The sequence below is a fragment of the Camelus ferus genome, chromosome 19 (genome assembly GCF_009834535.1).
Source record: "Camelus ferus isolate YT-003-E chromosome 19, BCGSAC_Cfer_1.0, whole genome shotgun sequence".
In the NCBI taxonomy this organism is placed as follows: domain Eukaryota; kingdom Metazoa; phylum Chordata; class Mammalia; order Artiodactyla; family Camelidae; genus Camelus; species Camelus ferus.
The window spans coordinates 34157539-34227806 of record NC_045714.1 but is presented as its reverse complement, the minus strand read 5'-3'; the positions used below and the strand labels follow the sequence as shown (position 1 = coordinate 34227806).

The 70268-nt window shown below is 46.6% G+C and overlaps 3 protein-coding genes and 1 long non-coding RNA gene across 9 annotated transcripts; 1 reads left to right on the top strand and 3 right to left on the bottom strand.

Annotated features, from left to right (window-relative positions):
- Positions 1-2255: 2255 nt before the first annotated feature.
- FKBP1A (FKBP prolyl isomerase 1A) lies at positions 2256-23649 on the bottom strand. 2 transcript variants are annotated; one of them, XM_032462020.1, is made up of 5 exons: positions 23437-23649; positions 23291-23338; positions 8902-9014; positions 5242-5406; positions 2256-3349 (listed from the first exon to the last, which is right to left on the bottom strand). In XM_032462020.1, exons 1-4 carry the CDS (start codon positions 23471-23473, stop codon positions 5278-5280), a joined length of 327 nt encoding a protein of 108 aa, XP_032317911.1. In that variant the 5' UTR covers positions 23474-23649; the 3' UTR covers positions 2256-3349; positions 5242-5277. The 2 variants fall into 2 exon arrangements, with proteins under 2 accessions (XP_032317911.1, XP_032317910.1); XM_032462019.1 differs by lacking the exon at positions 23291-23338 and having other exon boundaries at positions 23437-23611.
- An 11313-nt stretch (positions 23650-34962) lies between these two features.
- NSFL1C (NSFL1 cofactor) lies at positions 34963-54093 on the bottom strand. 5 transcript variants are annotated; one of them, XM_032462002.1, is made up of 11 exons: positions 53898-54059; positions 51425-51522; positions 47696-47821; positions 46404-46478; positions 44372-44377; positions 43631-43796; positions 42896-42988; positions 41759-41868; positions 41217-41354; positions 36516-36680; positions 34963-35367 (listed from the first exon to the last, which is right to left on the bottom strand). In XM_032462002.1, exons 1-11 carry the CDS (start codon positions 54000-54002, stop codon positions 35205-35207), a joined length of 1245 nt encoding a protein of 414 aa, XP_032317893.1. In that variant the 5' UTR covers positions 54003-54059; the 3' UTR covers positions 34963-35204. The 5 variants fall into 5 exon arrangements, with proteins under 5 accessions (XP_032317893.1, XP_032317895.1, XP_032317894.1 ...); XM_032462004.1 differs by lacking the exon at positions 47696-47821 and having other exon boundaries at positions 53898-54093; XM_032462003.1 differs by lacking the exon at positions 44372-44377 and having other exon boundaries at positions 53898-54058.
- Positions 45039-46780, top strand: LOC116657983. Its single transcript, XR_004313183.1, has 3 exons — positions 45039-45157; positions 46345-46528; positions 46652-46780. It is a non-coding gene; the product is annotated as an uncharacterized LOC116657983 (long non-coding RNA).
- A 5167-nt stretch (positions 54094-59260) lies between the features above and the next one.
- On the bottom strand, positions 59261-69806 carry LOC102516156 (signal-regulatory protein beta-2). Its single transcript, XM_006195834.3, has 5 exons — positions 69605-69806; positions 64435-64800; positions 62993-63334; positions 62386-62451; positions 59261-61438 (listed from the first exon to the last, which is right to left on the bottom strand). The coding sequence occupies exons 1-5, from the start codon at positions 69723-69725 to the stop codon at positions 61341-61343; spliced, it is 993 nt and encodes a 330-aa protein (XP_006195896.2). The 5' UTR covers positions 69726-69806; the 3' UTR covers positions 59261-61340.
- Positions 69807-70268: the final 462 nt, after the last annotated feature.

Genomic DNA, 70268 nt, shown 5'->3' with positions numbered 1-70268 from the left:
GCAGATGATTCCTGTGCAAGAGAAATTCAAATTTCATCCAGCACAATGTAACATTATTGCTCTGTGGATACTGGCCAATCTTGCCAGTTTTTTATTTATTAAGCAAATTCATTTCAGCATTCCTACTAGGCTTATTATTAAAACATCTTACTAGTTCTCTCATTAATTAATGAATTAAAATCTTTAACATGTTCAGTTTGCATCTGAGTCAGGATTTTACTTTCTAAAAAATTATCCCTTAACAAAGTGGTTAAATAAACATAGTACATTCACTTGATTTCATTTAGAGCCCTCTTAAAATAGTTATAAAGACCACATTAACTACATTAACAAATACTCTTGATCAGAAACATGCAGTGGGGAAAAAAAAATGCAGCATGCAAAATTTGTACTAGACTGTGATTAAAACTAAAAACGGTAAGTGCCTAGGGCAAGAATTGGAGGGGAAGAAGAAAAAAATTGAAGTCTGATTTGTTAGGGTGGCAGGATCTTATAGATTTTTTTAAAATCCTGATTTATTATTATTCTGGTTTTTGTTATACATTAAAAACTAAAAGAAACAAAGACCTTGTATAAGTTTCCTTTTGCTGAAATTGCCATTGTAACAAATCGCCACCAACAGTGGTTTAAAATGACCTACACTTATCATCTTTCAGCTCTGGAGTTAAGAAGTCCAAAATGGGTCTCATTGGGCCTAAAACCGAAGTGTTGGCAGGGCTGGTTCCTTCCAGAGGCCCTTGGGGAGGATTCTTTTCCTGTCCTTTTCCAGCTTCTAGAGGTCGCCAACATTCCTTGGCTTGTAGTCCCTTCCTCCATCTTCAAAGCCAGCAACACAGCATCTTCAAATGTCTTCCCGTCCATCCTCACATCTCTAACTCACTTAAAGACCTTTGTGATTACAAGGGACCCACCCACGTAATCCATGACAGTCTCCCTACATCAGAGTTCTTACTGTAATCACATCTGTAAAATCCATTCTGTCATGTAAGTTAACATACTCACAGGCTTCTGGAATCAGGATGTGGCATCTTTGGGGGCCATGGTTCTGCCTGTCACAGATCCCTGTCCCCTATCCAGATGATTTCTTTGAACTTTTAAGTTCAATGAGAACTAATAGCTTCCCCATGTGTCGGAGTGCAAGACATTGTAAAATCTTCCTGAAATTAAATTCTGCAACAGGCAATAGTATGGTAGAAAAAATTAAAACAATTGTTGCCTGTGGGGGTGGAGTGGGGACTGATGAGGGAAGGGTGTAAGGGAACTTTCTGAGATGATAGTGACATTCTATATTTTGATAGGGTTTTAGGGTACAAAAGTATAAACAAATACTAAATTCTAATATATATCTAGGGGAAATTGTAGTGATATCTGCCATTTATTTTGAAATGTGATATAAAGGAACAGATTGATAGAGGAATAGATAAATATGTGATAAATAGGGGTACAGTAACATGTTTATGGTAGAATCTAGGTAGTTAGGTATACGGGTGGGTGTTCACTGGAAAAATCTTTTATTTGTTGTCTGGCAATTTTTATAGATGAATTTTGGGGACAATAAGACATAGCCCTGAAATAATACTCTGGTGACTTAAATTAATACAGGGGTGGATTTGGAAAATCACTAAGCAAGTCCTTGAACTATCTCTCTGTTTAAAACAAAGGCTCTCAATCAAGGAAATTTTGGAAGATGTCTAGAAAGGTGTGGACCACCACTATTTCTGGTGTCTGTGATGAGGGAGGAGGGGAGTATTACTAGCATATACTGGGTAGGGCCAGGGAAGCTACTGCAACAACCCAGACCATCCACATGACAAAAAAATATCCACACCAAGTGTTCACCGAGGAACACTGATTTAAAACCCAAATCTTCCCTTTGTAACTTTTTATAGTTTGCTGGTACTACACCTCCAACTGGGTTGTAGCTCATTTCTTGAGAGTTGGTTGCATCCACCACTTCTTGGCAACCTCAGAGAACCTAGCATAGAACTGGACCCAGAACACACATTTAATGAACATCTGATGATGGGCAAGGGAGTGGCTCCCTGATGACCCAGCCTGACATCCAAGTAGTTCCCTTCCTGGTAGATGATGCAAATCTACTGCCCCCCAGCCCCCAAGAGGCCGACGGGGAAGGTGCTCCTGCAGCAGTTTTGCTAAAACACAACCTCCAACACTACACTCTCACCATCACACCCCAACCCCATCCCCCAAAGGGCAGGGAGAGGCACCTGAAAGTAACCACCATCACGCAGGGCTGAGAAAAGCCAGCATAAAGCACTTTTATTGCAATAATAAAACTTGAAACTCATATGGAGTGCAGAAGGGTAGGGGTACGGGTGGGGTGTAGGCAGCAGTTTCTCTCACCGTATCACTACACAGGACAGCAAAGGGGTGAGAGGGGGGAAGGAAAAGCCAGGAAACTCTGAAATCAGCAGGGGGAGCAGAGCATCAAAAAACAGGAGATGCTGAAGCTGTGATGACCAGCATCATTTTCTTAAGACAACACTCAAGGATTTGTCATGATGGCTGGGCTTTCATGGGTGTTAAGTGTCTACAAACAGCACCTTCAATTTAAACTTTCGATTAAAGTTCTTAAAATTTAGGAAGTGGAGCTTGGATAGCTATGAGATTACAAAAGTCCTGAATATCCATTAGAAAAACCACAGGATGGGGGGAAAAAAAAAGCCAGGCCATGAAAGAAGGCTTCAGAGGTCCCTGCTGGCTCGGGGACAGATACCTGTAGTGTCCAACATCTCAGTGAAAACTATCTGCTTTCAAAAGGCAGAGGGTTTAAGGGGAGGGTGGGGGTGGGGCAGTGGAGGCAAAGGCTCTCCCCCTTCCCACTTCTGTTTTGGGTAGGGCTTTTAATTCAACCCAAGGACATCTCTCAACTTGGAGAATAATTCGGCCCTCAAAAGCGCCTCAAATCTGCTATGGCTTTGCAGCGCAGCAGCAAGAATGTTTAATATATAATAGATAAAAATTTCATCCAAAAAAATAAAATAAAATAAAGATTCTTGCACCTCCCCCCACACACCAATTCCTATTCTAAAGTTAACCCATTACTTGTGCTGTTAATACTTGACTAATACTTAATTGGAAACCTAGATCCAAAAGACTGAAACTCAATCTTCACCCCAAAACGAAAACAAAATAAAACGAGTAACTTGAGGTTTATGGCATATAGTTCAGGTCAACACACATACGGGGAGAGGGGAAGAGCAAAGCCGGTGACAGAACACATTCAGTCAGGGGAGATGTTTACACGGAGTGGAGTGGAACATCAGGAAGAGCTCCGTACGGATTCGCGTGTGCGCGTCTGGAGGCGCCAGATCCCTCCATGTCACATCTGTTGGGGACAGAAAACTGGTGAGTTCCAGCAACTCAACGCTCTGTGTGTGCAGTGAGGGCAGCCACAAGGCTGTCTGCCATACCAAGTCCCTACCCCAACAGCTGTGAGGTCTGACATGGACCTCGCCCCTTCTGCTCCAGCTGGGGAGGGCTGGAGGCCCAGGTGAGCAACCTCCTTCCTGCTTACACTGGTTGTGTTTTTTTAAACCTAAGGTTACATTTATGCTGCTGAGGACAGCAGGAGGGGCACAGCCCAGCAACGTGGCTAACAATACAGTTCCCCATCATCAACAGGTATCCAACCTGTCCGTACACAGGAATCACCTGGGGGCTTTAAAAAATCTGAATGCTTGGACCCCATTCCCAGTGATTGTGGTTAACTGGTCTGGGGTGCAGCCTGGGCATCAAGAGTCTTAAAAGCTTCCCAAGGACTTAATGTGCACAGCCCTAAGCTGCTGCTCCTCAGGTCAAACAGACTTAGAAACTGTCTGTAGTCTTCATTCACTCCGTCACACCTGTGACTCTCTGGGTTTGCCCTTGGATTTTCCTTCAAGACCCCTACCAGAAGTTCTGAGCTGCTCCTTGGCAGCGCATAGGGAGGCTTAGGCCAGAGTGACTCATGCCCCTTCAGCCCTCTCTCTCCTCCTCTCCCTCCCTCTGTCCTACCAGATTTACAGAAAGTCTATTCCCAAATCAGAGTAACTCTAAGACTCCCTCAAGTACATTTATGGACTCAGCTCTCAAAGAACAGGAGACAGGGTCTGGACTAGGTGTGGACCTCTGGGCAAGGAGAGGCTCGTAAAGTGCCAGGTTCCCGCCTGGTAAGAATGACAGGTGGAGAAGCCAGACTGATTAAACCTGACCAGGCCTGTACAACCCAGGTGTTTAGGACTCAAACCACTGAGTGGAAACAACAAAGGCCCCTCTATTTAAAGAAGTCCACAACAGGACAAGGTACACCATAACTGGCTAGAAGCCACTGCTACTGCTTTTAAACGACATATTTTCACCCAGCCCCCGGCTGTGGTCCTCTGATTCCAGGGGCAGGAGGGGAGGAAATGCAAATGTCTGGGGCCACTTGGAAAACAGATGACAGCATTCATGTGCTTTATGATTTTAATACCCACATGAAAAGTTATGTGCCATTAGGATATTGTATTTGGTTTTCTAGAAATGAGAGAAGGGAAAAAAGTCCAAGAAGAGGAAGCAGGACGGGGTTCTGTCCTAATTTGCCACTGCCTGGATGTGACCTTAAGTAAGGCTTCTCTCTCTCTGGGTCTCGGTCTCCACATCTGTTGCACAGAAAGGCTGACTAAGGTCCCCAAGACCCCTTCCTAGACTATTTGAGAGCATCCTTTACACTTCAAAAGCATCCTTGGGCCTCACCTTTCAGTGCACTGGTAACAAGCTGGCCTGCTGGCCTTGAGGGTCGTGGGCTTGCTCCCCGAGGCGGGTGGCCCAAGTGGTAATGTCTCACATCATCTAACAGGCAGCGACCACAGACTATACAGATGAGGGAGCTGCACAAGCTAGGCAGGGCAAGCAAAGTCATCACCAGTCTTACTTCGAAAGAACTAAAATGCTGGCATTGAAAATTCGGTCTGTATTTCCCATTCCCAACTCAGTTTTAGTTCTAAGCTACATGTAAAAATACTTCATTTAAACAGCTACCATCAGGTGCCCCAACCCCATGAGTTCTTTCGAGAGCACATGCCATTCCTTCCCAAGGTATCCACTAATAACTGAAACTGAATGGAGCCAAGAGAAGGAGAATGTAAGGGGAAAAGCCCGTGGCGTTTCTGGTTCTCTCTGATGCCCATCAAACACTGGGCATGACTTGGGAGGAGCAAAGGTAGTTAAAGGAAGCTCCTTCAGCATTCAGTTCCTTACCCAAGAATGGGGAGCTCAGGGAGGAGGCCATTCCTGTCATTCCAGTTTTAGAAGCTCCACGTCAAAGATGAGAGTGGCATTTGGTGGGATGATGCCTGGGTGCCCAGTGGCACCGTAGGCATAGTCTGGGGAGATAGTCAGCTTGGCTCTCTGACCCACGCTCATCTGTGAAAAGAACAAGGAAGAACTGAATGAGCTGGATACACTCCCCAACTGTCTCCTTAAGAAGCAGAGCTGTTTACCTGGGTGTCCCTTGGCCAGGATGATGTGACTAGGACATTTCAGTGACTGCATGGCTGCCTGGGTGCTGGGCACCCCTGTGCAGGACATGGAGGTAGGCAGTCAGGCTGGATGAGCCCTGCATCTGGCTCTGAGGGGCCACACAGCAGATAAAAAACCCTCTTAACTCCCGGAACAGTCAGGCCCTCAGTCTTTCTACCCAGGTCTTACTGATCTAACTCTGGACAGCCAACACTCTGGAAGTGTCACCACCTAGTCCTTGAGTGGCCTGTCACTCAAAGGACATGTTAAGAGGCATCTACATTCTTAGAAAAGGAGCACTTTGATAAAAACTTTGCTTTAAAAGAGAACACACAGAACATAGTATTTGGGGGCAGGTTTCTGGACTTTATATATTTATACCCATACTCAGAAATATAGAAAAACTAAGACAGTATAAATTTCTGGGGTACAAAGTAGCATGTACAGCATGCTACCATTCGTGTGAAAAAGAGGAAAATATATATTCGCACCTGCCTGTATAAACAGAAAACATCTTTGGAAGGACACAAATATCACCAGCATTTTTCTATGGAGAGAATAGAGAGTGGAGGAAAATATATTTCACTTTTAAAAATGTACTTGTACTTTTTTCACTTTCTAATTAAAAATACAAAAAAGTTTAAATATCTATTTTCTGAACAGTGAGCAGGTCCTTAGCTGCATATTCATCCTTGACTTACGTCTTCTAAGTCTCCATGTGTACATTCCTGGCTCTCGGACCCAGCCCAAGAGATAGTGACTAAAGAGAAAGCTGCAGGCTTGCTTCCTACAGCTCCCTTCAGAAACTAGGACATGTCGGACCAAGGCAGTAAGGACACTTAAAGGCAATTGGCTTAACCTAATAGAACTCAAAACAATCATATCCTTTCACCTAGTAATTCTACTTCTAGAATCTTTTGATAGAAATCCAAATGCTTATTGCAAGAGGAGTGGTTTCACACGCACACCTGCATCACAGGTACACACAGCACCACTGTTTCACCAGAAAGATTAAATGTACTTAAAGCCTTGAATATACCAACACTGAAAGATGCCCAAGATATATTGTTAGATGAAAAAAGCAAGCTGCCAAAATAGTACATGTGGCAGGACTGCAGACCTGTAAACATAAAACAAACCAAAACAATATCAAAAGAATAGGAAAGGGGGCACAAGTGTTTTTAAGTTATTTGCTAAAGAAATAGCCTGTGGAGTAAAAGAAGATGCTCTGCGTAGGTCTCACCACCCAGACTTCTCATGGGTGAGAGCTGTGACTGGCCCAAAGCACACTGAGTCCAGGGGGAGCCTGGGCACCTCCCCAGCATTTCGTCATGCCTCACCAAGCGTGGGATGTGAAACAGGCTGATAACGCTATCTCGGTGGCAGCTATGGCTCTTGGAACATACAACACCATGATTGTTCCAGTGCTGGAACAGCCACAGAAGATGAGTCGTAGGGTGGACAATAGTTGGCACTGAGAGATGGGGGATGGGCTCCAGACCCAAGAGCCTGCCAGACGTTGGGGGTGGGGACAGGATGGGACAGAAAGATATAGTTGGGGAAGTTTCCAAAGGGAAGTAAGACACAAAGATCCTCTCCTTTCTGTACTGTTGATCCTCTGCTGTGTAGGAACAGAAATCTAGACACCTGGGAATGGGATGGCTTAGAGTTTCTGAAAGTTAAGCAGTTTATCTGGAGATAAACCAGTGATATTTTATAAAGAAATTAGTGCATTCTGGAAAAGAGAGAGACAGACAGAAATCTTTCTCTCCACATGTTTAAATCTCCAATTCTCTTTGGTGAGAGGAAATAGACTAATTATCCATCACGGCAGGGCTTAATTACAAAGCCCCCTGGGTCTTAGGCCACTATAAACATTCCTTTACCTGGTTGGTGCCAAGAAAAAAGTTCCTAGGCTCGATGCAAGGATAAAATCCAACTGAAATTTGGCAACCCTGGGTCCCCTATTGCCTACTGGGAATTCCGTAGTGTTGGCTGTGTAAATAACAAAAGCTGTTGATACAAATGGGGAGGGGAAAGGTGAAGAAACAGACTCAAGACAAACAAAATTACTTTCTCCATGAGTGTGACCTCTCAGGACTGGTCTCATACAACATGGTCAATAATAAGACAAAACCAAATTAAAACCACACTGAGGTAACATTTTTCATTCATTACTTTGTCCTGAAGCCAAGTTTAACTATACACTGTGCTGGAGGGGCTGAGAAGAGACACTACCTTCACAGCCCGCTGGTGGTAATTCACAGTGTAAGTAAGCCCATCTGGTAAAATGTCAAAATACAGTGCACACAGCCACTGAACCACGCACTCCACCTCTGAGAAGCTGTGGCAATCCCAGCACAAATGTAAAATAAAGTCCACAGAAGATTAGTCACTGCAGCACTGTTTACACGATCAAAATTCAGGAAATGACCCAAATGGCCATCGACAAATTACAGTACTCCCAAGGGAATACAGGCATACCTCATTTCACCGTGCTTTACAGATACTGTGTTTTTTATAAGTTGAAGGTCTGTGGCGGCTCTGTGTCAAGTAAGTCTATTGGCACCACTTTTCCACAACATTTGCTCCTTCATGTCTCTGGGTCACATTTTGGTAATTCTCACAATATTTCAATACTTTTTCATTATTATTATATTTGTATGGTGATCTGCGATCTTTGATGTTACTGCTGCAAAAAGATTATGACTCACTGAAGGCTCAGATGACAGTTAGCATTTTTCAGCAATAAAGTATTTTTTAATTAAGGTATGTACACAGGTTTGAACTATATGGGTCCACTTACACATGAATATTTTTCAATAGTAAATACTACATGATCTGCAGTTGAATCCTGTGATGAGGAGTTGCATACGTGGAGGGCCGATTATAAAGTTAGACATGAATTTTCAACTGGTTGAGGCAGGAGTTGGCACCCCATCCTCGCATTGTTCAAGGGTAAACTGTACATTGTTTTTTACACATAATGCTATTGCACACTTAATAGACTACAGTACACTGTAAACATAACTTTGGTAACTGGGAAACCGAAAAATATGGTGGTCTGGCAGCGAACCTGCGATGTCTCTGAGGAGTGCCCACACTATGAAGCTCTGTGAGGAGGAGAGCTTCCTCCTTTTTTATGTCCTGGTATATAAAGTATCAGAGATGGATTAAGTGAAAAAGCAAAATGCCGAACAATGTGTGTGTGTCTAAAAGAAAAAAAAGGCAACTTAAAGAAACTCTACAAGACAATAATAAAAGGAGTTACCTGGATGGGGTGCTGGGAGTGAAGTTTTTCACTTCTACCTCGGACTTCTGAACCATATGAATGACTACCCATAAACATAATTTAAAAGGTAGACACTAGGAAACAAAACAAAACAAACGACAGCATACCTGGGCAACCCCTTCTTCCCAGCCTCGGATCACCTCCTGCTTGCCTAGCATAAATTTAAAGGGCTTGTTTCTGTCCCGGGAGGAATCGAATTTCTTTCCATCTTCAAGCATCCCTGTGGAAAAGGGCAGTTGTAACATGAGCAATGAGGAGTAATGACACGAGGCAAGTCAGAGCCAGTGGCAGGGTGCCGGGCCCAGAGGGTAGCACTGGAGGGCCTGGCAGGATGTCCCAGGCCTGAGGAGGAACTGCAGCATCCAGGGAGGATTCCCTGTGTCCTCAGTAGGCCTCTGAGGAGCTGGGACAGTCCCTCTACTTCAGATCTGGAATGCTCTTCCCCAACTCCAAGCAGTAAGACAGCACAGGATTCTGCTGTGTTTGTATGGTTTTAAAGGGGGAGGGAAACCCCAACCTAAACAACGTCAACACTGGTTGGTGGGATGGGGAAGCAGAAATCAATTGAGAGCTTTATCACAGCCACCAGACTTTCTGTATTTTGACAAAATAGGAAATAGGGAGTAGGCGGGGGGAGGGGGAGGTGATGTGGGACAGGAACTGCTGTCCTAACAGAGCAGGAAGGGAGACAGATGTCCTGGGGCAGGGTAGATGTGGACACTGCCTGAAGCCTGAGGCTGAGGACTGAGAGGGAGACAGGAGGATGGGGCTCCACCTCTGCCAGAACTAACGAGCTGGGGGGTACACATAGCTCACCTCTTTACCAGAACACAATCACTACCTGATAAAAGAAATGAAAAAAGGTAGGACTTGAATAGTTTCCTATAAATGAGTAACTGGGAGAAGACTAGGTCTCCACTCTCCACAACACTGACCGCAGACACTCCCTTCAGCCCATTTCAAGCTCTACTTCATACACTGGACCCAACCCAACTGAACTCAGCATTAATGGTGAGAGCAGGCAACAAATAGCTGGAATTGCATAATCCCTTCTCTGGCCAGGTAGGAGCCTTTCCATCCACCTGCCAGACACTGCTTGTGACAGAAATAAGGAACACAATTCCAAGGCTCAGTAACCCGCCCAAGGTCAGAACCAGTGGGTAGTGGGGCCTGGCTCTAGCAAATGGCTTTATTTAGCTCAGCGGGGACTGTGAACTCTGAAGGAGACTGAAAACCAGAAATAGCCTCTTCCTGGTCTGCGCTCTTTAGAGTAGATCCTGAGTAGAGCCCAGGGGCTTCCTGAGCAGCCACGATGGACAAGTCACTAGGTGAGGAAGTCCCCTGGGAATAAGCCAAGGATATTAGGGGGTCCCCTCTAAGCCCTAATCATCTGCAAGGGCTGGCTGGACAAAACCCACAGAGAAAAACTGTCCAGAGGAGCACCTGAAACACAGGCTATGGAACATTCCAGACCCTTGGAAAATCCAGACCCAGCACCCCCAACCTCTCTTTCTAACTGAGTATCAACTTTCCAGAAGCAGCAACAGCCTAACCCAGGAGATGAACTAGAATCAATGTAAGCCTTTCTCCTCTGTCAGTGTTGGCGTGGGGTGGGCACATAGGCCAGTTTGGGCCCTTGGACCAGTTGTAAAGTCTACTGGAATCTTCCAGGAAAGACCTGCGTCACTGGTAAACACACCCAAGAAGAAAGCTCTTGCCCTCCCTTCCTGTTGAATGCTGTTTTGTAAGGATGTGATGTCTGGAGCCATGGCAGCCACCTTGTAACCAAGAGGTCAGTCAGGAACCTCAGAGTAGTAGTTCCTTTGCTCTGAACCAGCCTCAAACTACCTCCCTTAAGACTTGCATTCTGAGGTGATTAAAAGTCTGTTTTGCCTTAAGTCAAGTTTTCAGTTACTTGCAGCTGAAATAACAAATGGAATAAGGAAAATCTTTTGACATTTACTTAGTACATCCCACTGTAGTGTTGCCATGAGAGAAGTTAACAAATAAATGGAACTCAACAACCCATATCACACTAAGAGCTATCACCGATTGTGACAACAAACCAGTTATGTCAGGACCCAGTCTACACATAAATCTGTATAAACAAAACAAAATTTACATGTAATAGTTACTATGTCAGATGCACTTCTCATTTTTAAAAAGAACGCTGATTGTGACCCCTAGGTTTATTTCATGATACACTAATGAGTTGCAACTCATAGTTAACAGAAATACAGTATACCTACAAAAGAATTATACTATTTCCTGTCAAATCTGAACATGCCTCCAATCAGAGCAAGATCATATTTTGATTGCAACAAAAACCACTGGGTACTGAGACAGAATCCCTATACTTTCCATTTATTCCTGATCAAATGCATTGCTAAGCAACTTCTGGATGTTACATGCATTCATCCTGCTTTGCCTGAAGGTGAGATGCTTCAACTGCCTGACTGGTACCAAGCCTGCAGCACAAGGTAAGACCCAGGCTCTACCAGCTGCTGAGCCAGACTGGAGAAATGGATGGTCTTCAGTGCAGAGACTGGGTTTGGGAAGATGTCTAACCCCAGCTCCCTTAAGCTTTTCTGGGACACTGAGGGGCAAAAAGAAACCATAAAAGCCAAGAAACAGGATTTCAAAGTAAAGGGGCTTTAAGCAGGAGCTTTGCCAAGGATCCTTATTCTCCTACCCTATTTCAGATGAGCCGTTATCCCTGAGAAGAGGACTTAAGCCTCACTCCAGAACTTCAGAGCACAGTCACCATCTGTCAGTCTCAGCTACTTTCTCTGAGGTGACATCTTCACACAGAAGGTTGGGTGGTGTTGATAAGGGTGGGGTTCATTAGATGTGAGGTGGGGATTTCCTATAATCTAAGTCCAAAGAGTATATGATATCCCAAGATCTGAGCAGGATGTCACACAACTGTCACAGGCAGGGAGAGGAGATGATGTTAGAGGGGAAGCAGTGTCCATTAAGATGCAGGAATGAATGCGCATGATACCGTGTTTTCTCAAGTGGGAATTAGGCTGGTCAGTGTTGAATGCAGGACATAAGAGAAGCTGTGGCATTATAACAGGCAGTTTTGGCCAAGATGGAGGAAAAGGGATCAGATTTACCCTCCTACCTAAACAGCCAAAAATAAAAACAAAAAAGCACCAAACAAACCAAAAAAAAAAAAAAAAAAAAGAGCGAGAGAAACAGAGACAGACAGAGAGTGAGAACAAAAGAGAAAGAGAAGCAACCTAGACAATAGCTAAAACAATTAAGACACTGGACACTGCGATGGAAAACTGACTGCTGAGAGACAGGAAACTAACAAGGTGAGTCCTATGACTGCCCCAGCTTACGTCCTTGGGAGCTTCGAAGGAAAGGAAACTTGGCTGGAACTCAAGTCCACGGGGCACATACCAGGGGGAAGAGAGCTGTAGAGAAGATTCCCAGAGTTAGAGAGGGTCCCCTTGAGTATTCAGTAATCAATGCACGTGTTTGAGGAAACTACTCAAGGCCAGGAAAAGAACCATCCATAACGTTTAGAAGGAACAGTGCTCAGAGCTCATACAGGGCTGGAATCAGTGCCTGATTTTCATAAGCCAGACTAAAGAAAGTCACAGTTTATGAGGCACTGGGCAGGATAACCAGGAAGATCTCGCCTCAGCAGTGAGGAATATCCAGGCCCAAACTGAGCACTCCAGCCCCACCGAACAAATCATAAAACACGACCCAAAAGGATCAATCTGTTTCCAAGTAACTTAAGTGCTTCCCAGTACAAAGCTCACGAAGATTTATAGGAATAAAGATATCCAGCATCCCAAAAGGTAAAATTCACCATGTCTTGTGTTCAAAGATTACCAAGCATCCAATGAGGCAGGAAAACACGACCTACAATGCGACTAATCAATCAACTGAAATCAACCTAGAACTGACACATGACACATCACTCTAGAACTTACACTTAGTAAAGAAAGACAGTAGGATTCAAATCAAATTTCTGGAGATGAAAACTACAATGCCTGAGGTGACTGGGCTGGGACTGGACACCTACAGGCAAAAGTGAAAAAAAAAAAAAAAGTAAAAACCTGGATCTATTATCAGCATTACAAAAATGCACATTAAAACCACTAGGAGACAAAACTACTACTGATTAAAATGAGTACAACTAAAAAGATCGTATTACGTGTTGGTGAGGATGTGGAGGAACTGGAATTCTCATACACTGTTGGTTGGAATATAAAACAGAACAAGCACTTTGGAAAATAGCTTGACAGTTTTAATACACACCTCCTATTTGATCCAGCGATCTACTCCTGGAAATTTGAGAAATGACAGCTTATGGCTGTACAACAAGACTTATATTCACAGTGACTTACTTGTAATAGTTAATAGCCAATAACTGGCACAACCCAAATGTCTGCCAAATGGTGAATGGATAACCAAGTATATCCATCCATACAGTAGAAAAATTATTCAGCAATAAAAACGAATGAACTATTGATACATGGAACAACATAATCTCAGAATAATTATACTGAGTGAAAGATGCCAGACAAAACAATACACTTTGTATGATTCCATTTATACAAAACGTTAGAAAATGCAAACTAACCTATGCTGAAAGAAAAGCCTATCAGCCTTTGTTGGGGATGGGAAGAAGGGAGATGTTCCAGAGAGCAACAAAGAAATGTATCAAAACTTATGAAACTGTACAGTTTATCGGAAGTCCGGAAGTCCATTATGCCTCTATAAAACTTTATTTCAAAGGGAGGGGCAGGGAAAAAAGTGAGATTTACTGAAATCCTACATATGTTTACGTCCCACACCAGACCTGGCGCTGGATGGCAGCTGCTTCCTGTCTAGGGAAGGAGCAGGTAAAGCAGGCAGCAAGTCAAGTCTCAGCAGCTGCTCTGGTTTTAACTCTGAACATCTCCGTGCCAGGACCTGGAGCCCCTGAACACTGACACCACCTGCCAAGTTAGCGCCGTAATTTCCTAGAGAAAGCACGCTCTGCTGAGAGAAGGCAACTGAGGTTACAGTTCAGACACGACAGCTGACACTCTTTAAGCTCCAAACGTTACTCTTAGCAAAAACCTGGATCACCAGCACAACCTTCTATGTGCAGAACTGACTGATTTCATTTCTGATTACACACAAATCTGTACCTCATGACCTCGGATGGTTACTTATTCTCAATTTTGAGAACCAATTCTTGTCTCTCCTGACTGAATACAGCTCGAGGTCACAGACCTGGACTCAGAGTTCCATGTCCCTGTGGCACTCGGCTCAGCCCGGGCACTAGCCACACTGGCACTCATGAGCACTTTTCAATTTGCTTCATTTGCATGTTTTTTAAGAACGAGGAGGACAAGCATGAGGCCTCCATATTTGGACCTCTTCCCTATATGGTAGGAAGAACCTGAGGTTTAATTCCAGAATTTTTTACTTTTGGCACTTTTAAATTACTAATCAGTGAGGAAAATGTAAAAATTTGGAGGTCTCCAGTTAAAAGCAAAAGACCAAGAAAGAAGCAAAAGCTATGGCTGCTTGAGCCTCTGGCAGCAAAGCAGTTGATGTCACCTTCACTTGAGTCTCCTCCCAAACTGTTTAGCTGTTGTTTGGGGGAAGAAGGGAAGAAGCAAATTCAAATCCCTGGAGGGGGAGCAGGAGGGCTTAAAGAGAGCGAGAAAGAGTGTGTGGGGAAGAGTCTCCAGATCATATCTCCCCCACCCCCACCCCGAGAAGGAACCTAAAGAGGCAGACTTGGCCAGCAGCTGCTGTGCAAAGGACCCTTGGACTGTGTCCCTGATGCCTGGCTCGTGTCACAGAAGCAGTGGTTAAGACCCAAGGCCAGCATTTGGAGATTCAGGAGCACCACTGGGTTATTTCACTTATAATCCAACAGAAACGGTTCCACTGCCAGCACACCCACTCCTCCTACACCCTCTACTGGGTACGGGAAGATGCCTGAGGAAGGCACCTGTAGAGCCACAGCTTCAGCACTTGTTGCAGCTGGAGCGTGACTCACAGTGTGGTTTTCAAGAGCTGATGAATCTTTGCAGGTGGTTTTCACAAGCAGCATTTTATAGGGCCCCAAATATGGAAAGTTTTAAGGCTAAAAACGAAAAAACCCAAACCTATATCAAACAATGACAACAAAACAGAACATCCCAAACTCCAAACCTTCAAAACTATATAAAGTTCTTAACATTTACAGTTGGGAGAGGGAGAAAGGATTTCTACTTTTAACTCAGTATCAGGTAGTTTCTTACGTACAAAAAGTACAATGACTGAATGGAGGCAGGGGAGCCAAACTGAAAAATCGCCATTTTTTCCCCACAGATTTGCATTTTGAAGCCACTTGGAACACTTCAAATGGATGTACTGACCTAGACTGAGCTGTTTCCTTTCCCCTTCCTTCTTATATACAGAAGCTCTCTCAATTACCTTTCACTCAACTGTCTCACCAGACACTCTCACAAAAACCACACCCGCACAGCCCCAGACTGTGAAAGCTCCTTGTGCCCCAGTCTCTAGCTCATCCTCATGCCTTCTTTCCCCTGTGAGATTTATGCTTTCCAAGGGTCAGTCAGCTATATTTACTCCCAAATCCATTTATGTCAGTTATACTTACTGAATATAGATAACATAATTAAATAGCATGTAATTAAATATGAGTGTGGGTAGAAAAAGAGTGGTCCTAGCTGACTGCTTGGAAAGACTCAGTAAGACAAGTCACTAAAAAATATTGCTAGTGAATAATTATGTGTGAATGAGACCAATGTTTGGAGGAAGTAGTCTTAAAAACCTAGAAAGGTTTGGCACTTAGATGACCTCACAACAGTCCCTGCTCTACTTTTTTTATTTTAAGAAGTCAGTTACAATATGTCAATTTTGAGTGTACAGCACATGCACATACATACTTACATTCATTTTCATATTCTTTTTCATTAAAGGTTATTACAAGATACTGAATATAGTTCTCTGCGCTATACAGAAGAAATCTGTGTTTTTTAAATCCATTTTTATATGCAGTGGTTAACATTTGCAAATCTTGCTCTACTTTTAAAAGAAGCCCAAACTAGTTTTTGAAGAACCTTGATGGGAAATTCCATCAGAAAAGCCATCATAAAAGAAAGACATGGCTTTTTAGTAAATGATAGATGCTTGGATTTGAAATACAATATTTAGAGAAACCAAGTCACTTTTATGATTAAATATCAACTATCCACTTGTCCCAATTATGATGGGTGAAAAGAGATTCTACACACTGAGGTAGTGGAAAAGTAGTCATTCAAAGCCTCTGTCTTGGTTCCATTTCCGGGCCTCTGAGGTTGAACTCAGGGCAACCTTCCTGAACTGGAGTTCTGAGAATCCCATGCACGTGCTATGATCAAAAGTCGAGTGCCGACTCAAAGAGAGAATCAGCTTCTCCCTCCCCATCACACAAAGTGCAAGAACGTTTCCCATCTATTATCTGAAAATGCTTCTAACCTTTGGCTAAATTCCTTCAGGTTCTATGATGAAAAGTGTATTTCCAAAGGAAGGCCCATGATGGGAAGAACATGCAGGATCACAGGATACAAACAGAACGCAAGTCCTTGTGGGCATGCCTTCCATTTGTACTTTCTCACAAACAAGAGGGCTGCCACACTGTGTCTCATGGCGGTATGGGGAGATGCACAGAAGGAAACACAGTAACAGAGGCTATCTGAAACTGGGAGAAATGCATATGATCTTTAGCTTTCTTTTCTTTTTTTCTGTCTTCCAGAAAATAGAGGCAGTAGGCTGTCGGGTGCAATGATTAAAGGCATGGATTCTGGAGACTGGCTCCAGATTATTTCAGTAGTTCCCTCCCTGATCTCCATGCTTCTGCACTGCTCTCCCACAGCTTAAACTCGACATGGCAGCCAGAGAGGCATTCTTTAAAAATACAAGACAGACCCTATGACTCTTCTGTTCAAAATTCTTCCATTGCTCCCCATTTCACTCAGAATAGAAGCTAAAGTCCTTAAAACGGTCTTCAAGGCCCTGTAAGAGCTGCCACCGCATACCACCATCTCTCACTCCATCTCTGGTTACTCTCACACTTCCCCACTCCGAGAACTCTGTTTTCTCTTATGTTCTGTTTACACACACCAGGGATACTCCCTCCCCAGGGCCTCTGTCCTTGCTGTCCCCTCTGATTAAAATGCTCTTGTACAGTCACATGGATCACTGCTTTAGCTCCTTCAGGTCTTTGTTCAAATGTCACTTTCTCACTGAGGCCTTCCACTGTTCTTTCTAAAATCTCAACCACCTCCTGTTTCCTCCTTAGCACTTATTGGCTAATGTCCAATATATGTTTGCTTATTAATCATATTCGTCATCTGTCGTTCCCCCTACAGTGTCAGATCTGTGAGGGCAGGGCCTCTCCTCTTCACTCCTATATTCCTGGTACCCAGAACACTGCCTTGCACGTAACAGATAATCAGCAACTACTTGTTGAAAAATCAAAGGTACTCTTCCCTCTTCCCAGCCTCTGCACACACTTGGTAAGTCCCTTCCTCCTCCCCGACTGAGTCACGCACATCTAAGACCATGTGGCACTTCTAGCCCCAGGTGTGACCTGCTCAAGGCACTTTCCTTGTAACAGTAAGCACAAGAGAAGGCACTCACTCCCCACAAAGTAGGTCCCTCCAGGGCAAGGCTGAGGCTTTCCCCAGCTCCTAACACATCTGTTGAAAGACTAAGGGAAAGGTTTGGTGTGCTCACCAGTATGTAGTGAGTGAGAGGAAGAACTGGTCACAGTTATATTAATCCACAGGGACTAAGCAAAACCCAAAATATTGTAAATATTCTTTTTTATTCTAATTTAAAGGAAATAGAAGAATTATACCAATCACAACAGGAATGTGGGCTTCCCACACTCCAGCTAGAGTCTAATGCCAGGTCCTAACTGACTACTCAAAACAGTCACTGAGTACCTACTCCAGGCCAGGCACTGATGGGGAGGGCCTGCATAACACCACCAGTGTGGGTCTGGCCTCCTGGAGCCTGCAGTCTATACTGCCTGACTGTGAGGAAGGCTGAGAGGAAGGGTGCCCTGCTGGAGACAGAGGCATGAGTGTGTACGCCTGTGTGAAGGACCACGTTAGCCAAGGGTTGGGGAGACTCAGTGAAGGGGCATTATTTAAGCTGCAATAAGAACCTGCCTTGTGGTGGGGACTGAGGGCAGTGTGGTGGCACCTACGCAGAGGGGCAGCGACCTTCCTGTGGGGAAAGCTTGGTGAGTCTGTGGAACTGAATGCAGGCCATGGAGGGCTGAGCTCCTGCGAGGGGAAAAGTAAAGGCGACAAGAGCACAGAGGGCAGCACCCGGGATGTGATTATTTCCCATTCTCTCACCTTTTCCTCTTTCCACTTTCTGTTCTGCTGGAATTTATTTGGCCAAAGTGAAAGGGGCCTGAGGGAAGAAACGCAAGGACTCACTGAGCTCTTCAGTATGAACAAAGTAGACAGAGATGGCATATACAACAAAATGTCAACCATCGTGGAATCTGGGTGGTGGGCACATGGGTATTTATTACTCTATTTTGATTTTTCTCTATGTCTGAAAACTTAACAAATAAGAGCTGCACACAGACCAAGAATGCTGTGAGGTCTCTGTTCATTTCAGACGAACAAGCCTTCTGCTCTCACCTGTGGAAGAAGAGAGCGCGGCCCGTGCCTGAGTCTGTACTTGGGGAATCACAATCCCGGAGGAAGGAAAATAATGTTTTCACAGCAAAATGTTAACATCCAATTATGTGAAGGAAACTGGAGGAGAAAAAGACTGACACTGTAACCGGCTCCCACAGCCCGGCTGCTGTAGCCAAACCCTGCCCCGCTCACACCCACCAAGAAACCACGACAAACGCTAAAAACCTCCCTTGGTCCCCAAACTGAAGAGAACAGCTGCAGCCTTCTTAGCCGATACTGTGCAGGCAACGTGCAGGCTTGGTTTAGATGAATCCTCACTCAGACTCATCCCTTTTTTGTAATGACTTATTTCCCCACCTGTGAAACGGGAGGGGGATGAGGTTTGGCCCATCCAACTCTGCCAACACTAAGCTGCGTGTAGGTCTGGGCCACGCCAGGAGCTGGAGTGCTGAGTCCAGGACTCTACCTTTCTCCCACTCTAGACAGCGCAGGTGGTGCCGGCTCGAGGACAGACCAGGACGATGCATCACCCAGCGCCGGGGACACAGTATGTGCAGTAAGAGCATCACTGCTGCTGCCGCCTCTCCCAGAACGTGCGTGCCCCCAGCACCTCCTCACAGCAGGCATCATGACTCCCATTTCACTGGCGCACACAGAAGCTGAGAAAAGTGGTTCACTCTGCCCAAGCTGCCATTAACATGTTACAGAAGCAAGATCTGAACCAGCAAAGGCCCCACATCCCCCCTGGGGATCACTGTCCGCCTGGTACCACCTCTGCCCACCTGCCCTTGGCATGCTCGGCACATCCCGGATACAACCAGGGCCCTGTTTCTGCACCTGCCACAGCAGCCCAGTGTCCACACAGTAGGCAGAAGGGAGGGGTCCTGTTAAAATCCAAGTCAGCTCATGACCCTCTAAAGGTTCCCACTACTCCGAGAGAAAGCCAACGTTCTTACAATAACCAATGAGGTCCCACCATCACCTCATCTCCTATCGTCTTCCCCCTCACACAGTCCACTCCAGCCACACCAGTCTCCTCACTGCCCCTCTAACACACCAAGCATGCGCCAGCCTCAGGGCCTCTGCACTGCTCCTCCCTGTGCCTGGAACACTCTTCCCCTAGACAGCCACGCCACTCACTCACCAACATCCTTTGGGTAAATATTAAAATGTCATTTTGTCAGAGGCCATTTCCAAGGGAAGCAGCAAACCCCCTTCCCAGGCCCTCACTCTGCATCAGCCTCTCCACGGAGCTTCTCACCACCTGACATGTCACACCTTTGCGCTATCAGTCTCGTCTCCACCAGATCAGGTCTTTGCCCAGTTCACTGGCCAGGTCTCCAATGCCTGGCTGGCTGCTGTCACTCAGTAAATACCTACTGTAGAAGGAAAGGGCCCTGCTGTGGCCCTGCCCACACAGCACATCGGGGGAGCCATCTGAGCAGTCTCTGCTGGGGGAGAGTCTTCCTCCAGACAGCAGATCATCATCCAAGAAACACCCAGCAGGGGAGTGGGTGGAAAACAGCAGAGAGGAGGGGGGAGACAGAAGCTAAAGAAAAGCAAGGGGTGGCAGAAGGGAAGGGGAGGTGGTTGCCACAAAGTGGCTACACCTGCCCTGGGAGCCTCAGTGTCCCTCCAAGTGGAGCTCCTGAGGAGGAAAGGCTCAGGGAGCCTTGGTTTTTCTCAATCAGAAGCCAGGGTATGGACAACTTAAATCCAATCCCAAGGACACGATGTCAACTGAAAAAAGAATTCCTCAGTCCACTTGAGGTGGCTCTGACAATGGCAGGCACATGGCTTTCTGATGTGAGTGAAAGGGACACAAGCCTAGCTGTGTGTCAGCACAAGCTCTACTATACAGATGACGAAGCTGCTGGAGGCAAGGAGGCAGCCGTGAGAATCCACTTGATCCTCAAGGCACATACTTGGCAGGCCACCCTTCCACCTCCTCCCTCCCACCTCAATGCCTGGCATGCTGCTAGGAGGTGCCTGGCTGGGGACAGTAAAGTTTTCATTTTCCCTTCTACCCTTTGTGGCACCACAAAGAGGTGGCAGAGGCCATTCTATGATGCCATGCTCATGCTATGCTCTGCTCGAGGCCACGGAAGGCACCAGAGGGAGCCCTGAGAGAGGCATCCAGGCTACTACTGGCAGCTGCTAGGAGTATTTAAAACACCTATGTGGCCAAAGTCAGTCTGTGCTACCCAGTGAAGACGGGACTCCAGCTTCCTTACTTCCACTGCTGTTTCTCTGAACATGCTTCCCAATCAGCAGTAGCAGACACCTGGCTAGAGCAGACTGGATCAAGAGTGTTCACCCGAACTGAACCTGGGTCAATCAGATTCTCCCTAGGAACTGTAACCATGGAAGCCAAGCAATCTGAGCTAGCTACGCAAAAGAAGACAGAGAAACCGGGCGTGGGGGTGGAAGGAGGGTGGGTGGGCACACAGGGACTTCCACCATCCACCACTTGGGAGAAACAGAAAGACAGAAAGCTGTACGGGAGACTACTGAGGCAGCCAGGGAGAGATAAAGAGAGATGAAAACTAGGGGCATGATGAGACTTTCTTCTCCCTTCCTGAGGCCCACTGGGCTTCCTGCTTGGAAGACCCTCAGATTTTTATGAAACTCCCCATCTCTTCATCATGTTGAGAAGAGATGAATTCTGTTCCCAGTGGCTTAAAAGCCTTAACTGCTACAGATGAAATCTCATAGCGCCTACCCATTTCTCTCACACCCCCACAGGTCTCAAACAGGTTCTTCCTGGGAGGCTGGTGGCAAAGACCTGTGGTAATAAAGCCACCTGCCCAATGAAGCAGAGCTGGCTTCTCACCAGGGTGTCTTTGTAGGGCTTATCAAAAATGAAATAAAAAGGAAAGCTTTTGTCCTAATGCATGCCAGGGTCCTGCTGCTGTTCTGGGAACGTGTGGGTCGGTGCCACCCTTGAGGAAAACACGAACCTGGAGAAGAGGCACTGGGAGCCCTGATGGTGTTCTGGGTCCCAAGACCATCTGTTCTCTTAGGAGAAGACTACAGACATGCTGTATGGGGACATTTCACCAAGAGACACAGTGAAATTCGGTTCTACCTACATGCTGGTGTCCAGTTCTGCCATCAGCACCAGAAACTGGGGGACCCAAGGACAATGGGCACAGACTTCGGAGTGGGACAGCTGTAGCAAATTATCCTAGTGTGGCTACTTACAAACTGGGGGCGAGAGGGGGACAGAAGTCACCTCATCACCTCTCTGAGTCAGTCTCTGCCCCGGGTGGCTGTGGGAGCTGAACTGCCCACTCACCCCAGCACTGGTTATTCTTCTCATCTCACAGATCAAAAACAACCAAACGTCACAAGTTTTCCTCCCCTAGAACTCCTAGGCTCAGATGCCGACCGTGGTCTACAAAGATAGCCATTTAAAACATCAAAACCACTTTCCAGTTTCGTTTGCAGGCACGAGACTGGTGGCAAAGATCCGTGGTACAAAGGTAGGTTTCAATACTTCCTTCTTTGGTAGCCTTTTCAGAGGCTGTAGTCTCTAACTCCCTCCACCCTCTGCCTCCTTTTCTACCCATGGAGAAGGTCCAGAGAAATAAAAAAGCCAGAGAAATAAAAGGACACACGGAGCGGGGGCTGTTGCCTTTTTTCCTTCCCAAAGTAATTTCCCTCAACAGGGGGTTCCCCCTATGATCTGGGAGAGAAAGGTAGAGCGAATCCCTGGGTAGAAGGGTCAAAACTGCCTACAGCCTACTCCCCAGGAGGAGGAGGAGGAAAAGGGAGGGAAGGAGAAGAAACAGAGGAAGGAGGAGGAGGAACATGGGAAAGGGTGGGAAGAGGGAAAAAAGGGAAGGAGAAGGGGGAGGGAAAGTTATTCATATTAACAACTGTAGCTACACCAATCATCAGCCCCCCACTACAGCCAAGAAGTCTCCGCCTACTGAGCCTCCCTCCCTCCCCCAGTACAACCCAGGAGGACCTTGTAAGGGCATGAAGTAAAAGATGGTTTCAAGGCATATGACTGTCATGTTAGAATTCTGGCTGAAGGTCTAATATTTCCTTTAGCTTTCTTTTAGCTTCCTTTAATTTAGGTACCTTAACTGGGCTTCAATTTCCTTAGCTTTAAAATAGGGATGAGCGAAATCTCTACTAGAAGGGTTAGAGGGCTAAATCACAAGTTCTGTCGGCCTGGGCCATCACTGCCACCGAGGCTTGGATTTGTAGGTAGCTCAAAAGTAAGAAGAGGAAGAAGATCGTGCAGATCTAGTTCCTCCAAGGCCACGCTGGGCCAAAGTAATGACTTAGAAAGTGGAACGTTTCCCAACCCGCGACGGAGGGGAGAGGCGAATCCCGAGTTCCCCACGGAAGAGGCTGAATTCCCACGGACTGGGAATTACCTCGCCTTCCTTATCTCCATCGAAGGGTGGGGCGGAAGCGGGAGTAGGGTGTCAATCCGGACACATAAATGGTACAAATTCTCTCGGATGGTCCTTGGCCAGGGCTCTGCCCATTCCTGAGCGTGCGACCTTGGACAAGTGACTTCGCCTCCCCAAGCTTCAGTTTCCCCATCTGTGCAGTGGGCAGAACGGCAGCACTTTGAGGCACACAACTGCTTTCGAAGTGCGAAATGATGTCCGGGCCCCGGTCAGGGCTCGCGCGCGCGGCTCAAACTGTCGGGGTCGGGCAGGCCCGAGGCTGCCCCCTCGGGGGCGCTGCCACCGCCCAGGCCTCGGCCTCCGGCCATGCGGGCCTCGCCGCCGCCCCGCCCCGGGCCTCTGCCCCAGGCCGCAACGGCCGCCCCCGGGCCGCCCCCCCGGCCCCGACTCACCCGTGTAGTGCACCACGCAGGTCTGGCCGCGCTTCGGGAAGGTGCGCCCTGAGGAGACAGACGGACGGACAGACAGACAGACGGGCGCGGTGAGCGGATGCGCGCGGCGGCGGGTCACTCTGGGGCCGCCGGGCGCGCCTACTTACCGTCTCCGGGGGAGATGGTCTCCACCTGCACTCCCATGGCGGCGGCGGCGGCGGCGGTGGCGGCGGACGCTGGGCGGGCGGGCGGGCGGCGCGACGGGCGGCGTGGGACGAGAGCGGACCTGGCGGCGTGGAACGAGAGCGGACCTGGCGGCGGTTCCCCAGCTCTGCCTCGTCTCTCCGCTCGACGCCTGCGCACGCGCGCGCCCCCGCACGCCCCGCCCTGCGTGCGCGCCCCACACGGCGCGCACGTCCCCGGAGCCCAGGACGCGGGGCAGGGGGACCGGAAGCCCGGAAGCCCCGAGGCCTCCGGATGCGGCCGTTCCGAGGGGCGGTCCTGTTTCCCCTACCTTTCCTTTCTCTGTTCTCCCAGCTCGGCTGGCCTCTCTAACCCAGTTTCCGCATCTGAGAAATGAGAGTAAGAATTGGGGATCTGCCAGTTACTGACCGGGGGACCACAAGTTCACACTTACTCATGCTGAAAATGGTGGTTGTGAGAGGCATGTGTGCGTTCATGTTAACATTCAGTCGGTGGTTCACGATTCTGGGCTCTGCTTTTCTGCGTTGGAGGAGGCCGTAGCATTTACACTGCCCTGCAGGAAGCCTGTCCTCTCCTGTCCGGATTCATTCATTCATTCATTCATCCAGTCACAGCTTACATACATATATTCTTATTGGGCACCTGCAATATGCCATACGGTGAGTTAGGTGCTGGGGAAACAGCAATAAAGGGACAGACTCAGTTCCTATGTTAAGTCACAGAAATTACAGTTTTATGAGGGAGAGACCATTGAATAACCACACAGATAAATGTGAAGTTTCAAATCTGTAAGTACTGTGAGAGCAGTACCTGGCATTACGCTATGAGGGACATTTAATAAAGATGCCTAACAGCCTGGAGTGTGGTAACATGGTTCCCTGAAGTCAGGTTTAGCCACGGTCTGAAGGAGTTGACCAGCTTGTGTGTGCTGGGGTAGGTGAGACAGAAGGAATATGCAGAGGAAGCACTGCGATACAGAGGAGGACCTGAGGGAAGCTGATCTTGATACATGTGCTCCTGAGGTATTTTAAACATGACCTCAAAGTTCTTTGACCCTCTTCCTGTCATCTCTGTCTCCTTTCCCTAGAATCTTAGGAAGCTTGCTTTGGCAATTTCCATATTGTTTAGGATATGGGCTGTAACAACAACAACAAAAAATAACAGTGGCTGAAAAGAGACAGGAAGTTGATGTCTCTCTCTTTTAACAGCCTAGAGGCAGGTAGGACGGCTTGGTTTCCTGCGCTGTCCAGGGACCCATGCTCTTTCTCCTTCTCCATCCTTAGGATTCTACCCTCATAGGCAGGGTCCACGTGGCTCTCCAACATGTTTGCATTCCAACCAGTGGAAAAGGGGAAAGGTGGAATATGAGGGTATATCCCTCTCTTTAAGTGCATGATTTGGAAGTTGCATACACCTCTGCATCTCTTCCCCTTTCACCTTACTGACTACAACTCGTCGTACAGCCAAATGTAGCTGTGTGGGAGGCTGGGAAATATAGTCTTTATTCTGGGTGGTCATGTGCCCAACTAAGAATCAGGGATTCCGTTTCATAGAAGAAGGGAAAAATGATTATTGAGGCAAGATTAGAAAGGGTGATTCCCAGCAGCACCCTCGCCACCACTGGCCCCCCGCCGCAGCTCCTTCACCGCCAAACCATCTAGAGAAAGTCAGACTGCAGAGGGTTCCTGGGTCCAGTTTTCCCTGAATCCCAGTAGGATATGGATTGCCTCACTTTTTGTTCTGTGATCTGATGGTTCTTTCATGGCTCTGGATTGAGCATCTGTTCAACACATAGACCTGACTTTGAATCAGTCTGCATCACAATCTGCAGGTGTAAGATTTTTTTTTTACCCTTTTCTACGGAGATTTACCAAAGACCTCACGTTTGTACCACCTCTTCACTGGCTTGAGAAAAAGAAAGAAAAGATGTAGCTCCTGTTTTAGCCACATGGTATTGATATGCTGCAGGGACCTGCAATGAATTAAACCCCAGGACTGATGTGTGCTGTGCAGAACAAGGGACACTTACTAAAGATTTGTAAGATCTTTTAAATAATCGGGAGGGGTCCTTTGCAAATTGGCTTTGATTCTATATATAGCCTAGTTATTAATTTGATTATTTAATTAATGGATGATTGAATATGGCAGGTGGGGAAAATTGTTATGGAGCAAAACAAAGCTGGTTGAAATGGGTGGGGTCCAGGGTAGGCCTCTTCTAGGAGCTGACATTTGATCAGAGGCCTGAGTACAGTGTGTGTGTATGGGGGACCAAACAGGCCATGTAGAGATCTGGAGAAGTGTGTTCCAGGCAGAGAGAAAAGCATATGCAAAGGCCTGGAAGGTGGGAGCATGCTGGGCACATCTGAACAACAGCAGGGGAGCCCAGGGTGGGGAGCCCAGTGGGAGAGGAGGGGGAGGAGCCACTCAGTCCACATCTCTGTGTCCTGGTTTCATCTGTAAAACAGAGAAAACAATGGCACACACCTCATCAGGTTGTTGTGAGAATTAAATTTATAATTCTATTGTGGAAAATGTTCATTCAGACTCAGAAGAGCTTTGAGCAGGAAGTAAGCACTCAGCGGATACTGGCTATCTCATAGAAAAAAAGTCAGGGAGGATCTACATTAGATGAGAGATTGTCATTATCTTGGATAGTAATGCTGGATTATGGAGGGACAGTACTTTTATCTGTGTTTTATGTTTCAAATGATCGGGTATAATCAGAAAAAAATAGCTATTAATATATTTCCTTTAAAAAAAACTTCCTTGTGCAGTGTGGGCAGTCTCAGATAGCTTGGGTTTGGAAGAAATAGGGGTGAAGATTATGGACACAGAGGTGGAGGAGAGGGAGATGGAGGAAGAGGGGGATGAGGAGATGGTGGGAGTCAGTGCTGGTGATGGTGGTGGTACAGGTGATGGTGGAGATGCAGGTAGAAGAGGAGGTGGTGGATGTGATGGTAGTGGAGGTGCAGGCGGTGACAGTAAGGATGTTGGTGGAGGTTGTGAAGATGGTGGTGGTGGTAGACAAGGAGGTGGAGGAAGGAGAGGTACAGGTAACTTTGAACATGATGGTAAAGGTGATGGTGAGAGAGGGCTGCCTGGGGAGGAGGTGGTGGACGATGGTAGAGATGGTGGAGGAGGTGGTGCAGGCAGTTGTGCTTGTGGATCTGAGCATTTCATCTGGGGACCACTTGGAAATAGATACCTTGTAGTGGGAATTGTCTGACCTCTTGAAGAAGGGAGCATATTTGAGTTTCTGTAGTGAGACTACATTGAACGTCTTTGTGAAGCATTAGTTTCCTGTGTCTACCCCTTGATTATGGTACAGATGGGCCCCAGAGGCCCTCACTGGAACCACATGGCAATGGCCAGCTGAGTTATTATCTCAGCCCTTGACCTAACTTCTCCTAAAGCCAAGGGCTTTGGCCCTGGGTGACATCTACCCCACCCCTTCCCATTCACTGACCTTCCTGAGTCTCCAGCCCCAGAGTCCTGACCAAGAGAAAGGCAGCACCTGTCCCCAGCCAGCTAGAACTGCCAGGTTCCATAAAGCCACCAGAGCTCCAGAGACAGTGCTCAGAGGGACAAGGCTGTGTTTTTCTTGACCAGGTAGGTTCCCAGTGAGTGGGATTCCTCCTGGATTGAGCTCCAAGTTGGACCTTGTAAAATCAAATATTCCAAACCCAGACCCATCCAGCCATTTCTCTGCACGACGCCTTCCATGCATATCCCACCAGCACTGCAAAAGCCACTCTCCTCACACTCCCACAGGTATCTGTCTCCTACCAGCTTCCTTGTCTCTCCGGATGGCACCAATGTAAGTGGCAAACCAGAAGTTGGGCACCCTCCTGGCTTCTCATGCCCCATCACCAATCAAGAAAATCCTACCCCCTCCCAAGCCCTCAAATCGCCCGCTTCTCTCCACCCCACTGCCAGCACCCAGGCCGGGTTCTGTCACATCTCATCTCCCACCCTGACAATTGCGAATGCCTCCAGGCTTCTCTTTCATTTTAAAGCCATTTATTCATGTATAACATACATCTAGATAATTGCAAAATCAAAAGTGCACACCACAAACTGAACACACTTAAGAAACCATCACTTGACCAAGAAATAGCAGACGACCAACCCCTAAGAAGTCCCCTTGGGCCCCTCCATCGACTCCTTCTCTTTTCCCTGAGGGTACCCTCGATTCTGACACCACAGATTAGTTTTATATAAATAGAATCATATAGTATTTGCTCTTTTGGTGTATGGATTATTTTGATTAACTTTATGTTTGTGAAATTCATCAGAATGTTTGCTTGTAGCAGTCATCGGTTCATTTGCACTGCTCATAGTATTCCACTGTAAAAACATACCACATTTATTTATATATTCTATCATAATGGGAACTTAGGCTATTTCTATTTAAAAAAAAAACTAATAAACAAAAACCTCAGTTAAATAGAGTTGGGAGGCCAGCCAATGAAAAGCCTCGGGCTCTTAGTTTACTAGAGCCCTCCCAACTTCCTTTCTCCCTCTATAAAAGCGTTCTCCTTCCCTTGCTCTGCAGGGTCTTGCACGTGGCTCACCATGGTTGCAGACCCTGAATGGCAGTTCTCTGCTGATCCTGAATAAACCTATCTTTGCTGGAGAAAAATCTGGCAGTCTATTTGTTTCAGGTCAATATTTCCAGTTTGGGGCTATTGAAATGCCCTTTTTAGACATATGGGCTCATTTGTCTTGGGTATACACCTAGGAGAATTTGTTTTCCAGGATAATCCTAACAATTTACTCTCCCATCCACAGTGTATGTTTTACCAATTTATTTCCTTCTCCCAGCCAGCATGATATTTAATAGATATGAAAGGTGCATGGTTCAAAATTCTAAAATTAAAAAAAAAACAATGTAACATAAGTCCTTCTCTACTCTGTCCCTCAGCCACTCAGGTGCCCCTTCTCCTTACAGCCACAATTGCTGTTTTGTGTATCTTTCCGGAGTGTGTGTGTGGGATCTACACAGAAACAGGCAAATACGTATTTATATCCATTTATATTCTATATAGACAGAAGTGAAGGAAACCAGAGTATGTCATCCCAAAATATACCTCTTTGACATAAAATTATTTTAAGCTGAAGACAAAAGATGACAGCAGAGGAATCTACAAACAAACCTTATTCCATTTGTTTCCTTCCATGTATTTACCTTCCCACAATCTGCCATCTTGGAAGCTTAAACTGCCTTCCTTTGTTCTGTCATTTGTCTATAACTTTATTGTTCTTTGTTGAAGATGCTATACATGCTGGAATTTTAAGCTGCGGTTTTTAATTACTTTTCGTTAGGATTCTCCCACATGATGTGTGCTGCATGTATTAATAAACTGTTCTCTTGTTAATCTATCTTTTTGTAAGAGTCCCAGATGAAAATCTAAGATGGGTAGGTAAAGTTTTGCCCCCCTACAGAAGCAAACTACACATTCCAAGGGAGGGAGGGAAAATGGAACCAGGTCCTCATGTTTAAATCCTGCCTCCTCCACCTACTGACTGCATGACCTTGGGCAAGAAACTTACACTATGTTTCTCTTCTCTCCCTAATGGGGTTGGTGTGAGGATCACGGGTTCATATTTATGAAGTGCTTAAACAGTGCCGGGCACATGGTGAGCTGTATTTTTGGAAATGACATATCAGGTATCTTGGAGAACATCCATTTTCTTTTACTTTTCTTTTCTTTCTTTCTTTCTTTTTTTTTTTTTTTTTTTTTTGGTTGGGTGGGGAGGTAATTAGGTTTATTTAATTATTTATTTATTTATTTTTAGAGGGGGTACTGGGGATTGAACCCAGGACCTTGTGTATGCTAAGCATGAGCTCTACCACTTAAGCTATACTTCACACCCAGAACATCCATTTTCATGCATGAGCTCTCATTCTTTATAAATGGCTGTATTGTATTCACTGTGTGAATGTACCATAATTTACTGAACCATGTGCTTAAATTCATTTAGAGTCTTATATTACAGACTGATTCAAAGCTATTCATTCATTTATATGCACATGCTTCACTTATCTCCCAGAATGCACCACACTCTCTGGGGCTTCCTGGCCTTTGTACCTTTTGCTCCCACCTCCTGGAACATTCTTCACCAGCTCTGACCACTTGGCTGATTCCTGCACAACATCTGGTTCTCCGCTCCAAAGTCCTCTCCTTGAGGATGGCTCTCTGGCTCCCTGACAGGCCACGCCTGCCTGTGAGAAGTTCCGGTGTCTGTCTTGCCCCTCACCTTCCTTGCTGTCCTTTGGTCACTGTCTCTCTCCCCTGCAGATTGTACCTAAGGTGTGACCCTCAAGGAGCTGGTGGCTCACCTTAGACCCTTGGGCCTGGCACGGAGCAGGTGCTTACCAATCCTCATTGACTGATGGATACCAGGGGCTTTTTCTCTCACTTCTTTTAATCTCCTAAATCTGCAAGAGACCTGGACTTTAGAAAGTGCATTTCCATGTGCTCAGTATCTCAGCTGCCCTGGTGGTCCTGAGGGATATCAGCAAGCTCATTGGTCTGAGGTCACAGCTTATCTGCTTCCTGCACTGATCCAGTAACAACTACCCCTTAACAAGTGTGTGCCCATACACGTTAAGTAACCCTCTGAGGCAGATACAACTATTATTTTCCTTTAGAAATGAGGACATTAAAGCTCAGAGAGACGATATAGCCAGTAAATGGTGTGGCAAGATTCAATCCAGGTCCAGCTCAGGGCACTGGGCACTTTGTCTCTTGGTCACTTCTACCTGGGGCTTCAGGGACTTGGTTTAGAGAATTGTCAGGCCTTTACGATAACTCTCACCACCTAACTTCTCCCATCACCATCAACTTTAGATCTCTGTTGTCTGGCTAGTGAGCTGAGAGTGTTCAGATGGTTAAAGTCTCTCTTGGATTCTGGCCACCACTGAGGATTTGGGGCCCTGTCTGGCCTGCCTGGAAAGAAAGCTTTCCCATCTTCATGGGGTCAAGTGGTCCCATCTGCTAAGAGCCTTTGGTGTCTCTGCTAATTGGGGCCTTGCTCTCCAGATTCCTGGTTGAAATTATCCAGAAAAAGACAAACCCCTGGGGAGAGAGGGTGCAAGATGACTAGCCATCTGATCAGTCTGGAATCTTCTGATATACCCCATCACCTGGGGGAGTTTAGGTGTTCCAAATCTGCCCTGGAGGCTGGAGTGTTGTCAAAACCAATAGTATTGACTGCTCTGGGGATACAGGAACTCACAGGTTTTGGAAACAGTGTTACTAGCCTTACAGTAATTGTTACTAACAATACAATAATTCTGCTGTGAGCCCATTTTACAGATGGGAAAACTGCAGAGCAGAGAGAGAGTGGGGTGAGTCGAGGAGGAAGGGTTTGAAGCCAGGCCTCTGGAGTCCATTCTTGGTTTCATTAGTCTTCTCTCATCCCACAAGTCCAAGGGGAACTTAGTGTTGTCCCTCAGTAGGGGACAAGATACTGTCCCTGGCATTGGCTCCCTCTCAGAACCCAGAGGTTAGGTGACTTGTCCAACATCATATCTGGTAAAAGACGCAACCTAAGTTCAAGGCCAGATCGGCCTGCCCTATACCTTCACACATTCTTTTGGTCTGTCTCTTGAGGAAAGAAAAACTTTTTGCCTCCTTTGTTAATGAACCGGTCCCCGTCATCCTTCACAGCCCAGCTCAAGGGTGCCTTCTTCTGTGAAGGCCTCTGATTTTCCCGTGCCCTTCTCTCCACCTGTCAATCATCTAAGCCTGTGTCACACTCTCTCCTGTGTCCTCGGGCCTACCTTTTCCACAGCAGTAAAGCCTGGTGGTTAAGGGCCGCGGCTTTGGAATTAGGCAGTTGGCGATTCAACTCTTGGTCCTGCCTTTTACTTGGTGTATGTCTCCAGGCAAAGCCCTTCTCTGCGCCAAGCCTCAGTATCTTCCTTCATGAAGTGGGGTAACTGTGGCACCTTTGGGTTGTTGTCAAACTATGTGGGGTAGTGCACACAGGGCTGGCATAAAGCCGGTGCTCAGATTATGGCAGCTGCTGTCATCACTAGCAGAAGCTAAAGAACTGGTCCAGGCCTTGAGGATCTCAGGTGCTCACTATGGAGGGTAATTGGCCCTTAACGAACTTCCTAGTGCAGCCCGCACAGGGTGGGGAAAATGCAGGGGGGCATTCCCTCTATACCCTGTGCCCCCTCCCCACATACACACCTGTGTTTTGTTCTGCCTTCTTAGAGCCTTTGCTGGAAGAACCTGAAGCTGTAGAGCCCTTGAGAACGATGCCTCCCTGTGGCCGAGTGAGAACCTGCCTTGGGAGGAAGGTAGATGGGGGAGGAAGGCTGTCTAATCTCTGTTTCACAGGTTCACCCAGCTATTTGCTGAGGACCTACTATGTGTCAGGCACTGTGCCGGGGGCTCAAGGTACAAGGGTAAAGAGCACAAACCCCCCGCTTCATGGAGCTTATAATCTAGTGGAGGGACAATGGAAACAAACATAAGAATATATAACACATCAGACGGAGGTAAGACAGAAAATAAAGCAGGACAAAGGGATAAAGTGGTGGGTGGGGCTAGGTCCTGCGCAGCTCTTCAGGCTTTAGTAAAAAGTTTCTAGGGGTAACGGGGAGGTCCTGAGAACTTTAAAGGAAGAGAGTGATGGACGTGAGACCTGTGTGTGAACAGACTGTGAGGGGCAAGGGCAAGAGCAGAGGGGGACCAATGAGGAAGTCACTGCAGTTGTTGATACGAGAGGTGATGGAGGATGGGCCCAGGGGATCATAGGGCAGGGGTGACAAGTGGCTGGATTTGGGATGCGTTTGCAGCAGAACCTGGAGGACTTGCTGAGGGACTGGGCATGGAATGAAGCATGAGGTTGCTGAGAGAGAGGTGCAGGCTGCCAAGAGAGGAGCTTGCGCAGAATGGGACCTAGGCTGGACCCTAGAAGTCAACATTGTTTTCTGCTCTGCTTCCCTGGCCTGGCCTGAGAAGAGAGTGGACCTAGAAGTGGGGGACAGGAGGCCACAGCCACAGCCCATGACAAGGGGGCAGAGCCCATTTTAAAGAAGGAAGATCTCCTTTTATTTGGCCCTGGGAGGGAGAAGTCCTGACAGCAGTTCCCTGTGAAAGTACAGTGCTTAGGGTAGAGGAAGCAGCAGGGAACCCACGTTTCTGTGCTGACTTTTCCCAGTGAGCACCGAGTCAGCTTTAAGGAGTTCCTGGTGGGGATGGGCACACTTTGCACCACTGATGGGTATGGAAAGGGTGCCCCGGCTCAGTAGGGCACTTTGGCAATGCCACTCAAAGCCATAAACACGTGCCCAGCTCCACCCCACGTGTCTGTTTCCTCCCATGGCCATCTCCTGAGGAAGCAACCAGATGTGCTGCAAGCTGTCCCTACAGGACTGGCATGTTGTGGTTTGAGGCCACACGGGAACAACACACGTCCCAAGGTAGACCAGTTTAAAATGAACACTTTAGGGCATCATCGTGATGGCTAACTTACATTTTTCACTCAATGAAAAATTTTGGCTACCTTTCCATTAGGACATGTCCCATGTGTTGCAATTTATCTTTGGCCCAGCCTATTTAATGCCAGGAAGATCCCTCACTTGCCAACCAACTTTGGGGATGATTCCAAATGCCTCAGTTGAGAATGACTGCCCTGAATTCAGAAACCCCAGCACCTGTGGCTGAGTAACCCCCCTATTTTTATTTTTAAAATCTATGTAATATGAAAGCCTATGTGCGAGGCCACCAAGAACAAAAAATCAGGGCTGAAACATCCTTATCCAGGCTTGAACCAGATCAGTGTGACCCCTGGCTCTGTGGTTGGCAGTCCTTCTCACCTATGGCTGGACGCTTGACTGGGCTGCACTGTGGTGGCTGCAACAATTAGATCAGCTGCCTTGCTCACTTCCTGTGGCTGGGAATCCAAAGAAGCTCCTGCAGACTCTTCTAGATGATGCAGGGTGTGAGCGGTGTCTTTATGATCTCTTCTGGTATGTACTAACCAACATAGGCAGGAACCCTGAAGGGGGCGGCGAGCCCATGTATACGGGGCACGGTGGTTAACAGCAGTGCCTCAGGGGCAGGCAGACCTTACTGCTCACCAGCTGTGTGACCTGGCCTACAGTTCTGTGCTGTAAAACGGGACTGAAGGCACTGAAGCACTTAGGATGGTTGCTGTCATCACGCAACTTCTTCAAAGCAACCCCTTAGAAAGTACAAAACTCCATTGTCCTCATTCTGGTTTTTAATGGTCAAGGTGACAATACAGTTTCTGCAGACCCGCATTTAGTTTCATGTTTACCTCCACCTGCTGGAGGGCACGCTGTGGTGGATGCTGCCGCCCTGGCAGCCCCCTGCCACTCTGGGATTGGAAGCACCAAGCCATTCCTTTCTCAATACAGGTCCAGGTTGAAACCCAAAGCCCTTCCCCACTCTGGATGGTAGTGTTGGCTCGTGGCTCCTTGCAGGGGGTGAAGCAGCAAAGAGAAAGTGATCGGTGATGACTGCTCGGAAAGAGGACTGAGGCATGTTATAATTCAAAACCAGGAGATTGAGTCAGCGCTGATTCCAAGTTCTGGTTCATTTAACAGGGAGGTGGAAAGGCTTCCATCCAAGACCCCAGTGAGCCTCCTCTCCCAAACTGGCACACTTATTGCGGGGGGTGGGGGGAGGTCTTTGCCTAAGCTGGTGCAAGTCAGAACTCAGCAGAGAACCACAACAGAGTGGAGCCTTCACACCTAAGCCATACTCATGGTTACTCTAACTTCAGGCAGCAGAAGCCTCCTGCAGGTGCCAACACAGTGAAAAGAGCACTGGGAGCCCACCCTTCTTCACTATGTGACCTGCCATGCATCATCAGTGCTCAGTGATATTTTGATTCTGTTTCTCTTTCAGGCCATGATACCCTGACTGTGACCTCATCTGGATTGCCACTAGCTGTTTCCCAGTAAAAAGATGCCCTATCTCCTCCGAGGCAGATTTCTGCATGTGGAGTAAATAAAGCAAGGACAGAGCAGCCCGGATGATGAGGGGTGAAAGGGCTGGGGCAGGCAGGTATAGTTAGAATCTCAACTGGCTAAGGCCTGGGGAGCGTATATTTCCCAGGGTGTGAGCGAAAGGCGCACAGGGAAGTAATTATTTTCACCTGAAGGAGTTGACCCTATAGCTCTGACCCCACACTTAGGGGACTCTTGTTGCTGCCCAGTTTTATCCATGTAAGGGATCTGCTCTTGTGAAAGCGAGTGGATGCAAAGTCGTCTTCTCTAAGTCCCCCACTCCCTCCCCTACAGAGGGGAGATCTTCCACTAGTCACCCTGGGGGTGGCGGGCAGACGCATGTGGATGGGTGTTGTGTGCCCTATGTAATTTTTACGCAGAGAGGATGGAAGGAAGGCACCTCCCCACACACCCTAAACATAAATATGACTTTAAAGCAATTGAAGCCTGCACTGACTGTACAGCTGTTCCACTGTACAACATGCTGGTGACATTCCTTCAATTTTTTTGGTTATTTTTATTTTTTCTTTAAAGTCCATTGATCGTCACAAAAAACCAGGAAATGCAACTAAGGAGAAAACAAATGTCCAACTGAGATCTAAGAACCCAGAGCTACGGAGGAGGCGTGGCACTGGACTGCTGGGTGTGCGGGAGGGGGTGGAGGGGCGGTCCCCATGGGGCAGCTGGCCGCGGGAGACACAGGAGGGAGATGAGGTTGCCGGTAGGGCCGGGCGGTTATGTTAACCGTTGCACGATGACGGCGTTGAGCAGGTTGGCTTCCTTCAGGGTCTGGCTCTCATCAGCCAGCTCTTTGTTTGGGAAAGTAGTCATGAGGACAAAGCTGGTGGCAGCCATGGCCGGCCGGGCATCCACGATGAAGAGTCGGATATCGCTGATCCTGGTGGAGTGGGATTGAGCGGGGAGGTGCGTGAGCAGTGTCCTTCTCTGCTGGCCACGCTGCCCACGCCCTGCAGGCTGCCTCACATCCTCAAGTCCCCTCCCAGGCCCACCCTTCTTTACAGAGGCCAAAGCTCTCATTTGGAAGCACAGGGGCTCATGTCATTCCCTCCCACCCAAAACCCTTCACGAGTGCTCCCATTTTCCTTGGCATAAACACCAATCTCCTGACTAGGGTCCCAAGGCCTGTCTAATTTTATACCACCTCCTTCACCCATTCTCCTACCTCCCCACTTCTGTTCTTTATCGTGCTCTGCTCCCTGCACACATTTGGGCTCCTCTTCCTACAGGCTTCTCTCTCTGCCTGATCCCTTTCCTGTAATCCTTATCAAACTTGTTTCACAACTAGCCTCACATGAAGCCTGTCTGCACTCGAGGACCGGTGAACCACTCCCTGGGCCCTGCATGTGGCTTCTGGTTTGTATGGCCTATGACTGATGTAACTGAGACACTGCTATTCTAGAAAAAGGAGCTGCTAAATATCTTCACTGGCAACAGTCCGGCCCTGCTATCTGTGCCTCAGTTTCCTCGTCTTTACATGGGAGAGGCACGCTTGCTTTGATCCAGCCCAGATGATCTGAGATAGTAGAACAGGTATTCTAGAATTCTCAAAGTTCAGACCTAGACGAGACCTTAGTAGCCCAGTGGTTTTCAGAGGCCACTTGTGGGGAGAGAGGTAGAGGAGGCCAGGTGGGTGGGATGCTGGCACTGTGTCCTCTCTCCCCTCCATCAACCACAGCAGTTCAAATTTTATGTGTTCTGCACTTGGGCTTTAGCATGAAATTCCTTTCAACAGATAGTTTGGTGGCTAAAAAAAGAAACCCTTGAGGAATCCAATCCCATAATCAGACTTAGAGACTGGGAATGAGCCCCACCGGAGGCAAGTGAGCAGTCACTGGCCACACAATGGAAGAGTGGGGACCAAACCAGAGGCTTCACTTACATACCTGCCCATCCAACTGCCTCCTTTGGGGAAAGCATGGAGTGCCTGCTGGTGTTTAGAAGGAAGAACTGCTCCCTGCTTCTCACCCACTTGTGGGAGTTTTGAGGACCCTCCCAGAATAACCTAGGTCACGTAACTCCCAGTACCTGTGGCTGTGGTTAAACTTCTGCACCAGCCTCCCACCGTCGGCAAGCCGTATTTGGATGTTTGTGGTAGGCTGTGACTCATCGATTGAGATAGAAGAGCTAGCTTTGGCTTCATTTTCTGCCTGTTGGGCTGGAGAGCTGGTATTCAACACCTGGGGGGAAGTGCTGAGGAGAGAGGATTGCATCAGGCTTGAATGGAAACAAGGCCCCAAGAAGAAGAAATAGGATTTCTGAAATCCTTTGAAAGACTTTTACTGAGCATTCATTTCATCTGGCACTCTGCTTGCTGCTGCTGATAGAAGGAGTGACCAAGACACAATCCCTGCCCTCATGTAACTTACAGCTAGGGCAGAATGCACCTCCAACCCCGAGTTACTACCTGCTCCCCAACTCCTGGAGTTGGGCAAATCACCAACACTCTTCTTCCTTGGTGTTCACAACTGAACAAGGGCTTGAAGGGAGGAAAGCAGTATGGACTATGGCCTGGGCTGGGAGACACTGGGACCTGAGGGCTGGAGGACCCAACGGATCAAATGAGTTTTAGTCTTAATGAGAGAGGCCAAGGGCAGAATGGGGAGGGGGCATTCCAGGTCTGCAGCTGAGGCAGGCTTGACACAGCCTGGCAACTGACCGTTGTAATGTAAGGGACAAGTCCAGACCCTTTTCCTTTGATGGAATTTTCAGGCCTGCATGCCCTAGTGCAACCTCACTCTTGTGAGCATCTCATAATCAGCTGTCAGCTATCAGGAGGTGGCAGAGATTTCCAGGAGGCCAATTAAGTGCCTGGTACTGCAGGGAGTAATTACACAATATGAACAGGACATGGTGCCTGCTGCCGTTTAAGAGCTCAAATCTTGGAATGAGATGGACCAAGGTTTGAATTCACCCACTAATTACGGTGGTGTTGGGCTAGTTATTTAAGTTCCCTGAGTTTCAGTGAGGGTAGTAATGTGGTTCTTTAACAAGAGTTAAGGCTACCTGCCTTGCTCAGATTTTGTGAGGATTAAAGAGAACTACATAAAGCACTCAGGGTGGCTGACAAACACAAAAAGCAAATGAACTCCTAATTCTCTGCAGCAGTTTGGAGGCTTCATCTCTCTCCTATAAACCATCTTTGTGTTCACTCTCAGCCTTTCTCTTAGCAGATGCCCTGGCCTAGACCTTTGCAGAGTACAGAGGCCATCAGGTGAGAGCTCCCTCACTTCCTCCCAAAGCCTCTAATTAGATCACTTCCTACACCTCACTCCTCCCTCTGATCTTTACAACCTAAAAAGGGTATTTGTAGCAAATCCAATTCAAAGCGCTTTCCTAGTGGTTTCCCTGGGACCCCAATCCCTTGATATATCTCCAGGAATATTTTGGTAATGTCATATATTATACCAGCAGCATCACAGGCCACTAACATATTAAAGGTCTTAAGAGATCGTGCAGTTAAGGCAAACTTATTTGACCACCAAGTCCTTTTTTCATGTTACACTTAACCTCCTGCAGATCATTTCATGGAACACAGTTCGTGAGATGCTGTCACAGAACATATAATTAGCAAGGAAGAACCAAAAAGTGAACTCACTCTTTTCTGTGCATGTGAAAAATGTGGGCTTAAAAGAATTACAAAGTGGAGCTCAGAAGAGAACCCTGGCCACATTTACTGGCTGGGAAAGGAGCTTCTTCTATGTATCAGCCTCAGAGCATGTGGGCCCAAATGTGAGCTGAGACACAGATAAATTATACCACCACAGGCTGGAAGAGATGCTTGGACATAGTGGGAAGTTAAATGTTACAGCTGTAAATGCCTAAGATCTTCTTTGTCTATTCATTAGTCTTATGGGCATTAGGTCAACTCTCTATTTAGACTCTAGGCAGCCTATCCCTCAACTGTTTATAACAATCCAAGTACATGACAGGTACTCACTGAGGCTACTGGCTGCCAGAAAGGCCTGAATGAGAAAGAAGCTGAGTCACCTGACTGCTCATTTTGTAGTAGGACTAAATTGGGCACTAAGGTGCTTTCTGCCACAATGATGAGTCCTAAGACCCTGCCACCGGCTTTACAAAGATGACCACCACAGAAAGCATGGTGGGCAGCTGAAGCTCAGCCCTCGCAGCAGTGACACCCCCACCGTCACTGCACTACTGGTGTTTGCTACTCAAAATCAAATAAATGCAGTCTTCCCAATCTTCAGATTAGTTTCCACCCAAGCAAATGCAAAACCTAAAACAAAAGTTTCATACAACTGAAAAAACTTTTTCAAATTTTTGAACTGAGAACAATCTATTCTTTCACTTTATTTTTCCAGATAATTAAAGAAAAAACCCAGGATTTACTGATTTTTGAGGCAAACTTGAGAAAATTTTCCTAAACTTTTGCCTTCCTGATCATTTTAGTTAACAAAATGACAATGAAAAATATAGCAAAATTTATTGAAAAAATTTAAAAAGCTGTCCATCTGGTTTAGATTGAAAAGCTAAAGTCCCACCTCTCTTAGCTATATAAAACTTTTTTTTTAGCTCATTTTTCATAAAAAGCCAGAAATGAAATAAAATCAAAATGGAACTGGCAATGAACATTTATTTAGCTGGCAAATCACATCCCATTACCAAGCCCTGTCATGACTTGCTATTCATCCCCCACACTAATGAAGAATTTATTCCCATCCTGCTAAAACAGACCCTTAAAAATATTTAATTTTTGAGATGTGGAATCTCACACACATAAAAGAATTAGACTTTCTAAAAGCAGAAGCATTTTCTGTTAGTAATATAAAACCAGACAAACTCAAACTGCATGGTGTTCTGAGCCTTCCCTGTAACTGCTGGTGGGTGAAAAAAGGATACATTTTTGGAGGGCAATCTGACATCATCTTAAAAGTATGAAGATCTTTTGAAGCAGCAATTTTACTTCTAGCTCAACATTGAGGAGTATACAAAGATTTAATTAGAGATATTCACTGTAATGCTGCACATAACACTATTTATAATACTGCTTCTAATGTTTAATGGCAGGGACTGGTTAAATTATGGCACATATATAGGACAGAAAATTATGTTAGCATTAGAGATAATATTGTAGAAATACATTTATTGATACGGAATGGAAGGCGTAATACACTGACCAGGCCAAACAGCAGGTGATAGAACAGCATGTTTACTTACATGCGCACATACACAAGACATCTATGTACATTCATTAAGACTTAGAAGGATATTTCCCAGATCCTAACTGGATATATCTGGCTGTTAGATTTAGGGATAGTTTTTATTTTCTATCTGTATTGTCTATTTTTTTTTTTTAAGATAAATTCTTCATTTTAACAAGAAAAGAAAAAAATTATCTGGTGCTCCACAAAGCTTACCACAGCTGACAGGGAAGTCACAGATGGACCATTCTGGGAACAGCTGTCTCGGACGAACCCATAGGCCCCACTGTGGTAGCTAAAGTGATGTGAGCAGGGTGGACTTAACTATTTTGGCTCTGGTAAATCACAATCTATTCGTCTCTAATGTTCTGAGCTATGACCCTTGCTCCTGATGAGGCATGAATGGCCAGCAGGGAGGTAGGGGATTCTAGAAGAGGGCCAGCCAGAAGCTCAAAGAGCACAGCTGTTGGCAGACCATGCTCTGATTCCTGTGGATGGTGGTGAGGTGAGCAAGGGTAATGCCTAGCTCAAGAGCTGCCAGAGCCAGGTCAGAGAGGGTGTCTTGCTGTGCAGGAGTGTTGGAAGGAATGCCAATCAGAAGGCCTGGTTCTAGTCCTGGCTCCACCACATATCAGTCATGCACCCAAGGGTAACCCTTAAAGTCCAAAAGCTTTAGCTTTCCCTTTGCAAAACAAGGATTGTACTGGTAGGGAGGGTCACTATACTCCGAGTGCCTCTCATGGGCACAGATCCCTCTGAAGAAAATTGACCAAGTGACCCCATGACCATGGCCAAAGCTGAGTGGGCCCCTGAGAGAAGGCTGCCTGCCTATGGGTTGGTCAAGGATCTGGTGAGAGAACCCTGCCTACCAGAGCAATAGTAACCATCAACCAATCAGGTCCTATCAGGGGTTTGAATGAAAGATGGAGATAGTGGCAGAGGACACAAAGCAAAAAAAGTCACAGGGAGTGACAGAGTGTCAGGCAGGGCCAAAGAAGCAGAGATAAGAGCTACCATAATGGTAGAGCAGCAGCCTGCACAGGGGCAACGATAGCCCTGGGCTTCCCTGGATCCTGGACAATGCTGCTGCGAGGCTGGCTGAGCAGAATAGTCCAAGACTCCTTACTCCCTCTGAAGCCCCATTTCAGGTGACCTGAATGTGTGTGTCTGTTTCAGCTTTAAAGCCATCAAGGAGATCACCCCTGCCCTGAACACCCTAGATTACTGACTCAAAGCAGCACTTTACTGCTTACACTGACTGCTCACCGTAGGGGCAGTGCTCTACGTGCTCCTCCCAACAGTAACTGAGAGGGTAAGGACTCTTAGTCCCACTTTTAGTTGAGCAAACTGAAGCTGTAAAGTCCAAGCTGTAAAGTAGAGATTTAAACTCCAGTCTGTTAATGCCAAAGCCCATGTTCTCAATACTCTTCCTTTCATAAAAATAAAATTTGAAGTACTTCATAATAAACAGTAAAGAGCTATATAAAGTGAGCAATACACAAGGTCCGCTGTGCCTGGAAGGAGTGACCCACACAGTCCCGCTCCCACCTGTGTGTCTCCTTACCTGCCCAGTTTCTGACCCTCGCCAGTGAAGGCTTTGAAGGCTCCCTTGGGCTTCACGAAGTCCTCATCCCGATGGTCCTCCATGTCCAAGTTCACCTGCCCACCATGAGCTAACCTCCGCAGCTCTGCTGGCACCTCTCTGAGGGAGAAAAGGCAATGCTAGGGCCCACATACAGCAGGATGGGGATGACATTGATGGGTGCAAAGGGAGAAGGAACTTCTCAGCTCCAACAGTGAAAACTGCTGGGCCTCCACAGGAAGTCAGCTACTCTAGTGGCTACCTGTCTGCCTCCACCTTCTCTCATACCTGTTCAGAGTCATAGCAGAGACCTGTATCTTATTTTATGACTTGGCTCTGTCATAGGCCCAAAGGGGAAAGTAGAGACACAGGGTTTTTGGAAAAGATCTGTGAATCTGTATTTGAACTGTGCTAAATCTGATTAAAATTCTAAACTTCTTAAATAAAAAACTTTTGATCAGCTTCTTTCCCATCTGCCATCTCACTCAGTGATATGGAACCTGGAGAAGGGTTTTTCTGCTCACCCTCTGCGGATAGACTCCAGAAACTGGGCATTGGATGGGTCTTGGTAGCTTCTGAGTTCACCATTGTCCAGGCTGAATCCACTCTTCCAGAGTTTCAACACTACATGGACCTGTGACAACAGGAGGTAAGCAGTCCATACATTGTCAGGAACCTGGCAAGCACACCAGTGTGAACCTGCAAATTAGCGAGTTTTTACTATTTTACTGTGTTATTATTAAAACACACAGACAGACAAACATACACATACAAAAGGAGATCAATCAACAACCAACAAAATGAATATTAACCTAAAATAAGCAGGTGACATGGCACAGGTTGAGAGCATGAGCTTTGATTTAAGCAGACCTGGGTCTGCATCGTAATTTTGCCACTCACTAGCTAAGTGGCTCTGAGGCTTCCTTCTCTGTAGGGTTGCCAGTGTGCTCGGCACAAAGCTTGTGCTCAACTGAACTACTATGGCAAAAATTATATGTACTCTGCAGTCATTAAAAACAGTATGGGCGATTTCTGTTAACAACTCCCTATACATATCCACAGAAAAGAGTCCAAAGAACTAAAAACCAACATTACCAGCTGCTGCCTCAGGAAGATAGGATTTTTATTTTTTCTTGCTTGACTTTATTTTAGGATAAACCCCCAAGTGATTAAAAACAAATACATTATGGAAACTAATGGTCACAAAAAACTCAAAATTGTCTCTACGGTATGGTTACACTTATTGTAGGAGGGGACCCCTATGCATAGGACTGGACAATAGCAAGAAAAAATTTTAAAAGTCATGTTTCAGGCCTCCTTGGGTGGTCTGAATTCCAAGTTCTTTAGCCATGTCCACACTACCAGAGAACCTTGGAATCACTATCCCTCTGCCTGAGATACATGGAATGCTCAGAAAACCCTTCCATTCATTCATCTGCTTTGCCCACCCTTTCTCATGAGCCCCTCCACTCCCCACCCAGCCAGATGAGAGATGCCTTTGATTCTCAAGTAGGCCTTTCTTTCCATTCACAAACCACAGCAAAGGTGCTCTTTTTTCCTTTTCAGAGGCTGCTGATTCACATGTAACATGGGACCAATTTCTTCTAAAAAATGATAAAACAGTCCACGAGCTTTCCTAGAAAAGTTATATGCACACTCACATCTTGGCCGGAATGCCGCCTCCTTTCTCCTGCCACGTAGGCAGACTCTTCCTCTGGTGCTGCTCCAAGGCGGTAGCCACCACCTGCAAATGGCTATAAAAGATAAGTTCATAAACCCGAGAAGTGGGTCAACAGCGATCAGGTTACTAAGATACAATGATGTTATCTCAAGCTCGTTAACTACTAGATGTACTTTCTCTGGGTAGCAAACTCAGAGCTACAGGGCCAGAAAATAAAGGTTGAAGAATTAAATGGCCAGGATTGGGGTGAAAACTAAAGGTGGGCAGGCAGGGGGCAGGGTGCTTGGCTAAAGGGAATGACTGTTACTAAGTTCTAGTTAATTATGACCATGTTGGAATCTAGGTGCAGAATAACACCAAAAAAATCAATTTTCTGATTTTTCCAAAGAAAACAGAAATCAAGATTCAACGTAAAACAGGTGGCTACTGATTCTATTAAAACAAAAATAAAGCAAAACACTAAGTCAAGTTGGTCAGGCCAAATAAAACATGTCTGCAGGACCTGATCCAGACCACAGATCACAGGTTTGAAAACTTTGCCCCAAATCTTGATTTCATGTTAAAGGGTAAGAGAAACTGCACTGCTCTTCCACATACGAGAAGTGAGCAAATGAAAAACAAAAACAAATTTAGTCACTACTGGGGTGAGAAAGGCCTCCTTCCCTGCTCTGGAACCTCAGCCCTATGGACACAGACAACGACCCGCTATGCTCACTCTTGGTTTACTGGTCTCTCCAGGGCTCCTGGTCACTCGCTCCACGGCTACGGCTCCATGCTCCTTGGCACCTTTAAAGAGATCGTCCACCAGCTCGTTGGGACTTTTCTTCCTGGGAGGGCCAACAATCTGCTGTCCACTTCTCTCTGAGCCCCCAGCATAAAACCTGCGCAGAAAATACACATCTAATACCAAATACACTTAGAAAACATGACTAGAGCACGTGCCAGACTCTGGGCTAAGAGCCGAGCACACTGAAGCAAAGGGTACAAATGCTCATCTTTAAGGAACTCACTGTCTAGTTGGGGACACATGTAAAGAGGCAGGCAGGCATACTGAAGTCAGGGGTCAGTCAGGGGTGCTCTGGGAACACTGAACTGGGGAGGACAGTCAAGGGTTCCTAGAAGGGAATCTTCTGGGCTGAATCTTGAGGATAAAGTTTTTATCAGGAAAAGAAATCAGGGAAGGGCATTCCAGGCATGCATGACAGCATGTTAGCTCTGGAGAGGGTCCCAGCTGGGAATTATCCAGCCAGTGGTCAGCACCTTTCCAGGAGATGGTAACTACGGTCACAGTCAGAAGCAGCTACCACTAGCAGCCCTGGTGGCAGTGGTGTGGTTAGTACAGGCAGCTAGGCTCCAGTGTTGGCTCTGCCAGAGTGACCTGGGCAAGCCGGTGCATTGAGCTGTGCCTCATTTTCCTTCTTTGAAATGAGAGGAAAAGACCACATGCCCTACCTACCTGCTCCTTAAGTCAAGGCCGAGAGGTTCAAACCAGCGATGTATGCAAAAGAACAAGCACAGAGTAATACACACATGTAAGGTAGTGTGATACAGAACCGAGAGCTCATCCAAGCCTCATCTCATCTTGCAACTTTTGTGACATAACACTGCGGGAACTGATGAGAGGGTACTGGAGAAAATCAGGGAAGCTCAAATACAAGCCCCAAGATACCCATACCAGGCTTTGCAATGGGCCAAACAAGGCTTGAGACTGTCAGCACTTCTTCTTCTTTTTTTTTTTTTTTTTACTGGGTTTGAAAACCTGCAGTCATGCAGCCTTGGCTAGCTGGCTCCTCCCCACTTATATTCACAGCTGGGTCAACAGCAAACCCCTGAGTGGAGAGAACTGAGAACCTTCAAAATTGAGTCAGCCTTTTATTTCCTGACATTCCTCAGGGAATGCCCAAGGCCTTGGCAGGGACAACAGCACCGGTATCATTAGGTCTGAAATGCTAAGGGACCAAGGAAGTAACAGGGATGTGAAATAAAAGGTTGTTGGCTAGAGGATGTGACAGGATGGGAGAAGGAGGAGGAGGTCACTAAGGGACTGAACATTCACTTACTTGATGACATTGCCTTTCATTCAAGGTGTGTTAAAACACTGAAATTTACATTTGTTCCTGAATCTTCAGTGTATCTAAATAGAAGGCTCTGAGACAGTGTAAAGGTCACCATATGGATGAAAATGGAGAACAAGATATAGGTAATTTCTCAGCCAACTTCCCAAAGAGTGACCAAAATGCAGGTAATTGCATTTCCATAATGGTTACTATCCAATGTTCCTTAGGAATGTTTCACAGACTGAGGCAGATTCCACGGAAAACCAAAACCCATGAAATGAGGCTGTAGCCAGTTCATCTTTATTCATTTCAGGTAGAAAAGGTTTGCTCAATGGACTGTAAGATTTTTATTAACGGATCTCAAAGCCTTGGCTTACAAAGTAGGAACCTGTGATAAAGAATGCTATAAAAATATTCATGCCCTTGACCCGGTATTTTCATTTCTAGAAACTTTTCTAATAATCTGAAATGAAGTCAGAGAGTAATACACAGAGATGTTCACAGCACTGATATTTACAGTGGTAAAAAAAATGTTACTGATGTAAACATTGGACATTCCATATGATGGATTATTACAGTCACTGAAAACACTTACGAAGAATCTTAATGACATGAAGAAGTATTTAACATGTAGTATTAATTCTACAAAAGCAAGAAACAAAATTATCTGACCTTCATGATGTGAGAATACAATAGAAACTAAGTATGTTTATACACAGAATCAAGACTAAGTGGAAATATGCCAGAATATTAACTGTAGTTACCAAATGGTAGACGAGTGTTATGTTTTTTTCATTACACTATTCTGTGTTTTCCACAATGGACACTAATTTTATTACAACATTCCTAAAGGTTAAAAACAAACAAAAAATAGTACTGTGTCTATATATGGGGAGAATATACATTTGTAAGCCTTTATTTTGCTCATTATGTGAGGTATTGCTTTTTCAATTAAGAAGAAAAAGCTGGAAGAAAATACAACAAAAATATTGATACCTGGTTACCTTTGGGTTTTAGTATTATGAATGGCTTTTTTCTCTACTGACTTATTTCCCTTGCCCTAATGTTCTTGAATAAACACACGCTATTGTAACAACTAAAAATGAAACAAAACTGGGGGAGGGGAGTGTATAGGTCAGAGGTAGAGCTCATGCTTAGCATGCATGAAGTCCTGGGTTCAATCCCCAGTACCTCCACTGAAACAAAACAAAAAATGAAAACAAACCCAGAATACTCCAAAAGGAGAAAAAAAAATATTAAGAGGACAGGGATCACTTCTAAGCTACAGGGAATGGGAAACTGTTTCCAGTATGTGTGTGACTAGCCCACAGCAGTAATGGCTAATGGTAACCGAGCATGTTTATTCTTTTAGGTGATATTTTTTACACATTATCATGGACTTTTCTGGACTGTGCCCCTGAACAGACTCACCTCTGACCCTCTTCCTCCTCCTCGTCCTCGTCCTGGTCATGAATGAGGTCTCTGAAAGATGTCACCCTATTATCGCTGGAGACACAGAAAGGAGCAAAATGATCTCAAGGGGGAGTTAAAGAAAGGTGAGCCCCATCATTATAGCTGCTAAGAGTTCATTTTTTTGGTGGGGCAGGAAGAAGATCTCTTGGAAGAGGGTTAACCTCTCAAGTTTATGTGCAAAATAATGTGGCATTTATTTATTCCAGGTCACACAGGACTGAGAGTACGTCAGCAAGTGTACCGTGAAGTAAAGGGGACTCCCGTTTAAGTTCTCCTGTCAGGGGGAGGGAACAGGGCAGGGTCTGTGCTACTTTAAAACCTACTGCTGGATTGTGGTTTGTATCATCTGATTTTTAAATGCTGAGGGAATGCCTGTGTGCCAGGCACAGAACTGGATGCCAGGTCTATAAAATGATCAGGCATACTTCTCATCCTTTAGTTGCTTACAGGCTAGTGGCACTTTGGCCAGGAAACCATCCATTAAATACTGTGCAATAGGGGCTGTGACAGAGGGAAGCACATGGGATGTGACAGCACAGAGTCTCTTGTTCTGGGTGAGGGTGGGGGGACGTCAGGAAAGTCTTCCCAGAAAAGCGCAACATTTGGACCAAGCGCTGAAGAACTGGTGGCGGATGGTCAATCAGGTGGCTAAAGGATGGGGGTGTGAGGTGGTGCTGGTGGGGAAAGGAGCTGTTTACTCCAGTTCAGTATTGAAGATTTATTTCAAAGAGACACTCAGAGGACAGAAAACATTCTGAGGTTCCACCAACCAGAAATGAGAGGACAAAGAGTAATCGATGTAGCAAGTACATTCCTGCTTGACTTAGCTGAGAGCAACCCCCTGGGCATTCCTTGATGCTCCACACAACACAGCTCAAAAGGATGCAAGTGATAAGATCCATATTAGTGCCCTAAAAGGCTAATTCCACTCATTAATCCTCCCAGGGGAGTTTTCCAGATGCTCAGCTTAGCAGCTATGGAAAAAAAATCCTCTATCTCTCCACTTTTCAACATCTTCAAATACACATGTGCATACTTGTTTGAGCAAACCACTTGCTCTGGCTAAGGGTTTGACTCTTGCCCCTGAAGTTCTTACACCTAGACTCCTGACAGTATCAAACACAGGCTCTGGTGTCCACATACCTGGTTCTGATCCCAATTCAGCCTCCCACCCTGGGACCCGGGGCATGCGAATGGAGTTCTCTAAGCCTTCATCTTCTCAGGTAAAAATGGAGACAATCAGCACCAACCTCATGGTCTGGCTGTGAACAGTCAGGGTGCCAATGCACTGTGTAGCACATTTCAAGTACTGCTCTTGGGCAGTGGTTCTCAAAGTGCTGGTCCTTGGACCAGGAGCATCAGCATTACCTGTGAAACTGTGAGAAATGCAAATTCTCAGGACCCACCGTAGACTTCCTCAATCAGAAACTTCAGAGGAGTGTCTAGTAATCTGGTTTCAAGGAGTTCTCCAAGAAATTCTGATGCATGCTCACATCTGAGAACCACTGCTCTCTCTGGAGTAATGCTCTGAGAGTTGGCTTGACTGTATGGGTGTCCTGGGGACATTACCAGTTTCAGAATACTTTGTCTTAATATCCTCCAAAAATTGGCAAAATATCTTAGAAATTTCAATTGTTCAGCATCAAAACCCTACCTCCCAGGTACCCTGAAGTGGCATCAAAGTCCTTGGTCAGATCACATTTCTGCAGTGACAGAAATGTGGTATCTGCACTGTCCAATATGGAAGCCACTAGTTACATGTGGCTATTGAGCATCTGAAATTCAGTAAGTGTGAATGAATAACTGAATGTTTGTTTTATTTAATTTTAATGATAAAACCACATCGGTGGCTACTGGCTATCATATTAGACTGCAGTTTCAGAGAATCAGACAATGATAGTCCCTGAAATTCTAAGAAAGTATAGTTTTGTTGGATGAAAGAAGAAAAAGGAAGAAACTAACAGTCAATCTCTCGCTCAACCCTGTGCTAGGCACGTGGGTCGGAGGTACTAGACAGTGAGGCAGCTAGCAAGCGGCAGCAGACGCAGCTATGGACAAACCCGGGCTTGAACTTGCCATACCAGCAAATGTGCTATCACCCTTTCTAAGACTTAGCATCCTGACCTGTGAAGTGGTGAGCGCCTTACCTACCTCCACGGTTACTGAGGTATAAGAGGACATATACAAGACTATCTGGCAGAGCTACACAGATAGTGGGCGCTCCTGAAATACTAGCCCTCCCACTTCCAGGAACTTACAATTTACATAGGGAGAAAAATACTAAGGTAATAAAAAATTATCAGGAGAAGAGTTCAAAACAACACAGGAGAGATGTCATAGAGCAGTATGTGGATATGGGCCGTGATGGAGATCTGAGGAACAGGACTGGCTTGCTGCCTATGGGCTGGGGATGACCTGCTCAGTACAGAAGGTAGGGAGGGAGCTAAACCTGGAAGGACACAAAGGATCTGCACAGGTGGAAAGAAAGCAAGAGAATGGGCATATCCAGTCAGGTGAGATGCTCAAACAAAAGCAGAAGAACCAAGAATAAGATAGAGACACCAAAGAAATCAATTTGGCTGGAATAAAGACTTAAGAAATGAGGAAAAGGGGGTAAGATTAGGATGGCAGGTTCATGGCAAACTCTGGAAGATGCTGTAAGTCCACAGGGAGAGGCATTCTGGCTGAGAGCTGAATGCTGGAAGCAGCAACAGATCTGCATTTAAATCCTTGTTTTACTAGCGTGTGATCTTGGGAAGATGCCCAGCCTCGATGCCTTCATCTGTAAAATGGGAACAACAGCAGTACCCACCTCATAGGGTTGGAGCGAGGATTTAAAAGACGTATACATAAAAGCTTAACCCAGTGCCCGGCGCCTGGTAAGCGCTCAGTAAGTGACAGCTGTCAGTTATTACTGAGGAGCTGAGACTTTCTGCTATAGAAATGGTCAACCTTTTATGTCCCACAACCCTCTGAGAATCTGATAAAAGTTATGAATCTTCTTGCCAGAAAAGATATAACACATATACAAGTTCGTACCTACAATTTCAGGTAATTTATAGACCTTCTGACAGCCACTCCATAGATTCCTCCTAGGGGGCTCTGGGTCTCCATGTGAGGAACCCCTGTTCCAGAGCTAAAAGAGGAACTCACTCATTGGGCGCTGTGCCACAGCAGCAGTGACGACACGAAAGGGTATGCAAGACGGTGACAGTGGGGGGCGGGCAGGGAGAGCGGCAAAGTGTCCTGCAACAGTCAGGTCAAATGTGGGGGTGGGAAAGGCAGGCCCCACGTAGAATTCCTCTGAGGGGCGAGCACAAGCTTGGCTTCTCCTGAGAATGCAGTCAGCGTTTTCCTTCTGGACAAGGACAATGATGTAACAAACTGTGCCCTTCCTCTGTTTATTCCTTGGCTTCACCTAAGCCCAGTACCAAGACTGAGGCTTAACCAAAGCAAAAAAGCAAGACCTTTAGGCCTGCAAGTGTGTTCAGTTTTTTCACTCCCCTCAATCTTAATGTTAAACTGTTTCCTTGATTCTTTTACTTTCAAGTCTACTTCTTCACGTATGTACTTGTAGAATGGGACAGGGAACAAGTAAGAAAAGAACAGGGAAGATGAGAATGGATGCTAATAATGATAATAATAAAATGACAATAGCAGCTAACATGTTCTGTGTTCTAAGTGCTGTGTAAATATTAACTCATTTAATCTCCCATGTGGTAGGCATTACTATCGTTCCCATTTGACAGGTGAGGACAACTGAGGGACTGAGATGTTAGGTAACCTGCCCAGTCATAAAGCTCTAAAGTAGCAGAGCTGGGATTTGTACACAGGCAGTCAGGCTCCTAGCCCTAATAAACGACTGTCTTGATAAGACTTTGGATCCACCAGAGAAGACAGGTGTGAACATGTGACTGACATCAGAGGCTAGGTTTCAACTTCTCTTCCTCTGTATTTCCCTAACATCCCAACAGTAATCTGGGGTGGCTGTGAAAGACAAACCCCAGGAAATCACCCTCCTCTATCATCTATTAGCAGCTGCAAGAAGTGCCCTTACTCAATCAACCAGGTCCCAGGCAGTAATATCCTGATGTGGCATCACTGACACCTCACCTCAACTATGAATAACTATTGCCTATTACCACCTTTCTCTGGGAATGGAAGTAGGGAAAGAAGTTAAGGAAGCTATGAGAGCTGGCGTTAGCATGTCTTCTTGAAAAGGAGGAAATGAAGGAGGAAATGTAATTTAAAGCTCAGATACCCTCAGAGAGAAACACAATTTACCACTTCAGCGGTAAAGAAACACTACATCTGTATTTTCAGGTTGAATTCAAACCCAAATAAACTGTTCTGGTGAAAATATATACCAGAGTAGAAACAAATTAGGCTACAGCAGAGAGGGGATTTGTAGTTCAGACAGCTTTACAGGAAGAGGCCCTGCCTATCTCCCAGAATACCTGCACTGTCCCACTGTGGGAACCTCAGAGCCAGGGTGGCTGGGACAGGGATGCAAATGGGATCACAAAGGTTAATATCCTTTCATAAAATAAGACAAGGTTTATTTTCTCTAAAGTCTCCTTGATAGGGCAATGGGCATCCTAAAATATCCAAAGAGCCTTTCTAAAGTCATCTGGCCTACCCTTTTACATTTACAGCATCTAAGTCCTTTGGTTTCTACTTAAAAATTTCCAGAGATGGAGAAGCAACTCCTCACATTTCACTTAAGAGACCCCCAAAGAACTTAAAAGCAGGTTCTGTGGTTTCCTCAGGGGATCAGAAACCACACTCAGTTAAGAATTACGCATATCTCTACAGGAAAGGAACGAGTCTTGCAAGCAACTCCTACCCACCAGGCAGTCTGACTTTCTCACTCAAACCCACTGCTCCACATTCCCAGGTCTGAACCTTCTGTCAAGTCAAGAATAGCTCATCACTGCTGGAAGCACATCAATGTAGCAATAATTGAAACTGGCCCTTACCTGGGGGCTGTGCCTCTGGACACTGAACTGGGGGTTGCCTGCGAAATGGTCACAATGTCTTCGTCCCCTCCATCCTCATAAAAGCTCGCTAGGGCGATCTGAAACAGAGAGGTAGTAACTTGGGATCTTTAAACACTTCATCTAACACATCTCCTTTGAACACAAAGGAGCAAAGACACAAAGATATGGGCCACACTTACAAGGCAGTCTGTATCTGGGGGCCACAGAAAATCAGACCAAAAGGTAACGGCCCAACTATTAGTTTTCATATCACCTGAAACATGTTCCACCTGCTGCAGGGAAAAGAAGGCAAGAAGGAAGGTTGGAATGGAGACACTCCTCATTCTCATTTTATTAGGAAATGCGCTCTAGAGTAAAAGCAGCGTACGTTTACTGATCACTTATTTACGTGCCACATTGTTCCGAGTACAATCTACCTGTGTTACTCATTTAATCCTTAAAGAACCCTTTGTAGTTAGTGTTATTATCATCTCATTTTATAGCTGATAGAGAAGTACAGAGAAGTTAAGAAACTGCCCAAAGTTACACAGCTGGTAAGGAGTCGAGCCAGGCTTGATCCCAGGCAGTCTGCTCAGGCCCTTACTCTTAGCTCTTAGGTGATACCCAGGAGTTGGGGACTCTGAGATTGGTCCAGATTTCTACTTTTACTTTCTCTCTGAGGCCGTTTCCTAATCTGTGCAACAGGAGCAAAACCTGCAAAACCCTGCAAAAATGATCTATTAACATTTATGCACCGTCATGTCTTAGCTGTATACATACAGAAAAGATAAAGGAGTCTTCTAGCCCTTTGTGATTGAATGTTTCATGGACTCAATACATTGGTATTTACTAATCACTTGGCACAAAGAAATGAGAGCAGTGAAGTCTACAGAGATGAAAAAGACATGGCTCCTGTCCTCCAGGTCGCCACCTCATAAGAGGCACTGAGTTGCTGTGGGACATAACCAGCCTCCTAGGAGTAGTGTTGCTTCATGGGACATAACCAGCCTGCTGGAACAGTGGGTCTTCGCAGGACACAGCAGGGCTGCTAGGAGGCAGTGCGCTGCCAGTAGGGGATTGGGGGGTTCTACATTCAAGTCTGGCCCTGCCAGGCAAGTCATGTCGCATGCAGGAGCCTGCTTCCCCACCTAGAGCATGAGGAGACTGGGACTGATGACCTGCCAACTGTAACTATAACCAACTATAAGTCTTTCAGGCAGAAGCTGCATTTTGTACTTCTGTCCAACACAGAGGCTTCACAGTGTGTCTGTACAGGCATGATGCTCTACCTAACTCTTTTAATTTGGGGAAGCATATAAATGGTGGAGTCAGCAAACCCAGTTCAAATCCTAACCCTGACTGTGTGACCTTGGGCCTATCACTTGCCCTCAGAGCTTCCAATTCCTCATCTATAGTATGGAGGTAGTTTTTACTTCAGTGTTGCTAGAATTAAACGAATCATCATCTGAAAAGTGCCTGGCATATAGTGGCTAAAAGCCTGGACTCTGGCATCAGACAACTGAGTTCTAATGCCATCTCTTCCACTTGGTAGCTCATGAGACCCTGAGCAAGTTACTTAACCTCTCTAAACCTCAGCTTCAAAATGCAAGGGTTACCTAACTTAAGACACATAAATCAATTAGAGCAGCACCTAGCTCATGGTAGGTACTCAATAAATATTCATCATCATCATCTACCTAAGATGTAGGCTAGCCAAGAGCATTTATGCAATTCTTTCTCCAATTACTGAGTGCCTGTTATGTGTCAGGCGTTGTTCTATGCACAGGGGATTCAACAGTTTACAAAAACCCTTGCCTCGTATAGGATTAATGTCTTAACGTCTTCTTAATTAATAAATATTTAAGTATTTAAAGTGTATTTAACAAGTGCCAGTGACCAAACGATAAACTCCACGAGACTCCAATTTTACAGATGAGCTACTTAAGAGAGATGAGTAGGCTCCAACCTTTCGCCATCACCCAGAGGGAGATTCTCCCAGCAATTAGGTAGGAGGGGGCGTGGGCCAACTCCCGGTTGGGCTTCTCCCTCCACCTGCGGCCGGGGCTGCGGAAATGGAAATGAACACGCACCTCGTCCCCAGCGCTGCTCCACCCGGGAGCTGGTCAGTCCGGCCCGCCGGGCCCGCAGCCGAGACTCGGCGCGGCAGCCACGCCCCCAGGCTCACCCTGTCCACGCGGGTGGCGGCAATGCCCAAAGTCTCGCTGACTCAGGAGCCAAGTAGAAGGGGAAACTGAGGCTCGGCAGAGCAGGTCCGGGCCAGGGCTGGCCCGCGTTTTCGCCGCCCAGACCGAGCTGGAGACGCGTGGCAAGGGGCCCCAGGACCCTGAGGCCTGGGTCGGGCCGCGGCCCGGCGGGATGACTATGCGCTTCGGCCACCGCGGGCTTGAAGCGCCAGGGGTCCGCGCTCCGCAGCCCCCCGCCCGCCCGATGCAGTCCGCCTCGCGGCGCTTACCTGCAGGTCCCAGCCGGCCGACTCGAGGAAGAAGCGAGCACGGTCCTCCTCGGTGCCCGTCACCGCCACGAACTCCCTCAGCGCCTCCTGCCGCTCCGCCGCCATCTTCGCCCCGTGCGCTGCCCAAACTGCTCCGGGCGCCGCCGCACAGCCTCAGCCCAGCCGCCGCGTTCCTCCTGCCGGTTGACCCGGCTCAGCGGAGTGGAGCCCGTCCGCAGGCCCCGCCCCACGCGGTGCCTCACGCAAAGTCCTCCGTGCGGGAAACTCTGCCGCTCCGCGCCCTCTGGCGGCCAGAGCGCGGACCCGCAGTCTAATGGCAGGGATAGCAGCCAGGGGAGGATGAGAGGAGGGGCGGGTCTCCCACGTAAGTACCTGTGGAATGAAGAATCCCGAAACGAGTCAGGTTCACAATTATTCAGGTTCACAATCATTCCCTCACTTAATTAATTAATTAATTCGTTCATTTATTTACTTGTTCAAGTATTTATTAAGTGCTGTTAAGGGCCTGGTACTTTTTCCAGGGCTGAGGATCAGCAGCGAGCAAAACAAAGCCCCTGCCCTCTCGTTGCTCACATTTGAGGGGGGAAAAAACCGAAAGACCTTGAATAACAGGTCACTCCTGTCTCTCAACCCTTCCGTGGCCCCCCATCTCACTCTGTGTAAAAGACAAAGTCTCATGGCCTCTGTGAGGTCCATGAGCCAGCCCTCCATCTCACCTCCTGGGCTTCTCGTTGGCTACGTCTGATTCAGGCACAGTGCCCTTCTTGCTGTTCCTTGAATGCGCAGACATTTGCGTCAGAGCCTTTGCTGCCCCCTTTGCCTGGAACACTGTTCCCCTGCAGGTGGCAAGGTGCTCCCTCACTGTCTTCAGGCCTCTGCTCCCAGGGCCCCTTCTCAGACACAATCCCAGCTTGTAGGTCCTCAGCTTCTTTGCCCTCTTGCCTCTTGCCACCATGCCTGGGATGCTTCTCTCTTCCACTTTCCCTTGTCCTGCTCATCCTTCCCTTCTCAGTTTAGATGTCCCCTTCTCAAGGAGGCCTTTGTACATCCCCAGGCTCTATCAGACAGTCCCCAGTGCCTGCCCTCTGACACCATGTAAGTGTTTGCCTTCCCCAAGAGCCATGATCCCTGTGACAGCAGGACTATGACTGTCTCCTGCACAAAATGGCTCAAGAGCACACGTCCTGGACTCAACCTGGGGTTGAAACCTAGATATTACTGCTTATGTGATCTTGGGCAGATTATACCTCTAAGCTTGTTTCCTAATGTGTAAAATGGAGCTCTTTAAAGTAGCTACCTCAAAGGGATGTGTGAGGAATCATATTGAGGCGGGAAGCCCCATAAAAAAACAGGCAGGGCCCCCAAGCAGGGCCACTACTCTCATGGCAGCACCATCCTGTTCCCTGGCCCAGAGGCTCTATCTCACTTTTTGCCTCTGAAATGGCTTACTTACCCCTAAGATTCTATTGGTTCCCTGAGCTCACTTCTGATTGGTTATTTCCTTCACTCCTGATTGGTTATTACTCTCACTTCTGATTGGTCCACTTCCCTAACTTCTGGTTGGTCCATTTGTAGTACTTTATTTGCATGGAGCTCACTCCTGATTGGTTACTTCTCTCACTCCTGATTGGTCTATTTCTACAAAGCTTGTTCCTGGTTGGTCAACTTCTGTTATACTCTATTTGCATATGATGTTGCAAAGTGTAAAACTGGCAGCCTATAAAGGCCTGTGTCTAGAGAGAGGGTCCAGAGCTTCCAGTGGTAAGTTTTCTGATCCCGCTGGAGTTATTAAACCTGAGTTCTTTGAGTCTTTGCGTGGTGGTTGCTCTGTTGTGTTGATTCAGGTTGCTGTCACAACTGAGCTGTAACACCAAGCTGTAACACATTTTTCTGCAGTGATGTGAACTACTGTGAGCACTGATTCACACTTAGTAAGCCCCAGCAAGTGTTAGCTGTCATTTTATCTCCCATGATCTGTAGTCACTGGCATTAAACAGCCACTTAATGTCTCTGCTGAATTAATGAAGGAGTGAATAAATGAAACCTTGAGTAGCTGCATATCCAGGTGAGAAATCTGTATAGAATGCAGAACTCTGGATAGGATTTAAAATTTGACAAGGATAAAGGGCAGGTACTTGGACCCTGTCGACTGAAGAAAAGGCACAACTTAAAAGTTGAGAATTATGTTTTATTCATCAGACATTCTGAAGAATTTAAGCCCAGGAGGCAGCATCTCAGGTAGCGCTAAGGGACTGCTCTGAAGAGGTAGGGGAGGATCCAGGATATGTGACTTTTTGCAACAAAGACTAGGTAGTGGGGAAGATAAAAAGATTATTTTTTTTTAATTGAAATATTGTCAGTTTATGATGTGTTAATTTCTGGTATACAGCTTAGTAATTCAGTCATACATATAGATAGATAGATATTCCTTTTCATATTCTTCATTATAAGCTATTATAATATATTGAATATAGTCCCTGTGCTAAACAGTGGGACCTTGTTGTTTTATCTATTTTATCTATAGTACTTAGTATCTGTAAATCCTGAACGCCCAACTTATCCCTTCATCCTCCCTTTATTCCCCTGGTAACCATAAGTTTGTTTTCTATGTCTGTGAGTCTGTTATGTTTTGTAAATAAGTTCATTTGTGTCCGTTTTTTTTTTTTTTAAGATTCCATGTATAAGTGATAGCATATGGTGTATTTCTTTCTCTTTCTAGCTCACTTCACTTAGTATGACAATCTCCAGGTCCATCCATGCTGCTGCAAATGGCATTATTTTGTTCTTTTTTATGGCTTAGTAGTATCTCATTTGTGTGTGTGTGTGTGTGTGTATACACATCACAACTTCTTTATCCAGTCATCTGTCAATGGACTTTTAGATTGCTTTCATGTCTTGGCTATTGTAAATAGTGCTACTATGAACACTACGGTGCCTGTATGAAAGACTACTGTTAATAAAGAAAACCAGGTATCTCAAGTTAAGGAATTTAGCACTTCTCTATGTATAGGAAGAGTCTGGCTCATGGAAATCATTTGTTTGATATGCAAACTGGCCTTAGCTCTCTAGGGCCAGTTTCCTGTGCTTCCCATTCTGAGTCTCCTCAGGGGGCACCCTGGGGGTGGCTGCAGCGGCTGAGGGCTTGGCAGCAGGCGCCTTAGTTCCCTCAGGGCGCACCACTGGAGCAGCTACACTGTGATGTCTTGATGGCTGCAACATCCTCTGTTTACTGATAAAATGGCAAGCGATATTTTTCATTCGCAACCCCGGAGGAATGTTCAGCTGACTGTGAGATAGGACCTAATTTCAATAAATACAAATGTTCATTTTCCATAAAATAGCTGCCTTTGTGGCTGGGAGAAATGGTGACCCTGGGAACTGCAAACACGTGGTCTCCGGTGAGGTGGCTGCACCTCACTTATCTACCTGAGGATTGAAATACAGATCATTTTATTCCAATTACTTTCTCTTTTTTTTTCCTCCAGAGCACCCAGTATGTTCCTAACCACTACACCACCCTCTCTCTCTCTTTGGCCTGTAGGACAGTGCTTCCTTGTCTGGTTTCTGGAAGCCAGCTCTAGATGATCTGGAGGTATTTAGGCCTACAGTTTGATTAGAAGGGGATGTGAGGGTGTGAAGTTGAAACTACCTTTCCATAACACTTACCTAAATATCCTTAACAAAACTGGGTAGGGGTGGTACTGAAGGCCCAGCTCCATTCCCCGCCCCCTTTCCTAGCTCCAGCCCCTCCCTCCATTTGCCTGCCCACTCGCCCCCATCCCCAAGTCCCACCACCACTGCAACCTCCAGGCTCACCCCTATCTTGAAGATGCGCCAGCAGCAGCAGCTCCTGCCCCACTCAGCCCTGCCCCTTTCACCCCTAACCCCACTCCCTGTACCACCTGCATCCCTACCCTCCAAAGCTCACTTGCTCCCCAAGTTTCTTCCCCAGCCTGGTTCCCATCCTAGCCTTTCCCCAGTCCCACCTTCCACCATCTGCCTGGCACATTGTTAGCCTTCAACTACTTTTTATGACTGAATGAAAAGGGCTACAATAGTGAAAAATTAGGTTCCTGCCTGGGTGAGCTCAGATTCCATGGGGACAGCAAATAGCCATCAAGGAAACAGACACATGGCATGGCATTCACTTGGAGCAGCAAGTGCTGGGAAGAAAATGTCAACTGCAAAGTGGGAAATGAGAAGGAGGAAGATGTCACGGTGGACGGGGCTGTCCAGGAGGCCTCTTGAAGGAAACAGTTAAGCAGAGACTTGGGTGAATTAGGCGACATGTGTGGCCAAGGCCCAGGTGGGGCCAGAGTGTAGTCAGTCTCAGGGATGGTGGTGGGAGAAGAGGTGGGGGGGGTGTGGTTTGCAGGGATCAGATCATGCAGGACCCTGTCGGGTGAGGAGGTTTTCAGGAGCAGAGGGAACCATCTCCAGTTTGTTCAGAAGCCCAGTTCCATGCTGTTAGTTTCCTCTGGCTCCTAAAACACATTACTACAAATACTACATAAAACAGCAGAAGTTTATTCTCTCGTAGCTTTGGAGGCTAAAAGTCTACAATCAGTATCACTGGGCTGAAATCTAGGTGCTAGGGGGCCATCCTCCCTCGGGAGGCACTGAGGGAATCTGTTCCTTGCTTCTTCCAGATTCTTGCTGTCAGCATTCTTTAGCTTGTGGCCACATCACTCCCATCTCCGCCTTTGTGGTCACATTGCCTTCTCCTTCTCTTCTTAGTCAAATCAGGACACTTGTGTTTGCATTTAGGGTCCACCTGGATAATTCAGGACAACCTCCCCGCTTTAAGATCCTTAATCACATCTGCAAAGTCCTTTTTGCCGTATAAGGAAACACTCACAGGTTCCAGGGGTTAGGACTTGGATATCTTTTGTGGGGTCACATTATTCAATTTATTATATCTACCCTTTTCTTTTGATGTCTGGTAATCCAATGATTTATTCAATTCTCAGTGCAGTGTAAACCCTGACAGTTGTTTCTTTTTCCTTTTTTGTAATGAGACTGTCTGATTTAAGCTTTGATTCCAGAAGTGTCCATTTCAAGGAGGCATCCCCTTCCGTGTGTTTATCTCCAATAAACACATTGCCAGCCTCACGTTAGATAAGGAGTCAGGCTCCTCCCCAAACTGAGGCTCCTTTGTTTTAGCGATCTTGGTTGATTTCAATAACCCATCATTTGAGCTACTTTTTTTTTCTCTTTCCGCACTTTATTTTTATTTTTCTAAACAGCTTTATTGAGATGTAATTCACAGTCATGTTTTTAAAAACTTTATTTATTATTTGCTTACTTGTATCTTCTCTTTTGGAGGGGAGGTAATTAGGCTTTTTTTTTTTTTAAATGAAGGTACTGGGGATTGAACCCAGGACCCTGTGCATGATAAGCATGCACTCTACCACTGAGCTACACCCTTCCCCTCTCTTCCTGTACTTTAAATTCTTGCTTTTATGTTTTAAATTCACCAATAGTGAGCCCACCAAACCCAATAAAACAGAACCTCAGGCGCGCTTTCTCTTCCCTCTCTCTCCCTCCCTCCATTCCTCTCTCTCTCCCTAACTTTGACCTCGACCTCGACCACCTCAACCACCTCGCTGTGTGACATGCCCCCACCTCACCTCCTCCAGGAGTGCTGTGTAATTTACAGGTCTTATAAGTAATAAACTATTTTTTCAGAGTTCCGTGATGGCTATCACTGAAGGGCATCTTGCAATCATAATAAGAACAACATGGGCTGGTCCACCCACAACACTGGTCATCAAGATACACTGAAACTGGCATAAAACATGAGACTAAATTAATGGCCCCTTAGGCTTAGTTTTGTTCAAGCTGTTTTCCTGTTTGTTATAACAAAAAAAATCCAGACTGCTCCACTTCGCCACATGGTAGGTGCTAATAAGTGTTTGCGTGGAAAGAGAAAAGGGAGTTCTCGTGCACTGACCATACACAGAGCACTCGGCACCTAGGAAGCCCTCAGTCAATGCTGAATTGAATCATTTCTTATACAATGCAGAGTCCACTTTATTTTCCCTGATGTTCTAAGAGGTGCAATGACTGATTTGTTACTAATGGCACACAGGGAGGGAGTAGGAGCATCAAGATTAGAAATCAGACGTGTCTGACTCCAGGGCATGCCTGCTTCACCTACACCAGAGCTTCTCAGCCTCAGTACTACTGATACTTTGGGCCAGGTAACTTTTTGGTTGTGGGGTCTGCCCTGTGCATTATAGGATATTCAGCAGCATTTTGGACCTCCACCCACTAGATGGCAACAGTGCCCCCCCAAGTTGTGACAACCAAAAATGTCTCTAGCCATTGTCATATATCCCCTGGGGAGAAAGATATCCTTTTCCTGAGAACTACTCCCCTTCATCATGCTGCCCTAGTGGAGGAGGTGGTACAAAGAGGTGCCATTTCTGCTCGGAACTGAACTCAGGTGTCCCATGGAACAAGGAAGAAGCTGCCTCTATGCCACGGAGGTGGACGTCACTGGTTATCTATTGATATTAACTCTCTGGTTCAGTGACAGATTTCAGCTGGGCACACTCTTGCCAGAATAAAGACTATATTTCCCAGCCTTCTTGCAGCTAGGTGTGACCATGTGACAACATTCCAGCCAATTACATATAATGCAGGCAAATTTCTAACTTTGCCCTTGGAAGAAAATGTCATGCTCCCCTGTACTGCCTCCTTCCCTGGTCTTTCTGCCTGGGATGTGGACCTGGTAGCAACAAGATCAAAGAATCCTGGGTCTCAATACCAGGGTTCCCCCTAATTGCCTGGCTTTCTTATGCTTGAAAATTACTACCGAAACCAACTTTCTCGAGTCACTGTTTGACCCACTGTTACTTAACAGTTTTGTTAAAGTTGTCAACTCTGTATTCTAACTATTACAGCCACCCAGGCCAGCCACAGCAGGGAAGAAAAGAAGGCAGGAAAAGAGGAGAGAAGGATGTGGATGGAGGGGCACAGGTGGTCTGGCTGGGCAAGCTCAGAGACGCTCAGGGAAACCTTTTGGGAAGGACTCCAAGTTGGATCTTGAAGAATGAGAAAATATGGAGCAGAGAGCAAGGGGGTGGGCACTCCAGAAGGGGCTGCAGCAGGGACAGGGGCCTTGAGAGAGACCTGGGCAAGGCCTTGAAGGACAAAGAGGGCTTGAACAGGCTGAGAAGAGAGAGGAAGGCACATCAGAGGGGAGCCCAGCACCCAATGGGGAATTACACCAGGTGAACTGAAATCAGGTGTAGTGATCCCGGAGTTCGTCACGTGGTCTGGGGGCATCTAGAGGTTGGAACTGGAGACAGAGAAGTGGCTGGGGAGCCCTGAGCCCTCTCTGACTCAGAGGATCCACTCTGGGGCTGACCCCTCATCCAACACCCCATGCTAAGATGAGCACAGCTCTGCTGGGCCTGAAGTTTTGACATCTTCTTGTCAAGGGCTCCTCCGGCGGGCAACCAGGACCAGCAGAAGTACAGCCAAGGTCACTGTCTTCAGCCCCAGGACCACAAGTGTGAGCATGGACAGGAGGCCTGGGGGACACAGGGGAAGGCTGAGGAAGGACCCCAGTTGAGTCCCTGACAGCCCAGAGCTCAGAGCCCCCATGGTGAAGTTGGACTCAGCTTCTGTATAAACTCTGGGGCCACACCCTTTCTACACTGAAAGAGATCAAAGACCACCCCTTTCCCTGTCCCAGGCTCAAAGAGGCTTTGCCCAATATCCTGCCTATACCTTTAATCACCTTGACTGCATCCCTGAGCTCTGATAATAATTAGAAAACTACTTTCATTATTGGCTGCTCAGCTCCTCTGTCCTAGGTCCTGAGCTAAGCACTTCCTAACTGCCTTCTATGAGCCTCAAACTCATCATGCAAGGTAGGACAGCAACTTGTATAGATGAGGAGAGAGACCCCGAGTAGGGAAGTGATTTGCTCAGGGCCATATGTATCAGAGCAGTGATGGGACCAGGTGGTCTGGCTCCCAAGAGTGGCAGGAACAGGGCTGAGCATCAGGGAGGCTAACCAGGTCACCTCTATTACAAGTTCCCCTCAGTTATTGAATGCCCTCGAGTGCACAGCACAGGACACCAGAGATTCAAGGAGGGAGACAACCTGTCCACAATCTCACAGCTGGCAAAGGGCTCGATCCACGGAGGCTGGCTACAAAGCCACATTCTTCAGCACAGTTATGCACAGCTTCATGGTGTATCCTTGCACTGAATCATGGGGAGCTCACTACCTCGCAGACAAGACTGCCCACTGAATAGTTAGCACTGTTAGAAAGTCTTTCCTTCCACTGAGCTTTAACATGGTTCTCTGGGTTCTGGTTCTGCAGCTGAGATGGAGTCCTGGGAACTTTCTTGGTGGCAGATAGGATCTGGAAGTCTGGGACTGCTTTCTTCCCATGGCCAAGCCATCTTTGGTACCCCCTACATGTGTAGGACTGGTTAACTCCAGTTAGTTGGAGGTAGATACACTCACCTGATGGAGACATCTTGACTACACGTTCACTGGTGAATTCTGACTCTTTGGGAGAGGTGCGCTTTGCTGCAAGGGAGAGAAGCAGTCTCACTTTCCCCTTTTCTTTCTATCCCTCCACTTCCTGAGCCCTTGTGTTAGAAACTGAGGTCACTGAGATGAATCTGCCAGTTTCTACCTGGGATGGGGACTAGAAGTCAAACCCTGTGACTATGAAGGACTAGTTAGATCTGATTGAGCATCTCTGGGGTAGGGACAATGTCTGCATCATGGCAGTATCTGCAGCATCTAGTACAGTGTAGAGCAGTCAACAGGCATGTAAGAGATGTTTGTTGAATCATTAACAGTATGTACAAAGTTCTGTGGAGCCCTGAATGGGGAGAAATTAACTCTGCCTGTGAGAAGGAGAAGGTTTCACAGAAGAGGGGCTATTTGTGCTGGGCCCTGAAGGAGTTCTTCACAGAAAAGAAGAAGGGAGTCCAGGCAGGGGGAGACAGCCTATGTAAAGGGATTGAGGCTAAGAAGAGCTGGCTTGTTTGGGACATGGTAAAAAGTTCCTTGTGGACCACCTCCCCCTCTCCCCCAGCACCTCCTGGACCACCTGTCTCACCTTTCACTCTGAGCCTGGTGCCCTGTCCAGATTGGTATTGCCTGCTGGGTTGCCTCTGAAACTTTACACAATAATAAGTGCCTGCAGACTCAGTGGAGATGTCATGCAGAAGAATGCTGAAATCGCTGTTGGAGGCCTGGACCGCTGTCACATTGGGGGAGGAAATGCCTCTAAAGTTGTAAATGGCCTCCCGGCTCAGACCAGTGCCCCGAAACCACCTGATGGGTCCCGAGGGACCATCTCCAAGCACCGTACAGTTCAGGAAGACAGTGTCTCCAGTGGTTGCCAACACCAACTCCTGGGGTTGGATGATCCGGAGGTCTGGCTCTGGGTCTCCAGCTCCTGAAACCAAAGAGAGGACTTTGTTGCTCCTGCTCTTCCTCCCGAGTCCACTCATTTCCTCCCTCATAGCTTCCCTCCCTTTCCCTCTCTGATGTCTTCACTTAGCCACTTGCTCCTGCATTCACTCATTGTTCACTAGCTGATTCCCTCAGTGAAGAAGTTCTCAGTACCTACTATGTGCTGATGCTAGGACTGGGGGAAAGGAAGCTCGGCAAGACACACAGATGTCCTGCCCCGAAGGAGTGCTCAGTCTGGTGGTGAAGACGGTCCAGAAAATCCCCCTGAAGTTGGAAACCCAGAGGACTGCTGGACCAAGAGAAGGCATCTGTCCCAGCTTGGAAGGAGCCAGAGAAGACTTCCTGAAATTCTTGCATTAAGTTAAAATGAACCCCCACCCTTACCGCCTGCCCCAACACATGCACACAGATACCCTCCACGTCAGCAGTTTACAGGGTGGTTTCACAAACGCCCATGCTTCCATTTCATCACCTGGATGATCTTTGAAGTGGGAATTATATTGCCTATTTTACAGATTAAGCACTTGATGGATATAGAGCTGAAGTGACTGATTTAAGAACACACTTCCATTGAATGATAGACCCAGGATTTGGGTGCCCAAGTCACCAAAGGTGGACTCACAGATAGCATGACTGATTACTTGGGGAGTGTGGTAGATTCAGTGACCAGCCCCAGTTCCTGACTCCCCTCTGACAGTGTGGTACAGCCATACTCCTGCCGTGGCCTCATGGTGGCAGGGTACACTTCCTTGTCTCTTGACTGTGACCTTAGCCATGTGACTTGCTTCGATGGATGGACTGTTAGCAGACATTATATGAGCAGAAGCTTGAAATGTGCTGTGGGGGTTGGGACTTGCCCTCTTGTGCTTCTGCCATCTCCATGAGAAATATGTACTCTGGCCAGTCTGGGCCCTGGAATGAGACGTGTAGAACAGAACCACCCCAGCTGCCTGCAAACGTGAATGAGGTATACTAGTTGCTGTGTGCCACTGAGATTTTGTGTGTACCGCATGACTGTGGATAAGGGTGGCTGATACTGGGAGGCAGAACAGAATGCAATGACCTGCAGGACCTGATACTCACCCTTCACAAGCACTGAGGTGCCCTCACCCAGCTTCCTTTCTGAGTGCTCACTCAAGCCATCAAACCTCACACAGTGGTAGGTTCCAGCATGCTCCCTGGTGACTTTGTGGATATAGATGGAATAGTCGCAGTTAAGTGGCTCCAGTGTCTTCTGGATTACAGGCATCACTCCGGGGAAGAGGCCATGTTTGAAGTTATAAATTTCCTGTTGGTCCTGATTGCTCACCTTGATCCATTTTATCATGTCGTCAGTGCAGGATCCGACTACTGTACACCTAAGCAGGAGGGTCTCACCTTCTGCCACTAGCATGGGGCCCTCGGGCTGCAGCACCTGCCACTCATCCCCGTTGCTCTGCTCAGAAGGTCCTGCAACAGAGGAAGAAAGGCCTCATGCTGGGCGGGAGGGACTTGGAGCCCTAAGAGGCAAGCTTAAAATAAACCAGCTGTTAGCTGGCTGAGAACAGGTGCTCAGAACACTGGAAGAGTCCTGGTGGAAAGGGGAGTAAAAGAGGAGGTGAGGCAGCTGGCTGGGGAGAGAGAGAGCACAGAGCTATTGAACGGAGAACTTATGAGTAATAGGTGGCACTTGAGAGCTCACCATGTGCCAGGCACAGCAGGTCTTGTTTATTCCACCAACACTCTTTTGAGCTGGGCAGCATCATCCCCATCGCACAGCAGAAGATTTTGAGAGCCCAGGAAGGTTGGGTAACTTTCCCAGGATTACTGTCTATTGGGCTGAACTGTGCCTCCCTCCCAAATTCATAGATTGAAGTCCTAACCCCTGTTACCTCAGAATGTGATTGCATTGGAGATAAGGTCTTTAAATAAGTGATTAAGTTAAAATGAGGTCACCCAGGTAGGTCCTAACCCGATATAACTGGTGTCCCTATATGAAGAGGAGATTAGGGAATCACGTGAAAACATGGAGCGAGGACAGCCATCTGCAAGCCAACGAGAGAGCCTCAGAAGAAACCAACTGCCCACATCTTCATCTTGGACCTCAGGCCTCCAGAACTGTGAAAAATAAATTTCTGTTGTTTAAACCTGCAGCCTGTGGTACCTTGTCATGGCAGCCCTAGCAAACTAACCCAACAGCCAAAAAGAAGGTGACAGAGCCTCAATCCAACCCCTTGCAGTCTGTTTCTGGAGTCACTGTTCTTAACCTTCAAATGTATCATGTAAAGTTTGTGTGCTGTGATGTTCGGTGTAGAGGCCCTTCCTGCCTCCTGTGGCTCCTTCAACACACTACAACACCTGTTGATGCGTTGTGAAGTGGGTCTGGTTTGGTGATAGGTTGACTGGTTGAGTTTGGCCTCAGACTGGGCTCAGAGAAAGAGGGCCGAGGCCTCCCGTGGAAGTTCTTCTACACCTGGGTTACGAACATCACCACAGGCACTCCATCCAAGAACTGTGAGGTCCTCCATTTTTGAGAGAAAACTAGTGCTTAGAGAGGTGAAGATACCTGAGGGAAACCGTCAGTAGATGTCATGACCAGGATTTGGACACAGATCAGGTGACAAAGTTCTGCTCACCACAGGCTCATCGGTTTTGTGCCCCGAGTTTCCCTTAATCTGTGCTCCCCTCAGTCCTTGGGAATAATTCGATCTCACTCCAAGACTTAAGTGTGCAGTATCTCATGGTGTTTCTCAGTTTCGAGTGAGGTGGAGGAGCAGAAAGATGAAGCAAACATTCCCTTCTAAGAGGATCGGGGGAAGGGCTGTGGAATTCTAAATTCTTTTCCTGCCCATTTTCAGCTAAGAATGCGTCATTAGCCACTAAGAACTGCCTCACATTTGTGACCAAGTTCACACCCCATGTTTAATCCTAGGGATTCTGTTTGTCCTTGGTGTCCTTACTTCCAAGAAGTTCAGCAACACTCAACCCCAAACACAATGATTTGAATCAGTCGGATCTTATTCTCTCGATACTTTCTGGTGGTCCTTTCCCTGGCCTCAGGCTGCTTCCTCACATGTATGCACTGAACTGTGCCCGCCGCTCAGGGCAGGGCTGGGAATACTGCCAGTTCCTACCTGTCGGACAGGAAAACCTCATGACTGATGGGGCAATGGGTAGACTACAGAAGAGAGTATTCAACCCAGAGAGAAGTACTCTAGTCCCATCCAGCAAATCTGAAAAGCTAGGCTCCCAAATAATAAAATATAATACTGCTCTATTGTGAGGCTTATAACGCATGTATCAGCAAAGTTAATACAGCAATAGAATAAAGGCGGGGGGGGTAGGGAAATATACCATCTTAAGGTTCTTACACTATATGTGAAATGGTACAATATTGCTTAAAGGTAGATGGTGATCAGTTAAAGAAATATATTATAAACCCTAAAGCAACCACTAAATTACAAAATAAAGAGTTATAGCTAATAAGCTAATAAAGGAGGTAAAATAACCTTATAAAATATTAAAGTACTAAAAGAAGACAGAAAAAGAGGGGAAAAAAGAACAAAGAACCAGTAGGACAAACAGGAAGTTAACAGTAAACCTAATCATATCAAAATTACTTTAAATGTACATGGTCTAAATACTTTCAGTAAGTTAGAGATTGTCAGATTGGATAAAAAAGTAAGATCCAACTATACGTTGCCTGTAAGAAATCCACTTTAAATAGAAATGTGCAAATACGTTAAAAGGAGAATGATGGACAAATATATCATACTAACACTAATCAAAAGAAAGCTGGAGTGGCTATATTAATAAAAATTAAGAAATCTTGTTTGAAAGGAACTCAAAAGACACTTGTGAAAGAATGACAAGACAAGCCACAGGGTAGAAGCAAATCTCTGCAAGGCATACATCTGATAAAAAGGTTTGCAACCAGAATATATAAAGACTTCTCAACATTCAATAATAAGAAACACAATTTAAAAATGGGAGTTGAACAGACCTTCCTCAAAAAGGAGGCACACGAAAGATGTTCAACATTATTACACAGTAGAGAAATGCAAATTAAAAGCACAATGAGATATTACTACACACTTTCAGAACAACTGAAAATTGAAAAGACTGACCATACCAAGTGTTGGCAAGGATGCGGGGGAAACACCATCCCCATACACTGATGATGAAAACGTAAAATAGTGCAACCACTTTGGAAAACATTTTGGCAGTGTCTTAAAAAGTTCAATAATCACCTACCATATGATCTACTCATTTTATTCTTAGGTATTTTCCCAAGAGAAATGAAAGCATATGTCCACCCAAAGACTTTTACACAAATGTTCACAGACGCTTTATATGTAATAGCCCCAAACTGCAAGCAACCCAAATGTCTGACAGTAGGTGAGTGGTAAAACAAACTGTGATTTACCCCGACAGTAGATAGAAATGAAAAGATGTGACTATTGACATGTGCAACAACATGAATCAATCTCAGAATGATTATGATGAGTAAAAGGAGCTACGCAAAGAGGAATACATGATGTATGATGTTTGTTGTATAAAAGTCTAGAAAACATAAACTAATCTATAGTGGCAGGAAGCAGGTGAGCAGTTGCCTGGGGAGGAGGAGGAGGAGTGGAAAGGCTGAATCACCAGGAAATTTTTGGAAGTGTTAGATGTATTCATCACCTTGATTATCTGGGCGGTAAGTTCATAAATGTGAAACATGTCCAATGCCCACAAAAAGTGTCATCTGTACTCCTTAAATATGTACAGTTCATTGTATGTCAATTGCACCTCAGTAAAGCTGTTAACAAATTTATGAAGATGAAGCTTCTGTGTGTGATGAGAAAGGGAGAACTGATGGAGAAGAGGCACTGGGAGAAGGCGAGGGTTCAGGAAGTCCCATGATTCTTATCCCAGCTAGGGCAAGTCTGAGTAAGCGAAATGGCAGGGAGGAAACTGGAGCCTGGAATAAGGCTCCCTGTCCCTTCTCACTTTCCCCTTTTTGATTCTCCTTCCGTGCTGTCATTGGACTTTGGGAAATGCCCTGGGAGCTTTGTCTGTACCTTGTCCGTGGAACTGGACCAACCCTTTCCCACAGCTCTGGGATTCCTTCCCATACATTTTCCACCTGCCTACCCTGGTTTTCATGATCCCTGTCAAAGGGTTCCCTTTTGAAAGCCTGGTAGAAATCAACATTTTCCAAAAATATTTTGAATATATTTGATCCCAGTTCATTTTGATACATGATTTCCCAGCTTACTGCCTAACACATAGTGGACACTCAAAAGTATTTGTGAAATGAGAGACTAGGAATTATGATTCACACTTTATAATCAAGGAAACCAGCTTGGAGAAGAGAGGGGGTCCTCAAGTCACAGCCAGTGAGTGAGGGAGCATCCAGGTCTGACTCCACACCTGGGCCCCACAGGGGCTTCTCTTGGGGTGACCATCCTGGGGGCCCCAAGGTATGAGTGAACAGAATCTAGATTTCAGTAGGGTGTGGGGCAGAGACCCGGATGGGTAGGGGATGCAATGAGCCCACTAAGAGCTACACAGCTTGTCTGGTGGATCAGAGGGTTCTGGGCTCAGAGGCTGAGCTATACCCAGAAGCCCCAAAACTCAGGCTAACTCAGCCTTAGGCTGACTTAGGGGAGACATGAGTATGATAATAATTGCCATCAGTTATTAAATCTTTACATTGTGCCAAGTATTTACAGGTATTATTTTGTTGAATCCTCCAGTTATGAGGTGGGTCCTAGAATTAGCCCCATTTTATACAGCCCTGTTGGCTCGTGGACGTATGATTTGTAGAGTTGCAAAAGGCCTCGTGCTTAGAAGGGACTCATGCTTGCCTTAATGCTCTACTGTTGCTGTCATAAAATTCTTAATAATTTTTGTACAAAGGACCTGTTTTCATTTTGCGCTGGGCTGGGCAAATTATGTAGCTGATCCTGGGCTGAAGCTCACCATTCTTATATTTAATACTCACAGCACCTCTAGAGAAAGGGCCCATGAGTGGCTCTCTATAGGAGAGCATCTGACATGGGCACACAAGTGGCAGAGCTGAAGCCCATCAGTGTAAGCCCTGAGCCTGGGATCCCTGTGCTGCCCCAAAAGTTCTCCTTCTCTGGACACTTGGTCTGTGCTCTGCTGGGATCAGGAAAGCTCTCATCTCCCTCCTCCCACTCCATCTTGGTGGGGTCAAGCCCCTGCTGGGGCCCTTTATAGGATGAGCCAGGGGTGGACCCTCTTCTGTCCCAGACCTACTCACCTGAGAGGACAAGGAGCAGTGCCAGCAGCCGGGAGCAGGGAGGTGAGTGAGCCAGGCAGGGAGGGGTGGGCATCAAAAGGGCCACAGGGCGCCGCCTGTGGTCCCCTAGACTGTCTGCCATTCTACCCTCTGCTGGAGGCTGGACTCTGAAGTGGGGTCTTGGACAAGGCTTTTTCTGCTTCTCGTGGCCAAGGCTACTTGGGGAAGTGTTTTCACTACAGCAAGACAAGATTGCTGGTGCAAGAGGAAGAAGATGGGTGGAGGGGTTTCCGGCTTTCGTGTCTGGGCAGTAGTTCCTGTGATCACTGTGCCAAAACCTTAATGCCCCTTTCCAGGCCCTGTCCTTGGCACCCTGGGAGGGAGATGAGCACGGCTGTCATAGTATGCCTGCAAGTCAGTCCAACTGTGGATCAAGAATTGAGCCTGCCTTTTCCTGGCTGTGTGACCTTTCAAAGGCACTTGTTGCCGCTGGTGGGAATGCAGTTTGGTGAAGCCACTATGGAACACAGTATGGAGATTCCTCAAAAGACTAGGAATAGACTTACCGTATGACCCAGGAATCCTGCTCCTGGGCATATATCCAGAAGGAACCCTACTTCAGGATGACACCTGCACCCCAATGTTCATAGCAGCACTATTTACAATAGCCAAGACATGGAGACAG

Excerpts from the sequence above, each read along its gene's own strand:
- FKBP1A (XM_032462020.1), bottom strand. The coding sequence starts at position 23,473 with ATGGGAGTGCAGGTGGAGACCATCTCCCCCGGAGACG. Across the intron at positions 9,015-23,290 it reads CTGCGTGGTGCACTACACGG|GGATGCTTGAAGATGGAAAG; the intron begins GTGAGTCGGGGC and ends CCTTTTCCACAG. Across the intron at positions 5,407-8,901 it reads GGGAAGAAGGGGTTGCCCAG|ATGAGCGTGGGTCAGAGAGC; the intron begins GTATGCTGTCGT and ends TTCTTTTCACAG.
- NSFL1C (XM_032462002.1), bottom strand. The coding sequence starts at position 54,002 with ATGGCGGCGGAGCGGCAGGAGGCGCTGAGGGAGTTCGTGGCGGTGACG. Across the intron at positions 42,989-43,630 it reads GAGAGACCAGTAAACCAAGA|CCATTTGCAGGTGGTGGCTA; the intron begins GTGAGCATAGCG and ends TATCTTTTATAG. Across the intron at positions 41,869-42,895 it reads GGCGGCATTCCGGCCAAGAT|GTCCATGTAGTGTTGAAACT; the intron begins GTGAGTGTGCAT and ends CTGTTGTCACAG.
- LOC102516156 (XM_006195834.3), bottom strand. The coding sequence starts at position 69,725 with ATGGCAGACAGTCTAGGGGACCACAGGCGGCGCCCTGTGGCCCTTTTG. Across the intron at positions 63,335-64,434 it reads CACCTCAGTGCTTGTGAAGG|GAGCTGGAGACCCAGAGCCA; the intron begins GTGAGTATCAGG and ends CTTTGGTTTCAG. Across the intron at positions 61,439-62,385 it reads AGTCAAGATGTCTCCATCAG|GCCTCCTGTCCATGCTCACA; the intron begins GTGAGTGTATCT and ends TGTGTCCCCCAG.